The 72,089-nt window shown below is 43.4% G+C and overlaps 2 protein-coding genes across 4 annotated transcripts in view; both read right to left on the bottom strand.

The window, feature by feature from the left end:
* Positions 1-9,098: 9,098 nt before the first annotated feature.
* On the bottom strand, positions 9,099-42,102 carry SHISA4 (shisa family member 4). 3 transcript variants are annotated; one of them, XM_056557518.1, is made up of 5 exons: positions 41,659-42,102; positions 28,311-28,482; positions 21,841-21,974; positions 9,890-10,219; positions 9,099-9,796 (listed from the first exon to the last, which is right to left on the bottom strand). In XM_056557518.1, exons 1-5 carry the CDS (start codon positions 41,714-41,716, stop codon positions 9,765-9,767), a joined length of 726 nt encoding a protein of 241 aa, XP_056413493.1. In that variant the 5' UTR covers positions 41,717-42,102; the 3' UTR covers positions 9,099-9,764. The 3 variants fall into 3 exon arrangements, with proteins under 3 accessions (XP_056413493.1, XP_056413492.1, XP_056413494.1); XM_056557517.1 differs by having other exon boundaries at positions 9,099-9,799; positions 41,659-42,096; XM_056557519.1 differs by lacking the exon at positions 41,659-42,102 and adding an exon at positions 35,464-35,484 and having other exon boundaries at positions 9,099-9,799.
* A 14,308-nt stretch (positions 42,103-56,410) lies between these two features.
* IPO9 (importin 9) overlaps positions 56,411-72,089 on the bottom strand; it is an 89,244-nt gene continuing 73,565 nt past the window's right edge. The window contains exons 21-24 of the mRNA XM_056557521.1: positions 71,916-72,041; positions 64,536-64,625; positions 57,976-58,052; positions 56,411-57,891 (exon numbers count right to left, since the gene is read on the bottom strand). Of these exons, the coding sequence (XP_056413496.1) occupies positions 57,781-57,891; positions 57,976-58,052; positions 64,536-64,625; positions 71,916-72,041 (404 nt within the window). The 3' untranslated portion in view covers positions 56,411-57,780. The remainder of the gene's footprint in view (positions 57,892-57,975; positions 58,053-64,535; positions 64,626-71,915; positions 72,042-72,089) is intronic.

The raw sequence follows: 72,089 nt of genomic DNA on the forward strand, positions 1-72,089 counted from the left end.
GATCTCTGATGCTGGAGGGACGTAAGGAGACCTTTGATATGATAATTTATATATTCAGGGTTAAAACATTATTTCACTAAATGTTATAAATACACCATGGTCTCTATGTATTACCACCAGAGAAGACATAAAGAGCTGATACATCGTCTCTTCAAGTATAGTCTTGTCCATTATGAGTTCCAGATTTGTCTGTTGCATAGCTGTTGTATTGGAGACATTACCCTATAAACTGTGTGTTTCTCCTTCCTGAAAGAGGAGATGCTATACATATATTGTCTGTCCTTAGATGGTTTTGTCTGAACTGCCTATGTAGCTATATGTAATTGGAAACACATTGGCCCTCATTTACTTAGAAAATCGGGTTGTAAGTCTATCTTGCTTTCTTACCTGATTGCTTTTTTCCCCTGGTATTTATTATGTCGCATCCTGTTTGTCGCAGATTGGTTTTGTAGGTTTTGGTTTCCAATTCCTCTGAGTTGTCGGGAAAAAATCCACAACAATTCAACATATTCGGGTTGGAAACCTTAATAAATATGTGGGAAAGCTCAGAAATGTCGGGTTACGCCCCTTTTTCGGGTTTGGGAGAATCCACATCGGGCCCGTCGGGAAAAAATGTTGCATAGTGTCGCAGACTGGCGCACAATGTCTGCGACATGTCGCAGACAAAGGTGCGCCAAAAAAAACCGACAAAACAAGTCGGGTTTAGAATAGTAAATGAGGGCCATTATGTCATTGTACCATTGGTTGATATTCTACTGTGGACATAATTAAAGGCATGAGCGCAGTCAAGTGCTGGGCTGCTACAATCTAGTAGAATGAGCTGTGTGTCTTTTCTTTGCATGAATGTGAAGCACAGACAGACGAAAGGGCCTGATGGGTAAACGACACCTTCGGCAGCCATCTTCACTTAACGCCTGCAATTGCACAGTGGAGGTCTGTTAAGCCCTCTGGAACATCCAGTTTCCCTATAGATGTCAACATCGGCATTGATTACGGCATTAATGGCAGACATCAGCGTGATCCAGATGTCCATCATTATCTGCGAGTCCCTTACCCACTATGAACTGAGCACTGCTTGTGCATTTGGTTCTTAGATGTGCTGTAAATGTAAGTTATTGGCTGCAGCGCCGTACATTTACGGCGAGTGTCCTTAAGCTAAAGGGTGGCTCAACACCTTCATATACTTCCTTATTTTTCACATGGAATTATGTCTAGACAATCAGAAGCTAATATTATTCTAATATAGTCATATGTAACTAGATTATTCATACCTGAAGTATTTTGTGTGGATGGATTATGGAATAGGATTTGTCCATCCAAATCATGCCACCGTACATAAAGAGAGACAATATAAAAGATATGTGATGCACTCAGTAAACCAGAGAAGCTTACTGATCACATGAACTCTGTGCGTCTGTGAATATGTTCTGCCTGGCATGATGTAACAGGGTTTTAAGATTTGCAGGCATGAAGGAGAAGAGAAGAATAAAGGGGAGGGTTAACGATTCGGAGGCACATCAAAGGTGAAGACTTTGGGAGAGCTTGATCAAAACCTGTGCAGAGGAAGAAGGGTGCAGTTGCCCATAACAACCAATCAGATTGCTTCTCTCAATTTTAAAGAGGCCTGGGAAAAATGAAAGAAGCGATTTGATTGGTTGCTATGGGTAACTGCACCACTCTTCCTCTGCACAGATATTGCTAAATCTCCCCCTTTGTCTTTAATCAAGGTGCATTCATGTTTCCATAATGCAGGACGCCAAGGTCCGCAGTCAGGTGAAGTGCTTTTGTGGACAGCCGCTTTTGTGTATTTTTTTGTACAAAAATTCTGCTAAGACTTTTTTGTGCGTCTCGCTCTATTTTTTTTGTGGATTGTGGAATGCATTTTACAGTGGATACTAATTTATCATGTGCTTTTTTTCCCATTCATACGCATTTTTTTCCTGCGCAAATACCTTTTTTTTAACGCACAAATACACCATCAAAAAGGACACGTAGCAAAGTATTCTACCAAGACAGCCAGGGGATGCAGTAGCCGTCCCTCAACACTGCTAAACTACAACTACTCCCATCATCGGACAGGGTCTGTCCCATGATGGGAGTAGTTGTAATACCGAAGCGCTGAGAGACGGCACTTTCACATCCCTCCCAGGGACTTTTTTGGGACAGGTTAGGACTACTACTCCCATCATGAACAGACTCTGCCCATGATGGGAGTTATAGTCCAGGGGCAGAGGGGCAGATCGCACCGGGTCATTCTCCAGAGAACTGCTGCGATCCGCATTTATTAACTGTACAAACCGGTGGCACATCCGGCTACACTGCGCTGTATGCGGCTAATACTGTATACGCTGTCACAATTCATAATCCCCGTGGCCCAGAGCTCTGTTTGATGAATTGTGAGAGCTGTATACAGGAGCCAGCGGGGAGTGCAGTGGAGCCGCATGTGCCGCCGGCCTCTACAGCTAATAAATGCGGATCGCAGCGGGTCTCTGGAGAATGACCTGCTGCGATCTGCCCCTCAGCCCCTGTACTATAACTCCCATCATGGACAGAGTCTGTCCTATGATGGGAGTAGTTGTAGTACCGCAGCCCTGAGAGATGGCACTCGCACATCCCCGGCTGCGGGACTTTTAGGACTACTACTCCTATCGTGGACAGACTCTGTCCTTGATGGGAGTTATAGTCTAGGGGCTGAGGTGCAGATTGCAGCAGGTCATTTTCCAGAGACCCGCTGCAATCCGCATTTATTAAGTTAACAAGCCGGTGGCACATGCGGCTCCACTGCGCTCCCCTCCAGCTCCTGCATACGCTATCATAATTCATAATCCCATAAGCTCTGGTTGGCGAATAGCTATTCATCAATCAGAGCTCCGGTCTCCCGGCGGCAGGGATTATGAATTATGACAGCGTATACAGTATTCCCCACCTGGAGCCGGCGCAGTGTAGCCGCATGTGCCACCGGCTTGTTAACTTAATAAATGCGGATCGCAGAGGGTCTCTGGCGAATGACCTGCTGCGATCTGCACCTCAGCCCCTGGACCATAACTCCCATCATGGGCAGAGTCTGTCCATGATGGGAGTAGTAGTCCTAAAAGTCCGGCAGCCGGGGGAAGTGCAAGTGCCATCCCTCAGTGCTGCAGTACTACAACTACTCCCATCATGGGACAGACTGTCCCATGATGGGGAGTAGTAGTCCAAGGGCAGAGGGACAGATCGAAAGGGGCTCTCACTCCTGAGACTCCCCTGCGACCTTTACTGCTCCGCCCCTAGTGATGACATCATTAGGGGGCGGAGATACACAGTCCAGGCCTGACTCTGTTCTCATTATGCATTTTGCATAATGGGAACAGAGCCTTTCTGGCAGTATGTTCCCAAACAGGGAGACTCCAGCTGTTGCTTACCTACAGCCCCCATGATGGGAGTTGTAGTTTAGCAACAATTGGAGGCTCCCTGTTTAGGAACACACTGCATTATGTGCACTCTCCCCAGGGGAGAGGGCAAAAAATGTACTAACCCATATTTCTTGTTTTTCTTCTCATTTCAGACACGTGAATGCAGAGGAGTACTTTAGATTCGGTGGATTGCGACGATAACCAGCGTTTTTTTCATTTCAATAAAATGGTTAATGAGGGTTGTGGGGGAGTGTTTTTTTAAATAAAAAAAGGTTTTCAGTGTGTCGTGTTTTTTATAATTGAATTTTCAGGGTTAGTAGTGGAAGCTGACTTATAGACGGAATCCATTACTAAGCCAGGGCTTAGCGCTAACATCCAATTATTATCCGGTACCCACCGCCACAGGGGTGCCGGGAAGAGCCGGTACCAACAGGCCTGGAGCATCAAAAATGGCTCTCCTGAGCCTAGGCGGTAACAGGCTGGCGTTATTAAGGCTGGGGAGGGTCAGTAACAATGGTCACTGCTTGGTGATACTGAAAATAGGGAGAACCCTATGCATTTTATTTTTATTTTTTTTTATAAATAAAAAAACGTGTGTGGTTCCCCCATTTTTTCAGTATCAGCCAGATACCAACCAAGCAGCAACAGCCTGACGTTACCAGGGTGGGCGAGGACCATTGTTACTGGCCCTCCCCAGCTTACATAACACCAGCCTGTTACCACCTAGGCCCAGGAGTGCTATTTTTGATGCTCGGGGCCTGTTGGTACCGGCTCTTCCCGGAACACCTGTGGCGGTGGGTACCGGGGTAGTAATTGGGGATCAACGCTAACTGATTTTTGGGCTAACGCTAAGCTAATAATGGATTCTGTCTACAAGACGGCTTCCACTATTAAGCCTAAAAATTCAGTTCTAAAAAAACACAACACATTGAAAAAAAAATTTATAAAAAAAAAAAAAACTCCCCACAGCCCTCGTTAACCCTTTTATTGACAAAAAACAAAACAAAACAAAAAGGTTAGTGCATTTTTGGCGCTCTCCCCTGGGGTGTTCCTAAATAGGGAGCCTCCAATTGTTGACGTTTGCCTATCTTGTATATACAGTCATCTATAGACAGCTGTATATACAGGATAGCGCACAAAGACTTAACCCAGAACTGCTCAGCAGCAGCGTGGGTTAACTCTTTCCTTGCTGGGCTCTTGTATAGTACACATGGGTACACTATGCACCCCTGTATACTATACAGCCGGGGGAGGTAAGTAGTGATGCGCTGCACCCTGTATATGATATACATAACTCCTTACCTCCTTACACTCTGTGGACTGGGTGCGCTGCATCCGACCCATGGAGTGGTACCCTGAAGGCAGTAAAAAAATTGCCACAGGGTATAAAAATGACTGTTTCCACACACCAGCAAAAAAGCAAGAAAAAACGCAAGTAAAACTGACAAAACGCAGAAAAAGCTGTGACAGTTTTTCTGGAGTTTTTGCTGGCGGACAAAAAGTGCTCCCCTTTATTCTTCTCTTCATGCCTGCTTTGATGAACTTTGAATGGGGTATGAGCACAGTAAGGAGTCAATAGGTGTCTGCAACTGTGTCAGTGCTGCACTATTCCGTGTTCTGACCGCTGTCACTAGGCTGGCTTACCATAACAGCGCCGATCTCTGTTCCTACCAAGCATGTTTTAATATTTGGCCACCGCTGAGATGCTTGGCAGTTTGCGCGCTCTCCCCAAATTGATAAAAGGCAACTTGAACAACTAGTGACTATGTTTTGGTCATACACACAATTTTAACTAGACAAAGAAGCAAACCATGCTTTTGAGTCAGTTTAAAATAGCGTATTCGGCCCAAACTAGTCACTAGGTGACTGTTCAAAATGAATGGCATCTGCCATATACACTGCCACCCTGTTTTCCGAGGGATGTTAACAGATACCTGTGATGGAGAGCCAAATGCAATATAAACCTAGCCTTACACTAGGGAGTTTTGAAGCGAAAACCAGGTGTGATTCATAACTAATTCAATATTATGAAAAACAGATGCTACTTCTATTTTTTTTTTATATAATTGTGTATACTCCCTGATGAAGCGAGTAGCGAAACGGCATAGGTGCAATGCATGACCAGTTTCATGTGAGTACAACAGCAGGTCTACAGTCATGGCAATAAATGTTGGCACCCCTTAAATTTTTCAAGAAAATTAAGTATTTCTCACAGAAAAGGATTGCAGTAACACATGTTTTGCTATACACATGTTTATTCCCTTTGTGTGCATTGGAATTAAACCAAAAAGGGAGGAAAAAAGCTAATTGGACATAATGTCACACCAAACTCCAAAAATGGTCTGGACAAAATTATTGGCACCCTTCCAAAATTGTGGAAAAATAAGATTGTTTCAAGCATGTGATGCTCCTTTAAACTCACCTGGGGCAAGTAACAGGTGTAGGCAATATAAAAATCACACCTGAAAGCAGATAAAAAGGACAGAAGTTCACTTAGTCTTTGCATTGTGTGTCTGTGTGTGCCACACTAAGCATGGACAACAGAAAGAGGAGACGAGAACTGTCTGAGGACTTGAGAACCAAAATTGTGGAAAAATATCAACAATCTCAAGGTTACAAGTCCATCTCCAGAGATCTAGATTTGCCTTTGTCCACAGTGCGCAACATTATCAAGAAGTTTGCAACCCATGGCACTGTAGCTTATCTCCCAGGGCATGGACGTAGGATAAAAATTTACGAATGGTGTCAACGCAGGATAGTCCGGATGGTGGATAAGCAGCCCTAAACAAGTTACAAAGATATTCAAGCTCTCCTGCAGGCTGAGGATGCATCAGTGTCAGCGCGAACTATCCATCAACATTTAAATGAAATGAAACGCTATGGCAGGAGACCCAGGAGGACCCCACTGTTGACAGAGACATAAAAAAAGCAAGACTACATTTTGCCAAAGTAAACTTGAGTAAGCCAAAATCCTTCAGGGAAAACGTCTTGTGGACAGATGAGACCAAGATAGAGCATTTTGGTAAAGCACATCATTCTACTGTTTACCGAAAACGGAATGAGGCCTACAAAGGAAAGAACACAGTACCTACAGTGAAATATGGTTCAATGATGTTTTGGAGTTGTTTTGCTGCCTCTGGCACTGTGTGCCTTGAAGGCAAGGCATCGTGAAATATGAGGATTACCAACGGAATTTGGGTCGCACTGTACAGCCCAGTGTCAGAAAGCTGGGCTTGCGTCGAGATCTTGGGTCTTCCAGCAGGACAATGACCCCAAACATATGTCAAAAAGCACCCAAAAATGGATGGCAACAAAGCGCTGGAGAGTTCTGAAGTGGCCAGCAATGAGTCCAGATCTAAATCCCATTGAACACCTGTGGAGAGATCTTAAAATTGCTGTTGGGAAAAGGCGCCCTTCCAATAAGAGAGACCTGGAGCAAAAGAAGGGTGGTCCGGCTGAGAGGTGTAAGAAGCTTATTGATGGTTATAGGAAGCGACTGATTTCAGTAATTTTTTCCAAAGGGTGTGCAACCAAATATTAAGTTAAGGGTGCCAATCATTTTGTCCAGCCCATTTTTGGAGTTTAGTGTGACATTATGTCCAATTAGCTTTTTTCCTCCCTTTTTGGTTTATTTCCAATACACACAAAGGGAATAAACATGTGTATGTTGAGGAAGTAGCTGAGGAAGGGGTCGAGAGTGATTTACCTAAGTACCTTGAAACGCGTTTAGCTCACCACCACTTTTTTATATATATTGCCAGCTTACAGTGTGTGCCAGCTACTGTGAGCCCGAAATAGCATTTTCATTTTAATATCATTATGATTCACCGTTCCTGCATTCCACTCACTAGAACATCCACTTGCTGTGAGACCCTCCATGCTGATCTGTCTCTCTGCTGCTAAATGATCCTGTGATCCATCTTCTGCGATCCACTAACTGCGAGAACCTTCCTGGCTGACGTCAGACGCCGCTGCCACGAGGACAACTATTGTGTGGCATACATTGGGTCCAGCGCATTCCGACCAGCCGCACACGCGCCCGCCAGCGCTCATCGACCAGCGAGAGAGAGTACCGTACGGACATCGCCACCACAGCACGAGACCATATTCAGGAATGGGTAATATCCAAACACTATTGCAACAACTTTTTTGGACATTTAAACACTATCACTCCACCATATAAAAAGACTGTTTAATTATCCGGATGTTCAGTAGCTGAACCTGCAACACACTTTATGTTTTATATGGATTTTTTACATTGATATTTATCACTGTTATAATTGCCAGTAACTTTTCCTCCCACAAGGGCCCTGTGTGAGGAATTTGTGCAATTTATATGACTTTTTATCTAAATAAAAAAATCTGTTTAATTGAAGCATGATCTTGAAAAAATATATTTTTCCAAAAAATGTATCTTCTACTCTCCTTGAGGTTTGGGCTACTTTTTGTACAATGTGTGAGAAATAATGTAGTGATTTTCCCATAACAACCAATCACAGCTCAGCTAACGAGCTCTGGTAAAGTGAAAGCTGTGATTGAATGCTGTGGGAAAATCACAGTTTTTTCTCTCACACAGTTTGATAAATCTGGGCCACTATCTCCAGCCTCTCTCACATACACACAATGCCTCCAGCCTCTCCACACACACACACACACACACACACACACAAAATGCCTCCAGCCTCTCCACACACACAATGGGGTTTATTTACTAAGAGCGGAGTGTAGTTTTCTATGTGGGTTTTGATTCCCGACAGGTATTTTTCCAAGGTATTTATTAATGTTTTCCTACATTTTACACTTTTCCCTACGTTTTCCTTTTTTTTAAAATAACTGTTCTGATCTGTCTTGTTCCCAACTCTAATGCACCACATTGTCTGTGGAAACCTTATTAAATATGTTACGATTTTTCAAAACTGTCTGGGACACCCTCTTTTGTCGGGACCATGCCCCCTTTCGCCCCGAGAAAAAAGAGTCGGTATCAAGTTAGTAAATCCCAATGCCTCCAGCCTCTCCGAACTTATCTCAGCCTCACACACTGCTTTGAACCTTACACACAAACACACAAAATGCCTCCAGCTTCCCAGTCACCCATATTGCCTCCTGCACGATAATTGCACCATGTAAAAGCACCCTTAGGCTATGTTCATATGGCGCAAATTCTGCTCTTCCACTCAAATTCCATTCTGCAAAGTCTGCTGTGGAATTTTAGCAGTTTTGCAGAATTTGAGCTGAATTTTGTCAGAATTTCTATGTGCTCAAAACACAGAATTCTGCTGAAATTCAAAGCCCCATTGAGTTTACCGGGATTCCACCCGGAATTCTGTAAAATTTTAAGAAATGTTCAATGTTTTTGCAGAATCCGGAAATTCTGCCATGTGAATGGGAAAGCGAAATCCCCATTCAATGCAATGTGAGTTTCCAAGCTAAATTCTCCGTCGGAATTCTGCATGGAAATTTTGCGGTGTGAACATAGCCTTAGACTGCATTTCCACTTAGCAGTTTTTTGGGAAAACCGCCACATCCATAAGTGTATTAAAAAAGAATGGGAAATATAGAGAAAGGACTTATACTTCTCCTATCTCATGGGTCAATTACTTGCTTTGGCTCAAAAACTGCAGTGTCAGCTTAAGAAAAAAACAAAACTGCTAAATGAAAGCGCAGCCTTAGAACCAATAGACAACATAATGCTACTAAACACCTAAAACAAACTTTCTTTTTTTATTATGACAGTAGCTGCTAGTACATACAAACAACGCACACATTAAAATATTTGTGAATTTAAGATTTAGGACACATAAATAACTCACCATCCTTTTTTGTTTAAACTTTTGACAGACAAAATGTAAATCACACCAGGGAATTGTAATATGCTGCAATACATTCAAGTGAGATCTTTCCTTCTGGTAACAAAATTCTTGCAGAACATTACTTCTATTCACATAGGACTTGCAAGGTTATGCTGTTGAACTGACAATCTATTGTTAAAAGCTAGTCATTTTTTACTTGCTATGAAACTATTCTGAAACCGGTGACTGAAACATATACACCCCACATTCAACAGATTAATAGGCATTATGTTAGTCCACAAGACTGAATTTATGAACTGAAATCTGTTGTTATATAAACAGGTAAACAATAGTAAAATAACAGCAATGCATATATTCACATGCAACTCAGTGGCATAAATAAAAGAAATGTGCCAAACGGAAGAATATACCTTCCTATTATATGGTAAACCATGGTTATACTGAAGGTTTGTGAAAAAAAACAAACTTAAAATAAATACAAGATATCCATCTGAGATGACCTGAAATCAATCCACAGAATGAGGAAACAAACTAATGTCATCCATTTTCACCTTTTATTTTGTCATAATCCCGGATGCATTGTATTTGGAGGAACTACTAAAGAAAAGAAAAAGAAATTGTTTTAATTACAGAGACTGCACATAGACATAGAAAATAACTGAATAAAAATATGTGCATGTGTCTTACCATTTGGATTGTAGGGAGGAGGTCCTGGAGGGTATACAGGATACTGGCCTGTTGGGCCACTTACTGGATATGTAGGTACAGGGTCATATCCTGGTGGAGATGGAGCAAACTTAGGGTCCCCTGGGTATAGTTGTTGCGGGGGATAGGGAGCCTGCATAGGGTGTGAAGGCTGCATGGGATATGGATGCTGCATAGGATAAGAAGCCTGCATAGGATAAGAAGCCTGCATAGGATATGAAGGCTGTGTAGGATATGAAGGCTGTGTAGGATATGAAGGCTGTGTAGGATATGGTGGTTGCTGAGAAATTCCTGACATTTGGGTTTCTTGCACTAAAAAAACAAACAAACAAAAAAAAAGATGTATGGACAGTTTAAAATGCAATTAAGTACCCAGTGTGCACTGAATAGACACTTGATTAAACTTTGTACTAATTAAGGGTATGTTCACACAGCGGAATTTCCACAATTCCGCAGAAATTCAGTTCAGCAAAGCTATCTAAACACAGAATTACACTAAAAAGTCAAGCCCAATAGATTTCAATGGGATTCCGCAAAATATAAAACTAGTCTTATTTAAACGGAATGTGGAAAGCAGAATTTCCGCGGCGGAGTGCCTGCTATTGAAATTCTGCTATCTGAATGGGACTGCAGGATCCCATTGAAATCAATTTGAAATAAATTATGGAGGAATTCTGCACGGAAATTCAACCGTGTAAACATACCCTAATAGTACAAGTCAAATACGAAACCTTCCAATATATCTTTTTAGAATAACATTTCTCTCCTCTTTACAATCAGGCAGGGAAAATTTAAGTATCTCTTTTGGTATCTCTATACAGTAGAATCTCCCAATAGCGGACACTCACGGGGAATAAAAAAAGTGTTCACTATTGGGAGATGTCCCCTCTTGGGAAAAAAGGCTTAAACATCTTTCTAAATGACCGAATACTGTTCTGTACTCACTCCAGAGTGTAATTACCTATAAAACACGATAAAAAGCCAAGTATAAATAATTTTGCACTGTAATAAGGCTTTAAAAAAATCTCAACAATATAATTAATTAGGAAAAGTAATGCCAAATCATTCCCCATTCCCTCATCCCCGTGTCGTATTCTTCTTATTTCTTACCTGGACAGCAGGCAGTGATGAGTGACGCTCCTCTGCGCTTCACTCAGCAAGGGCTGCCAGCAGTGATGAGTGACGCTCCATACGTCACTCATCATTTTGGGCCCTAAATGAGTGAAGCGCAGAGGAGCGTCACTCGTCACTGCCTGCTGTCCAGGTAAGAAGAACAGGGGGATGAGGGTATGGAGGAATGATTTGGCATGGGGGATAATTTGGCATGGGGATGATTTGGCATGGGATGAGGGAATGATTTGGCATGGGGGAATGATTTGTGGCACGGGGGGGGGGGGGGGGGGGATGATTTGGCATGGGGATAAGGGAATGATTTGGCACCAGGGGTGTGCTGGGGCTGCTACAGGGGGGTCCAGCAGGGGCCAGGGCCCCTCTGGGAACCCGAGCAACTTACTGGGGTATTGGCTGAACCTCCCTGACGGCAGCCCTGTGTACAAGGTAGAGCTGCCTCCTTGATGGCAGTCCTGTGTATAAGTCTGGTTGTCCCCTATTGGGAGTGTTTTGTCCCCTACTGGGTATCCACAACCGCTATTGGGAATATCCCCTATTCGGAGGGTGCAAATACATTAAGTCTTATGGGACTCTGCCGGGGAATTAAAAACTGTCCGCTATTGAGAGGTATCCCCCTAATGGGAGGAGTACACTAAGGGAGATTTCACTGTATCTCCCTATATTTTATGACTGATACTGGCTACATTCTAGCTATCAATCTGCATGTTTCATGACAGACGTAGCATAATGGTCCCCAATTGGTATGTTAATACCAATTTTTTTTCTCGTGATGGCTGTTATGGTCAAGGGATAAACTGAAGAGCCTATCAAGGAAATATCACAGAAGTGTAGATATGGAGGGAGATTTATCAAGTGATTTAGAATTCTTTCTTACAAAACTCGTACAAAAAGTTGCAGGTGCGCCTAAGCAATTTTTTGTGCGACTTTTGTGGGTAAGCATACCAATCAGCCCTACCTAAGCAATTTTCACTTTGCAGTGGTCGCAAACCCCCTTAAAAAGTTGCACGTGTACCAAGAACTCTTACACTGCTATCATGGGCAGTTTCCCTTGTTGGTCCGTAGTAAATGGGAGGGAGATCTGGGACACCTGTCGGATGAAGAGTGGACTTTCAGTTACATACCTCATTTTTATCTCACCCTAAGGCTAACAGACTGTCACAGCTGTTTCTTGTACACAAAGGGGGAGCTTTATCAAAACCTGTCCAGAGGAAAAGTTGCTGAGTTGTATATAGCAACCAATCAGATCGCATCTTTCATTTTTCATAGGCCTTTTCAAAAATGAAAGAAGCAATCTGATTGGTTGCTATGGGCAACTCAGCAACTTTGCCTCTGGATAGGTTTTGAAAAATCTCCATCAGCTTGTATAAAATGCCAGTGCTCCTGCATAGGCTAGATCTCTGTCCTGATTCCAATTGCCTCTGGTTTGGTCAGTCAGAGGTGTATTTGTTTCATATGGTGTGAGACTGTACTATTTTGGCTACTTTCCGGAGGAGAGTGACTAAGCTTATTCCTACAGTGTATGGTATTTGTGTACCATTGGAGTCTAAACCATGCCTGTTGGGTCTCATAGCATTTGGGTGGTATGTAGGGGATTGGGGGGGGGGGGGGGTAGTGCTTCACTTTGTCTACAGTGTAAAAGTGCTGCTGTTCAGTGATGGCGAACCTATGGCACGCATGCCACAGGTGGCACGCAGAGACCCCCATAGTTCGCCATCAGCCCATTCGGCACATCCCTGTGTCCCAAAAAATATTTTCGGGAGACAAGGATGTCCAGGTAACCTTTCTGCGGCACCGCGCTAGCTTTAAGAAGGCAGGGGACGCCGGGAGGTAGCGCACGCAGGGAAGTCACTGATGTCCTGTGCGTGCGCCCATAGCAATAGCAGAGCGGAGCAGAGCTGCGAGGAGGAGGATGCGCGCGCATGGTAAGTCACCTATATGTACATCATCTTCAGTGTTCCGACCACTGCTCCTCCGGTTCCTGGACCTACTGCTATGGCCTGTAGGCCATAGCAGTAGATTGTGACCCCAGACCGGAGGAGCGGTGGTCAGAACACTGAAGTGGGGCAGTACACCAGCACCTAATGTGGGGGAACTATACTGCCAACCTGATGTGGGGGAACTATACTGCACCTAATGTGGGGGGGGGACTACAACCCTAATGTGGGGTATTTATACTGCCAGCCAAATCTGGGTGTCAGACTATATGGGCCAGAATTATTTTAAAAAAATGATACTGTGAGGTGTCCATTTTAATTGTTCAAGCCAAAAACCCCATGTTGATTATCAGTGTTAACCCCTTAAGGACTCAGGGTTTTTCCGTTTTTGCACTTTCGTTTTTTCCTCCTTACCTTTTAAAAATCATAACCCTTTCAATTTTCCACCTAAAAATCCATATTATGGCTTATTTTTTGCGTCGCCAATTCTACTTTGCAGTGACATTAGTCATTTTACCCAAAAATGCACGGCGAAACGGAAAAAAAAATCATTGTGCGACAAAATCGAAAAAAAAATGCCATTTTGTAACTTTTGTGGGCTTTCGTTTCTACGCAGTGCATATTTCGGTAAAAATTACACCTTATTATTCTGTAGGTCCATACGGTTAAAATGATACCCTACTTATATAGGTTTGATTTTGTCGTACTTCTGGAAAAAATCATAACTACATGCAGGAAAATTTATACGTTTAAAAATGTCATCTTCTGACCCCTATAACTTTTTTATTTTTCCACGTACGGGGCGGTATGAGGACTCCTTTTTTGCGCCGTGATCTGAAGTTTTTATCGGTATGATTTTTGTTTTGATCGGACTTTTTGATCACTTTTTATTCATTTTTTAATGGTATAAAAAGTGACCAAAATACGCTTTTTTGGACTTTGGAATTTTTTTGCGCGTACGCCATTGACCATACGGCTTAATTAATGATATATTTTTATAGTTCGGACATTTACGCACGCGGCGATACCACATGTTTATTTTTTATTTTTTTTACACTGTTTTATTTTTTTTATGGGAAAAGGGGGGTGATTCAAACTTTTATTAGGGAAGGGGTTAAATGACCTTTATTAACACTTTTTTTTTACATTTTTTTTGCAGTGTTATAGGTCCCATAGGGACCTATAACACTGCACACACTGATCTCCTATGCTGATCACTGGCGTGCATTAACACGCCTGTGATCAGCATTATCGGCGCTTGACTGCTCCTGCCTGGATCTCAGGCACGGAGCAGTCATTCGTCGATCGGACACCGGGGAGGCAGGTAAGAGCCCTCCCGGTGTCCGATCAGCTGTTCGGGACGCCGCGATTTCACCGCGGCGGTCCCGAACAGCCCGACTGAGCAGCCGGGTCACTTTCACTTTCACTTTAGAAGCGGCGGTCAGCTTTGACCGCCGCTTCTAAAGGGTTAATACCGCACATCGCCGCGATCGGCGATGTGTGGTATTAGCCGCGGGTCCCGGCCGTTGATTAGCGCCGGGACCGACGCGATATGATGCGGGATCGCGGCGCGATCCCGCTTCATATCGTGGGAGCCGGCGCAGGACGTAAATATACGTCCTGCGTCGTTAAGGGGTTAAAGGAGATGTACGGCGCAGACTTTTTCTATTCAGTCCTGCCCGGGCTGCAAAAAAAGACAAAACAAACTTTCACTTACCTCCATATGTTGCTCCGGAGCTCCGCAACAGCTGATCGGTCGGCCGGGCTGTTTACTTCCTACTTCCTTTAGCCCGGTACATCACACGGCGCTTCAGCCTATCACCGGCCGAGGTGGGACATCGCTGCGGCAGGTGATAGGCTGAAGTGCCGTGACGTACCGGGCTAAAGGAAGTAGGAAGCAGACAGCCCGTCTGACCGATCAGCTGTTGCGGAGCTCCGGGGGAACATATGGGGGTAAGTGAAAGTTTGTATTGTCTTTTTTTGCAGCCCGGGCAGGACGGAATAGAAAAAGTCTGCGCCAGACATCTCCTTTAAATTCCAGAATTTCACATGGTGTCTGCAAGTGTGAAACATCCCTTTGTCTGTGTTTATATTAACCATTTTATGGCTCAGATAAGGGCATTGGAATTCAGGTCACTTTCAGCTCAGGGGTGTATATTATATGAAAATACTTTTCCTTATATTATTGATAGTAGTTAGATATGCATTATCTATCATTATTATTAGGATTATTTTTAGTAGCATGTTTATGTTATGTGGTCAGCATACCATTTATAACCTATTTAGTTTTCCTGTATCTATAAGTTAGTATGTATGTAATCTGGTGGTCTGATTTCATCCCATGAATAGAGTCTACAGTTATGTCTTATCTGATAGATTTATAACTGTAAGAATAGACAGAACTGAGAATCTATTCATTAGTTAAACTTGGGAGGGACCATTAGGCCCCGTTCACACTACGGAATTCTCGCCGCTGAATTCCGCGAGCGGAGATTCCGCCTGGTGGCCGCCGGCGAGGATGCTTCGGCGCTAGGGCCGCGGGGCACTGAGCCGTCACCATTGACGGCTATGCAGTGCTCGCGAAATCCGCGCAAAGAATGAACATGTTCTTTCTTTGCGCAGAACAATTTCAGCAGCGGAATTTCCGCAGTGTGAACGGGTCTCGCGGAAACCCATTCACACTAATGTTAAGTTCCCACCGCGGAATTCCGCTCATGGAATTCTGTGAGAATTCCGTAGTGTGAACATGGTCTTAATGTCAGATTCAGATTGAAGACTTGGGAAAATCCTGAGATGTCTGCTGTGTGTATGTTAGATGTTGAAATCTAATCCAGCTAACTATATTTATTGGCCATTAGTTGGAGAGATGCCTTGACATGATCTATCTATATCTTAGGTAATGGCTGCAAATTTTTAAGAATATATTTTAGCAACTCCTGGACAAGAGTGCCCTCTCTGGTCAGTGAAATAGTTACATCTGGGCGAGACAAGGGCCTAGCATGTTTTTGTTCTAGAGACGTGATTGGTTAATTTCTTATCTGATCAAGATTGGTTTTAAACTGTAGTGGTGAGGGGAATCATCATCCTTTGTTCCTTCTTGGGAGAGCATCCCGGATTATCTTTCTGTGACTGCTTAGTGGACAGGCTGATCCCATCTAACTTGATTGACCCACTGGCATTTCTATTTTGTGGTTACTATAATAGAACTTTAATATCTTTTGATTATTGTTGTTATTGTTGGCTATTCTATAACAGGGAGAGTTTGTACTTAAAGAGTAGCTCCCATCATTTATTTATTTATTTTTTGTCCCTGCCTATTACCCATCTATCCCTAACCCCCTCCCTGCCTTTAATTTTTTTTACATATTAAAAATGCTTTTTTGTCTGCCTGGCAGTGTGCTCACTACCAGGCAGACTTCCCCAGCAGGCACTACGTCACTGATGCCTGCTGGGGCCGAAACTTCCGCCCGTAGTTCACCTATACAGGGTGCCTCCAGCTGTTTCCCCACTGTAACTCCCAGCTTGCCCTGACATCTATTGGCTGTCAGGGCATGCTGGGAGTTGTAGTGGGGGAACAACTGGAGGCATACTGTATAGGTGAACACCAGAGCACATATCCCTCCCCGCCGCGCAGCCCGCAACTCTCCCCCCCCCGCCCCGTCGCGCCGCTCAACTCACTCCCCTTCCCCCTAAGTTCACCCAGAGTACCCCCTCCCCGCCGCGCAGCCCGCAACCTCCCCGGCCCCGCCGCTCAACCCACTCCCCCTCAGTTCACCTATTCAGTGTCCCTCCAGGCTTCCCCACTACAACTCCCAGGGCATGCTGGGAGTTGTAGTAGGGAAACTGGAGGCAAACTGTATAGGTGAACAGTATACATAATACTTGAACATATACATAATAGAGTGAACATAATACTTTACCTTGTCCCCGAGCCTGCGCGTGTCCTCTTCCTTCAAAGTGTTCACTTCCGCCTGTCTGACAGGCGGGAGCGAGCACAGCAGTGATTGAATTTCGACTCGTTGCCAGGCTTCAACGAGTCGGAATTCATTAGTGACGTCACTGCTGAATGCATTCGGCCACTAGGAGGGCGACCCCTAGTGGCCAAATTTAAAAGTGATTTTAAACTGTTTTAAAATAACTTTTTTAAATTAAACTATATTAGAGATATGTTGTAGTACTTAAGTACTACAACATATCAATTTTTTTTTTCATGACAGTGCCCATTTAAGGTAATTTATATCTTCCTACCCATAACTTGTGGATGAATTTATAGATTTCTGTCCAGGTATAACTTTAGTGAATCTGCAGACACTGACATCTATCTGAACAGAATAATTTTAATTGTACTTGTGATTCATATTTTCCAATAGAAATAGTCCCAAATTATCGAATTAGTAAGGGACATTCCCCTCTGCACAGCCATCAATAATTTATATGTTATCATTTATCAAGGCAAAGTTTAATTCATAATATCTCTAAGCGGGAAAGTCACTGTTGCATGTATTAACATATATTGTATTTAATATGCTCATTCTTATGTATACCAACTGCATATATGCTATATACTGTTGATATCTATGCTACCATCTTGTGATCAATTTTTAATAACACTGTGAACTAGGGTGGTATACTCCCATCTAGTGGGCAACTTTAGGTATTGCTGTGACTTAGTTTGGTATAATGACATCATATTGATCTGCATATTTTATATTTCTATATTTTAATTAATAAATTGTATATCTATTTTTTTTACATATTTTATTGTTGATGTCTTATTTGTGCAACGATATTCCTATCTTCCAAATATTAACGAATAATAGAGGTATATATTGTGTCGGCCTCTGATTATCTAAAATTTTTTATCCGCGGTCCTCATATTTTTATTTTTGAGAGATAAAGTTTATTACTTTATCTTCCTCGCGTATAAATTATATGATATGGGGGAACTACAACCTAATGTGGGGGGGAACTATACTGCACCTAATGTGGGGGGAACTACAACCTAACGTGGGGAGACTTATACTGCCAGCCTAATGTGGGGGAACTGTGCTGCCAATCCAATCTGGGGGAACTATAAACTATCAATTAAAAAAAAAAAACAAGTTTGGATCATTGAACTCTGTTATTGTGTTCTTCTTTTAAAACAAAAGATGTTAATTAGTTATGGCAACTGTAGGAGTTGTTTTTTCTAAACTTAAACCTCAGTATTGTGATTTAATTGCTGGGATGGCACTTTGAGGGAAAAAAAAGATGGTGTGCATTACGGTTTGGGCACTCGGGCTCAAAAAGGTTCGCCATCACTGGTCTAGTGTAAATGAAAATGTCAAAAATTGTTGCACAATAATGTAATTGCACCTCAATATTTTTACCCCTTAAGGCCCAAGCCCATTTTGACCTTAAATGGAACCAATCATCAGATTTTACCCTATATAATGCTTGGCAAAGCATTATATAGGGTAAAATTGTTGTCCTCACCATCCCCAGGGGACGCTCCTGCCCCCAGGGATGGTGAAGATATGAAGTTATAAACTAGTCACCGCCGCCGCCGTAAGTAGTCACCTGGGTGGAGAGCTCTTCTCACCAACTCCCGTTCTTCGGCCGGGAGCGACACCCCCTCCGCTTGATTGATGGTCCGCGTCATTGTTCCGATCACTGAACAGACGGAGCAGAGCGATGACGCGGCCCGTCAATCAAGCAGAGGGGGCGTCGCTCCCGGCCGAAAAACGGGAGTAGGCGAGAAGAGCTCCCTGCCCAGGTGACTACTTACGGCGGCGGCGGTGACTAGTTTATAACTTCATATCTTCACCATCCCTGGGGGCAGGAGCATCCCCCGGGAATGGTGAAAATAAAGATTTTACCCTATATAACGCTTTGCCAAGCGTTATATAGGGTAAAATCTGATGATTGGTTCCCTTTAAGGACCAGAGCATTTTTTGCACATCTGACCAATGTCACTTTAAGCATTAATGACTCTGGGATAGTTCTACTTATTAATTTGATTCCTAGATTTTTTCGTTACATATTCTACTTTATCATAGTGGCATATTTTCGTCGATACTTGCATAATTTCTTGGTGAAAAATTCCCAAATTTCATGAAAAATTTGAAAATTTTGAATTTTTCAAACTTTAAAGCTCTCTGCTTATGAAAAATATAGACATAACAAATAAATTACATATTGATTCACATATACAATATGTCTACTTTATGTTTGCATCATAAAGTTGACATGTTTTTACTTTTGGAAGACAACAGAGGGCTTCCAAGTTTAGCATCAATTTTCCACAAAATTTTTATTTTTCAGGGACCAGTCCAGTTTTGAGGTGGATTTGAGGGGTCTTCATATTAGAAATACCCCATAAAGGACCCCATTATAAAAACTGCACCCCTCAAAGTATCCAAAATGATATTCAGAATGTTTGTTAACCCTTTAGGTGTTTCACAGGAATAGCAGCAAAGTGAAGGAGAAGATTCAGAATCTCAATTTTTTACACTAACATGTTCTTGTAGACCCAGTTTTTGAATTTTTACAAGGGGTTAAAAGGAGAAAATGTCCCCCCAAATGTGTAACCCAATTTCTCTCAAGTAAGGAAATACCTCATATGTGGATGTAAAGTGCCCTGTGGGTGCACTAGAGGGCTCAGAAGCGAAGGAACGACAATGGGATTTTGGAAAGTGAATTTTGCTGAAATGGTTTTTAGGGGGCATGTCACATTTAGGAAGTCCATATGGTTCCATAATAGCAAAAAAAACAACAAAAAAAAACACATGGCATACTATTTTGTACACTACACCCCTCAAGGCACATAACAAGGGGTACAGTGAGCCTTAACACCCCACAGGTGTTTGACGACTTTTCGTTAAAGTCGGATGTGTAAATTAAATTTATTTTCCCACTAAAATGCATTTTTTCCCCAAATTTACCATTTTTACAAGAGGTTATAGGAAACAGTGCCCCCAAAATTTGTAAGCCCACTTCTACTGAGCTTCTGTGTTCACTCCCACCCCCTCGTGACATCATGCCCCGCCCGCTCAATGAAAGTCTATGGGAAGGGGACGCGAAGGCCGCCATGCCCCCTCCCAAAGACTTGCACTGAAGGGGCGGGACATGAAGGTGGAGTGGACTGTGTAGGGGTATGTGGATATGTAGTGTTTTAACCTTTATTTTGTGTAGTGTAGCGTTTTTAGGGTACATTCACACAGGCAGGGGTTCACAGAGAGTTTACCACTGGGAGTTTGAGCTGCAGCGGAAAATTTGCTGCATCTCAAACTTGCAGTGAGAAACTCACTGTAAACCCCCGCCCGTGTGAATGTACCCTGTACATTCACATGGGGGAAGGGGGGGGGGGGGGGGCAAGGTCATATTTACTGATACAAAGGTATATTAAAAATTTATTCCCAGTAGTATGTAGACAATCTACAGTATTATACGTCTTACAGGTGCTTTATGTATAGGACGTAAATGCCACCAAGACATACATTTAAATCCAATGTCCTTAATGGGTTAAAAAGGTCTTTGAAAAATGAAAGAAGCCACCTGATTGGTGCTATGGGTAACTGCTCCATTCTCCCTCTACACGTTTTAATAATTCTTCCCAAATAAATTGTCTGCATCCTGATGGAATTGGGTTTTTATCCGGCCCTCATCAGTAATTATAGCATCTCTGTGATTGTAAGTAAATTTTGACCCTTTGTGCTCTGACCGAGGGCTGTCACAAGCTTGAAATGTGTAAGCAGTGACCATAGGGGGAGGTTATCATTCACTCTATGCCAGAAACTTGTATACAAAGGGGGATGTTTATCAAAACCTGTACAGAGGAAAATCTAACCAATTTTTGCATAAACTCTACTGCAAGCCTATGTTTTGTGACCACTTATGTCGCTTTCTAATTAACATAAGTATGGCTTAGTGGGAGGGGGATGACCTCCAGTGGCCATGGACTTACTTCAATTTACTCCAAAATCATTGCTAAAATCTTTGTCAGATCATATGTAGCAAATATTTCAATTTGAGGCGCAGTGACAGCCACATTTGCAACAAATTTATTAGGAGACATGTACCTCTATGGTAAACATAGTCCTTAGTGTATTGTGAAGCAGATTTTATGATATCATTCAAGTTTGTTAAACTGACTGATAATCCAGAATATTTGACGATCTAGCACTTTGATGTTGGATTAATGCAATATCACAGTACAGTGGTCCCTCAAGTTTCAATATTCATTGGTTCAAGGATGACCATTGTATGTTGAAATCATTGTTTGTTGAGACCATAACTCTATGGAAACCTGGTAATTGGCTCTGAAGCCACCAAAATGTCATCCAAAAATAGGAAAAAGTGAGAATTAAACAAAAATAAGTAGATAACTAAAATAGATAAAGCAAGTCCTTCCATATAAAAGTAAGAAAGAGCTGTTGGAAGCTGTAAATCACTGTCTTTGTATAGGACAGGAGCTTCTTCAGGGTCCTGTACAGTACACGTAAAGTAACATGGAGCCGCCCTTACTTGGTGTCCAAAGGAGCAGCTAACTGTGGCATAGGTTATGAGTAGTACAGAACATGTAGTACCAACCAGTACTGTAGGGAGGCGCTTCCAGAGGCATTCAGTGCATACCCTTCAGTAATACAGGTGTTTTGCCAGTAAAATGCCCATTCTAATTTGTCAGTTCTTCCATGCCATAGACATGTTTTGCAGATCTGGACTGTCTGTAGCATTGTATATTGAGTCTGGTTTCAAATTACAATGCTCCAGAAAAGTCCGTTGTATGTTGAAACTACTGTATGTTGAGGCCATTATAGGGATCCCTGTACTTCTCTAAAGTAAGCTAAACATATTTTGACTGTAGTGTCCACTTAAAATCAGACTCACCAACATATGGTGTTCCACGCTGGTGGCGCCGCTGGTACAAATAGCAGCAAGAGCACATAAAGCAGCATATAAGTGTAGCAATCACAACAAAGAAGAGGACAACAGCAAAGCTAATTCCAGCGATCGTCTTTGGGCTGCAATGAAAGAAAATCTGGTTAGTTTGGAGCGTAAAGGAACCTGTCATTTAACAAGATAGTCCAGTATCAAAAACGTATCCCCTATCTGCAGGATAGGAGATAAGTGTCAGATCGCAGGGGGTTCGACCACTGGGACCCGCTCCCTCCCCCCCAACTCCCACCCGGTGCGAACCAGTGTTTGCCAACCACGACACAAAACTGTGGCCAATCACGCACCCTCCATGCATCTCTATGGGAGAGCTGGAGATACCTGTATGCTGTATCTCAGACTATCCCATAGAGATGCATAGGGGGGGCATGTCACCACCTCTTAGTACAGAGGTCGATACACCTCCATTCATGAGGAGAGGAGGGCGCCGTAGGGAGATTGCAGGGGGTCCCAGCGGTCGGACCCCAACAACTCCCCACTAACCCCCATTCAGACACTTTTTATACTGTATAACTCCTTTAATGTAGCATGTAGCACGGGTCATCAGGGCGGTTTCTGATGGTTTCTCTCTAACCCACAGGCCTTGATTGATAGATCAAATACACCCAAAAAGGGAGTGATCTATCAATCAAGGTTGGTGGGGGACGAAGAAGCTGCTGAGGACTGCCCCAATGACTCATGGTTTAGACGGCATTAAAGCGATGACAGGTTCCCTTTAACCCCTTAACGATCAGGCCCATTTTGGCCTTAAGGACCAGACCAATTTTATTTTTGCATTTTCGTTTTTTCCTCTTAGCCTTCTAAAAATCATAACTTTCTTATATTTCCATCCACAGACCCATATGGGGCTCGTTTTTTGCGTCTCCAATTGTACTTTGTAATTACATCACTTATTTTACCATAAAATGTACGGCGCAACCAAACAAATATTATTTATGTGGGAAAATTGAAAAGAAAACCGCAATTTAGCAAATTTTGGAAGGCTTTGTTTCACGCTGTACACTTTCCGGTAAAAATGACATGTTTTCTTTATTCTGTGGGTCAATACGATTAAAATGATACCCATGTGATGCTTTTCTATAATTGTACCGCTTAAACAAAAATCTCAAACCATTTTAACAAAATTAGTATGTTTGAAATTGCCCTATTTTGACCACCTATAACTTTCTCATTTTTCCGAATATGGGGCGGTATGAGGGCTCATTTTTTGTGCCATGATCTGTAGTTTTTATCGGTACCACTTTTGCTTAGGTTTAACTTTTTATACATTTTTTATACATTTTTTTGGGAATAAAATGTCACAAGAAAGCAGCAAAAAATTTACGTTTACGCCGTTCACTGTACGGGATAATTAACATTACATTTTAATAGTTCAGACTTTTACGCACGCGGTAAAATGGGAAAAACTGACGTTTTACTTTTTTATTGGGGGAGGGGATTTTTCACATTTTTTTTTACTTTTTTATATTACATTTATTTTATTTTTTTACACTTTTTATATCCCCATAGGGGACTATTCATAGCAATCAGTTGATTGCTAATACTGTTCAGTGCTATGTATAGGACACAGCACTGCTCAGTATTATCGGGCATCTTCTGCTCTGGTCTGCTCGATCTCAGACCAGAGCAGAAGACCTTGGGAGACGGCCGGAGCCAGGTGAGGGGACCTCCGGCCGCCATGCTGGATGATCGGATCGCCGCGGCAGCGCTGCGGGTGATCCGATCAGCCATTCAAAGTACCGCACTGCTGCAGATGCCGTGATATGTATTGATCACAGCATCTGAGGGGTTAACCCCTTAAGGACTCAGGGTTTTTCCGTTTTTGCACTTTCGTTTTTTCCTCCTTACCTTTTAAAAATCATAACCCTTTCAATTTTCCACCTAAAAATCCATATTATGGCTCATTTTTTGCGTCGCCAATTCTACTTTGCAGTGACATTAGTCATTTTACCCAAAAATGCACGACGAAACGGAAAAAAAAATCATTGTGCGACAAAATCGAAAAAAAAACGCCATTTTGTAACTTTTGGGGGCTTTCGTTTCTACGCAGTGCATATTTCGGTAAAAATTACACCTTATCATTATTCTGTAGGTCCATACGGTTAAAATGATACCCTACTTATATAGGTTTGATTTTGTCGCACTTCTGGAAAAAATCATAACTACATGCAGGAAAATTTATACGTTTAAAAATGTCATCTTCTGACCCCTATAACTTTTTTATTTTTCCACGTATGGGGTGGTATGAGGACTCATTTTTTGCGCCGTGATCTGAAGTTTTTATCGGTATGATTTTTGTTTTGATCGGACTTTTTGATCACTTTTTATTCATTTTTTAATGATATAAAAAGTGACCAAAATACGCTTTTTTGGACTTTGGAATTTTTTTGCGCGTACGCCATTGACCGTACGGCTTAATTAATTATATATTTTTATAGTTCGGACATTTACGCACGCGGCGATACCACATATGTTTATTTTTTATTTTTTTTACACTGTTTTATTTTTTTTATGGGAAAAGGGGGGTGATTCAAACTTTTATTAGGGAAGGGGTTAAATGACCTTTATTAACACTTTTTTTTTACATTTTTTTTGCAGTGTTATAGGTCCCATAGGGACCTATAACACTGCACACACTGATCTCCTATGCTGATCACTGGCGTGCATTAACACGCCTGTGATCAGCATTATCGGCGCTTGACTGCTCCTGCCTGGATCTCAGGCACGGAGCAGTCATTCATCGATCGGACACCGAGGAGGCAGGTAAGAGCCCTCCCGGTGTCCGATCAGCTGTTCGGGACGCCGCGATTTCACCGCGGCGGTCCCGAACAGCCCGACTGAGCAGCCGGGTCACTTTCACTTTCACTTTAGAAGCGGCGGTCAGCTTTGACCGCCGCTTCTAAAGGGTTAATACCGCACATCGCCGCGATCGGCGATGTGTGGTATTAGCCGCGGGTCCCGGCCGTTTATTAGCGCCGGGACCGACGCGATATGATGCGGGATCGCGGCGCGATCCCGCTTCATATCGCGGGAGCCGGCGCAGGACGTAAATATACGTCCTGCGTCGTTAAGGGGTTAATGCGCGATCGCGGATGTCCGCCATTACTGGCGGGTCCCTGGCTGCTGATAGCAGCCGGGACCTGCCGGGCATGACGCGATCACCGCTCCGGTGCTCGCAATCATGGCGGCGCGTAAATCTACGTCATGGTGTGCTAAGTACCACATCACCATGACGTACATTTACGTCCATTGCCGTTAAGGGGGTAAAGGAAATCTGTTAGTGTTTTTACTGCTAACAGCTGCAGACACTGTTGGATAGCTGTTAGGGTATAAAAGCAAACTTAAAGGGGTACTCCGCCCCTAGACATCTTATCACCTATCCAAAGGAAAGGGGATAAGATTTCTGATAGCTGGGTTTCCGCTGCTGGGGACCCCCGCGATCTCTGCTGCGGCATCCCGCGGAATTGCGGAACTTCGCTCCTTACCGGATGACTGGCAACACGGGGCGAAGGCTCGTGACATCACAGTCACGCCCCACTTGTGATGTCATGGCCATGCCTCCTCAATGCAAGTCTATGGAATGTCTCTGGGACTGCCATGCCCCCTCCCATAGACATGCACTGAGGGGGTGTGGCCGTGACATCATGAGCAGAGCGCAGCCGTGACGCCACGAGCCTCTGGCGCTGCACCCGATGCTCAAAACGAATGGCGGGTGCAGCACTGAGATTGCGGAGGTCCCTAGCAGCGGGACCCCCGCAATCAGACATTTTATTCCCTATCCTTTGGATAGGGGATAAGATGTCTAGGGGCAGAGTACCCCCTTAAGCTTTTCTGGAGCTGTTAATTAATACAAAAGAAGTAGTGCCATTGGGCCATTTAATAACTCTACCTCTACCATGCCTGGTATTAGGTCATATATTGTGGATCAAGACAAGTTTTTTATGATCATCTTCTATTCCTGTCATTCTGATACATGTTCTTACTTTTTATAGATAATATTATAGGGGTTATCTGGGCAGAGGGGGCATTTAATATGTGACTTGGAAGGTGGGAAGGGAAAGAGCAGAAGATGGAGGGAGGTGGGGTGTTAGGAACTAGGCCCTAGCAGCCATTATCAGGAAGGCACTTTATAATTGTTTTGTGCACATGAAACTGGAAGTCATCAGATGTACTTTTACTGAATGGGCTAAATTGGTTAATTCCTATATTTTATTCTATAAGACAGTATACATCTATTGCAAATACTCTCAAAGCTTTGATAAGATTTGGTCCCGTTTGTTAGAGAACCCTACTACCAAGAGTACTGGTGGCGTTTGAGAGGTCAATGTTTAACAATGGATGAAAGAGGGTTCATGAAACAGTAATACAAAGTCAAGCATGTACATTAAGAAAAGAACCAAAACCTCACATTATAAGGATTACTGACTAAATATTAGTTAGTAGGGACACGTGTGTTAGACATAACTATAAATGGTTCTGTTAGGTTGAGTCTGTGGATAGGCCCACATCAACCATCAGACCCCGTGTGGTAGTAGAGTGATGAAGTGGAAATTCTTTAACCCCTTAACGTTAATATACGTCCTGGTGAGGTGGTACTTAACGCACCAGGATGTACATTTACGTCCTATACATAACCGCGAGCATCGTAGCGATGCTCAGGCTATGTGCGGCAGGTCTCGGCTGCTGATAGCAGCCAGGGTCCCGCCAGTAATGGCCGACATCCACGATCTTGCGGATGTCCACCATTAACCCCTCAGATGCCATGATCAATACAGATCACGGTATCTGCAGAAGTGCTGCACTTAATGTGGACGATCGGATTGCCCGCAGCGGCGATCCGATCATCTGTAATGGCGGACAGAGGTCCCCTCACCTGCCCCCGTCCATCTCCCGGCGTCTTCTGCTCTGGTCTGAGATCGAGCAGACCAGAGCAGAAGATGACCGATAATACTGTTCAGTGATATGTGCTATGCATAGCACAGAACAGTATTAGCAATCAAATGATTGCTATAAATTGTCCCCTATGGGACAATTAACTATTAAAGTGTAAAAATAAAAGTAAAAAATAAAAGTAAAAAAAAATGTGAAAAATCCCCTCCCCCAATAAAAAAGTAAATTGTCCGTTTTCCCCCATTTTACCCCCAAAAAGTGTAATTTTTTTAAATAAACATATTTGGTATCGCCGCGTGCATAAATATCCGAACTATTAAAATATAATGTTAATTATCCAATACGGTGAACGGCATGAATGCAAAAAAAAAATAATAAAGTCCCAAATTGCTGCTTTTTTATAACATTTTATTCCCAAAAAAATTGATAAAAAATGTATTAAAAGTTTTATATATGCAAATGCAGTATCAAAAAATAATTAGATCACAGCGCAAAAAAAGAGCCCTCATACTGCCGCTTATATGGAAAAATGAAAAGTTATAGGTCAGCAAAATAGAGAGATTTTAAACGCACTAATTTGGTTAAAAAGTTTGCGATTTTTTTTAAAGCGGTATAATAGAAAAGTATGTAATCATGGGTATCATTTTAACATGTCTATTTTACCGTAAAGTGTACAGCATGAAAAAGAAACCTTCCAAAATTTGCAAAATTGCAGTTTTCTTATCAATTTCCCCACACAAATAGTATTTTTTTGGCTACACCATACATTTTATGGTAAAATGAGTGATGTCATTACTAAGGACAACTGGTCCTGCAAAAAACAAGCCCTCCTACTAGTCTGTGGATGAAAATATAAATGAGTTTTGATTTTTAGAAGGCAAGGAGGAAAAAACCAAAACGTAAAAATAAAATTGTCTGAGTCCTTAAGGGGTTAAAGGAGTAGTGCCGTGAAAAATTACTTATCCCCCATCCAAAGAAGACATAAGAAGGTTGCATGAGAGGATACATCCTAGGACAGAGATGAATGGGAGTTCGTCATGCCCGAGTTACCCAGGGTCCCCCCTAAAGGCCTCCAGGCAATAACACTCAGTATGTTCAAAACGCTTCATGACATGTACGAACAGCTGGGGTCAGATGTCGTTCTTTGTAAGGACGCCAATCGCGAAAGAACTTGTGAGTATGTTTATCGGCATCTTCTAAAGGTCAGTACACAATCTACATAGAGCGGGTTTGTAGGTCACTCTTTTTGGGTGTTTTGGAGGGAGTGAGGGGCATTAAGTATTGTTTGTGTTTGAATGTAAATGCATTGCAGTGTGCCTTGCACTTCCTACATTTACAGTACAGACTGGCTAAAAGTGCCTATTCTTGTCATTCTAGCTTACAGGATTTTAAATACTTCAAAATTTTAACCTAGATTGGTGACAAATGTTTAGTAATGATTGCTGACACGGTGACAATGGTATTGTTGTTGTACTGTTGTGTAAATTGCAAATAAAAATAAAATAAAAAAATACCTTATAAAAAGGCAGCTCTTTTGCATCCTCTCTGTGATGAATTTACTAGGATCATAACAGCAATATCTGTGCTCACAGCTCCCACAGCAAAAGGTTCCTAATCTACAATCAAACTTAGGCCGCCAAAAACCTCCAGGGTCATGGTATCCAATGCAATCTTCATCCCCCGACACTAAAAGAAGAAGAAAACAGAGACTATGAGTTAGTTTCAATGTTCTATTCTCATGAACACAATAAAGAGGTTTGCAATATGTATGTATATGAAGCATGTAGTGTTGTAAGCTATCTGCTTGCTGTAAGTGAATGTAAACATTTAAAGGCTCAAAACAATTGTTGTCCTAAGGTCACAACCATGTTGCCCAGTAAAGGGCAGTATATTATCAGGGGAAAAAATATATAGTTTGCTGTATTCATAAATTGAGTGCACCCCATATCTTAACACCACTTTCTCCAGTTCTGAGAGAAAATAGCTTCTGTAAAATGTTTAAGGTGTAACTGTCAATAGCACATGCAAGGACAGGACACTTGTTTCCATTTGAGGGTGGGGGATATTCGCCTGCTCATGTCTAGTGGGAGATTGCCCAGGTTTTAGCTTTTTTTTTGCTATTTTGTATAAATTTATGTATTTTTGCTAATAAGGATTACCTTATTTAAAGGGGTACTCCAATGAAAACCTTTTTTCTTTTAAATCAGCTGGCTCCGGAAAGTTAAACAGGTTTGTAAATTAAAACAAAGATTAACCACACCTCAAGAATACTACCCTAGGGTACACAGTGAATAATTGTTTGAGACATAAAGTTTTGAAAAAAAGTGCAGATTTTATTAAAACAATAAAAACCTAAATGGTTAAAAATATCAGAGCAATGTCAATGTTATCTTAAACTGTCATTGGGCCCTAATGACAGATTTAGAAAATATGAATATATGTATAGCAACCACCTAATATAGAATAATCTATAGATGTAAAAAACAAATGCAATTTTTCAACGATATATAATGATCCGGAGTCGACTATTAGTCCGGCACCTATGATGAATAAAAAAGGGCTGATAGTCCGGCACTTGTAATGGAAAAGGCAAAGTCACTTTATGGACTGATGTACAGGTGTATAAAAAGCTGCCCACAGTTGTTAGACAAATGCAAAGTTCAACCTCACCCTGGCTGCTGGTCCCGTACTGCGACGGGCCGATAGTTGAAATTCTTGTGTTGGCTGCAGCAATCCTGGCGTGAGAGCCTGGATGGATATGGGCTCCGGCAGGAGACTCTCTCGGGAACGGTCCGTGGTATCGGCAAATACCTGGATGTGTATCGGACCTTCGCTGGAGAGATCGTGGCTGGGTTCTGGTAGTGCAGGCAGCAGGTTGGTAATGCGCTCAGTAGGAGAGGATGTTTGATGAATGCAGCAAGTGGTGCACAAAGTTCTGGTCCGGCTTCAGTCTAGGTGGTGCGTGCAAATTGTGCTCTGTTCAGATTAGATATCAGCCTAGACGCGTTTCAGGGTGCTAAAAACGACCCCTTCCTCAGTAGGCGAAGTTCTCTCTGCTGACGTCATTATAATAATAATAACTCTTTATTTATTGTTGTCCTTAGTGGGATTTGAACCCAAGTCCCCAGCACTGCAAGGCAGCAGTGCTAACCACTGAGCCAACATGCTGCCCTTAGCATACATCTGCTATGCACGGTTGCTAAAATGGACTGAGATGTCAGCAGAGAGCACTGTGCTCGTGATGTCATCAGTGTTCCAAAAAGAAAGGAATTTCCTGTGTAGCATTCAGCAGCTAATAAGTACTGGAAGGGTTAAGATTTTTTTAATAGAAGTCATTTACAAATCTGTTTAACTTTCCGGAGCCTGTTGATTTAAAAGAAAAAAGGTTTTCACCGGAGTACCCCTTTAACATTTTATGTTGCCATTGTTTTTTTGTTTTTTTTTGGGGGGGGGTGCATTGCACTATAGTGTATGTGCTGTGTTTTTTTTCTTCTAGAAATGGTATTGGATGCATTGCTTTGAACCCTGGTTTACATGGTTTTCAATGCATATTGGTTAAGCCCCCTGTTTTTTTTTGTGTGTTTAGAGGCCGGCTCCAGTGACTTCATCTACAGTCATGGCCGTAAATGTTGGCACCCCAGAAATTTTTCTAGAAAAATAAGTATTTCTCACAAAAAAGGATTGCAGTAACACGTTTTGCTATACACATGTCTATTCCCTTTGAGTGTATTGGAACTAAACCAAAAAAGGGAGGGGCGTATTGGCACCCTTTCAAGCCTACGGGAGGGGGCGTGACAGTTATCACGCCCCCTCCCGTAGGCTTGCATTGAGGGGCGGAGCGTGACGTCACACGGGGACGGAGGAGTGACTGCACACGCCGCCGGCCGTGTGGTCGCCGGTAATCAGACCCGGAGCGAACATGCTCCGGGGACTGATTACAAACGGGGTGCCACGTGCAAGATCCCGGGGGTCCCCAGTGATCAGGCATCTTATCCCCTATCCTTTGGATAGGGGATAAGATGTCTAAGCACCGGAGTACCCCTTTAAAGAACATTTTGGGGTTAGTTTTACTCTCTTTGGCAATAAGTCTTTCTGTCTCTATTTTTGCGGCTTTTATCTGCTTTTTTTTTACATTTTTCTCTATAGCTTTTTAATGCTTCTTCACTGCCGCCCGGTTTTAGTATTTTAAATGCTTTATTTTTGTCATTTATTGTCCCTTTTAATGTTTTTGTTCATCCATATTGGTTTTCTTTTATTTCTGACCCTTTTATTCACATAAGGTATATAATTATTACAGTGATAATTTAAGATATCTTTAAAAGTCTCCCATTTAGTGTCAGTATTCTTGTTTTTGAGGACAATATCCCATTTTATATTGTTAAGGGCTTCTCTGAGCTGATCAAACTTTGCCTTCCTAAAGTTCATTGTTTTTGTGGCCCCTCGTGAGATTCCCTTATTGAAGAACAAGTTATAATGTATTATATTATGATCACTATTGCTCAGGTGTCCTTTTACCTGCACATTAGTTACTCTGTCAGGTCTGTTGGTTAATATTAAGTCTAGTAGGGCGCCCCCTCTGGTCGGGCCCTGCACCATTTGGGACAGATAATTCTCTTTAGCTATAGTCAGAAACCTGTTTCCTTTATGAGATTCACAGGTCTCAGTCTCCCAATTTATATCAGAATAGTTAAAGTCCCCCATTATCATCACCTCATTATGATTTGCTGCCTTGTTTATTTCAGTAATTGATCTTCTGCCTCTTCCATTATGTTTGGTAGCTTATAACAAACCCCTATCAGAATTTTTTTTATTTTTATCTCCATATATTTCTACCCATAGTAACTCCACATTATCGTTTCCCTCCCATATATTCTCCCGCAGTGCGGCCTTCAGACTGGACTTTATATAAAGACCAACTCCTCCCCCTTTCCGTTTTGTCCGCTCCTTCCTGAATAGACTATAAACCTGTATGTTGACCGCCCAGTCATAGCTATCGTCCAACCAAGTCTCTGTTATACCCACTATGTCATAATCCTCCTCAGACATTATCAACTCCAGTTCATCAGTTTTATTGGTCAGACTTCTGGCATTAGTCACCATGCAATTCAATGGTGTATGTTTTTTCTTCCTATGAAGCCTCTCCCTATTAACTATTCTAACCGCCCCCCCCCGCTCCACCCCCACATTAACAAGTACATTAACAAGTCTCCCCTCTCTATCTACACTGTCTTCCCCCTCTATTATAGGTTCCCTCCCCTATGTTTCAAGCATGTGATGCTCCTTTAAACTCACATGGGGCAAGTTTGTCCTGCCCACCCTTCCTGTATTTTGTCTCCGCACAGAGACACACAGGCAATAGCTGCAGGGACAAGACAGCATTTTATCACCCAAAAATATACAAATTTTTTAACTAATGTATATTACAAATGTACATATAATGGTATTATCTACATTAAATAAAAAGTTTTAGTAACTGACAGGTACACTATGATCTGTATTGTAACATTCTGCTTCTCCACTCTGCAGACATTACCCTGGCGGAAAAGGGAGTCCCTTTCTTTTCTATGGGATTCTGCTGCTCTGTTCAGACTGCGGAATCACCACAGTGGAAACCTGCCAGCAGAAAGTCTGTCCACTCAAAGAATTCTGCTGGTTGAATGTCCGTAGTGTGGACGAGGCCTAAGGCTGCGCAATTAAATGTGTTAACAGCACACACCAGTCCTCAAGTTGTTTGTGGTATTACAACTTTGCTCCTTTCACTTTCATGGAACTGAGCTACAATACCATACACAAGGACAGGTGTGGTGTTTTTTTTTGTTTTCTAGAAATCACCGCTGTTTTTCTAATCCTGTAAAATCCATATATTCAAAAGAAATTATCTGATTAATTGGCCAAGTGAAAAACAATTAAGATTACTTAATAAAACTGCTAATTTAATTTTAACCTGCCCCAGGCAGTACCTCCTCTGCTTCCATGTAAGTGGGCCCAGTTCCATTGTCTCCACTAACCTTTCCCTTTGTGTCTTCTGATCCTGTGCTTAGTTTTTCCTCTACATGTCTATATCTGCTGGGACATCAGTGCAGAATATAATCAAACATTGCTCCCGAGCCTTAGGGTTCATGCACACAGGGCCATGGAGGGGTCCAGAACAGGGCCACCTAACACTCCACAGATTTGTTATGGAGTGCTGGAGATACCCGAGCAGAGCACTCGGGTCTTAGCAAGTCAGTAATATCTGCAGCATCTATAGAATTGACAGAGAGCTCCATTGGTGACCTCTAAGGGGGGAAAAAAAATAAAAAAAATTGTCCCTGTCAAAAAAAATAATTATATATATGTGTAATAATCAACATGGGTGGTCCAATGTTAGGACACAAGAAAAAGGGACATCTGAATCAAACTTTTATTGATAGGAACAAAGCAAATCCGCCCCCTTAGTGACGTCACGCAAGGGGTGGGCATGACATCACGAGGGGCAGCCATGAACACGGAAGCCCGCACACAGCGTTCGGAACAATAAACTTCCGGACGCTGCGAGCGGAGCTTCCGACACAGGGCAGCGGAGTACCCCTTTAAGTCCTGATAAGGTTTGCCCATATGGGTAAGTGATGGGTCTGACAGGGTTGCAATTACTGGCCACCTTTGTTCAAGGAGTCTGTCAACAATATACAGTAGTAAGTGTTGTTCCATCTGGTGCTGACATCCTTAACCCCTTAAGGACCAAGCCCATTTTAACCTTAAGGACCAGGCCAATTTTATTTTTGCGTTTTCGTTTTTTCCTCCTTGCCTTTTAAAATCCATAATTCCTTTATATTTCCATCTACAGATGTTTTTTGCGTGACCAATTGTAATTTGTAAAGAACCCTCTCATTTTACCATAAAATGTACGGCGAACCCAAAAAAATTTAAGGGAGGAAATTTAAATGAAAACCACAATTTTGCACATTTTGGAGGGTTTTGTTTTCACACTATACACTTTACGGTAAAAATGACATGTGTTTATTCTGTGGGTCAATACAATTAAAATGATACCCATGGCTAGATACTTTTATATTTTTGTACCGCTTAAAAAAAATCTAAAACTTTTTGTACAAAATCAGTAATATAAAATCGCCCTATTTTGACCACCTATAACTTTTTCATTTTTCCATATATAGGGCAGTATGAGGCCTAATTTTTTGCACCGTCATCTGTACTTTTTATCAATACCACATTTGTGTATATATAAAACTTTTACATCATTTTTTATAAATTTTTTTAAAATAAAATGTGACAAAAATGCTTCATTTTTGGACTTCTTTTTTTTTTACGTTTACGCCATTCACCGTACGGGATAATTAACATTATATTTTGATAGTACGGACATTTACGCACGTGGCAATATCAAATATGTTTATAAAAAAAATATTTTTTCCCCTCTTGGGAGTAAAATGGGAAAAACTGACAATTTTCATTTTTATTGGGGGAGGGGATCTTTCACTTTTTTTTATATTTTTTTTTTTACATTTTTCAACTTTTATTTTACACTTATTATGTCCCCATAGGGGACTATTCATAGCAATCCTTTGCTAATACTGTTCAGTGCTATGTATAGGACAGCACTGATCGGTATTATCGGTCATCTTCTGCTCTGGTCTGCTCGATCTCAGACCAGAGCAGAAGACCGCGGGAGATGGCCAGAACCGCACTGCCGCGATCTGTATTGATCACAGCATCTGAGGGGTTAATGGCGGACATCCGCGAGATCGCGGATGTCGGCCATTATCGGCGGGTCCCCGGCTGCTACTAGCAGCTGGAACCTGCTATGTATGACGCGAGCACCGTTCCGATGCTCGCGGTCATACACAGGACGTAAATGTACGTCCTGGTGCGAGAAGTCCCGCCAAACCAGGACGTACATTTACGTCCGTGGTCGTTAAGGGGTTAAGAAGCTTGTGTTCCGACACATCTTTTTGCTACTGCCTCTCCTTTAACTTGCTGCTGGCTAGTTTACTTTGGTGCTCAACTAGTCCTCTTGCAGCACTGACAGGTCTTTCATTGTCTGGATTCTTCAATTCAGCATTAATAACCAGCTGTTACATGTGGCCCTGTCCATTCTTCTCCAGGAGGTTCAACGGCCAAGATTTATCAAACTGTGTGAGAGAAAAAAGTGGAGAGATTTTTCCACTGCAACCAATCACAGCTCTCCTTTCACTTTACCACAGATCATTAGCTGAGCTGTGATTGGTTGCTGTGGAAAAATCTCTCCACTTTTTCTCTCACACAGTTTGATAAATCTTGGCAATTTAATATGTGAATTCTCCAACCATTCTGCACTGTTTGCAGCTGTGTGCCTTTCCTCCACATGCATGGTTGTAAGAAAGATAGGGCATGAGTGGAGCATGAATTCTATTTAGCTTTGTCTAAGATGATCTAAAAAGAAATGAGATCATGGAGGTGCAGCAGCAAACCACTTCCCCTACAGTTATATATCAATATCATGGATACTTGACGAAGAGGACACAGAGAGACAACATGTGGAGGAGGATATACACAACTAAGGAATAAGTCCAGTCATTTTTTGCTGAAAAGCCTCTTTACAAGGATGGCAAATTCTTTACAAGGATGGGTTGGTGTAAAAGTAACAAGGAAAAATATTCTACTTTGGCAAAAGTAGAAAGATCTTACTTGAGTATACCAGGAACCTTCACACCATCAGAACGCATCTACTCTGTAGCAGGCACCATAGCTAGTAAGAACAAAGTGTTTGTGATGAGGAGACTTGTCTACTTGTTTTGTAAAGGTTAGTGCAGTCACCAGAGACCCGATGGCCAAGAAAAATTGTGGTTCACCAGTCAGAATTCATCAGTAAATTATGGCGATCACCGATATGGGGATCTCAGGACCCCCCTCCAGGCGTTGTCCCAGGATGCATGCTGAATGATTTTCAGCAGGCATCCCGTTACGTTCACCACTGCGTTACTGGCAGTGAACGGAAATGTTGAGGGTGTACAAGTATGCCCTCGGTCCTTAAGTACCTGGACGCAGAATACATTTCTTGTCAAGAAAATGTAAAAATGTCCTTTTTTTTTTGTTATTTTACATATTTATCCGATTAGTCGATTAAACCATCGAGGGCAAAGGGCGTACAGGTACGCCCCTGCATCCAGGTACTTAAGGACCGAGGGCATACTTGTACACCCTCAGCATTTCCGTTCACTGCCTGTAACCCGACAGTGAACGGAACGGGATGCCTGCTGAAAATGGTTCAGCATGCATCCCATGATAACGCCTGGGAGGGGGGGTCCTGAGATCCCCCATATCGGTGATCACCATAATTTACTGATGAATTCTGACTGGTGAATCACAATTTTTCCAGGCCATCGGGTCTCTGGTGACCCGATGGCCTGGAAAATAAGGGTGATCAGTGCTGTCTGAGACAGCAATGGTCAACCTGAAAAGATAAGAATGAGGTGACAGGAGTGCCACCCCTCCTATGCTTGCGATTGGCCGGTCAGAAGTGGCAATCCTCAGGTGGCAGGCGGCGCGATCCTCATGCGGCGGCAGTGGTCTCTAAACTGTGGCTTCTCCAGATCTTACAAAACTACAACTCCCGGCATTCCCAGATAGCCGTTTGCTGTCTGGGATTAGTAGTTTTACAAGATCTGGAGGGCCACAGTTTGGAGATCACTGTGCAATGGTCTATAAACTGTGGCCCTCCAGTTCTTGCATAACTACAACTCCCAGCATGCACGAACAGCAAACGGATTTCTGGGCATGCTGGGAGTTGTAGTTGTACTCGGGAGAAATTGCATTACAAATTTAGGAGGGCTTTTTCTCCTTTTACCCTTTATGAAAAGGAAAACACACCAGCATGTTAGAGTAAATTTTTTTTTATTTTTTACACTAACATGCTGGTGTTGCCCCATACTTCATTTTCTCAAGAGGTAATAGGAAAAAAAGACCTCCAAAATTTGTAACAATTTCTCCCGAGTGAGGAAATACCCCATATGTGCACATAAAGTGCTGTGCGGGTGCACAACAGGGCTCAGGAGTGAGAGTGCACTATGTACATTTGAGGCCTATATTGGTGATTTGCACAGGGGTGGCTGATTGCAATGGTTCTGACATAAACACAAAAAAAAACACACCAACATGTGACCCCATTTTGAAAACTACACCCCTCAAGGAACGTAATAAGGGGTGCAGTAAGCCTTAACACTCCACAGGTGTTTGCCGAACTTTCGTTAAATTTAGACATGAAAATGAAAAATTAAAATCGGTCAGCCAGTAATTCCGGGTCACTGGAGACCCGATTGACCCGGAATCCGCCGCAGATCGCTAGGCTGAATTGTTCAGCGATCTTCGGCCATCGCCGACATGGGGGGGTCATCATGACCCCCCTGGGTGATATGCCGTGATGCCTGCTGATCGCTATCAGCAGGTATCGGGCATCGGCTCCGCTCCGGCTGGCTGTGGGGGGCCGGGAATGGTCAGGACGTACTCCAACGTCCTCGGTCCTTAAGGGGTTAAAATCCTAATTTATTTTTTTTAGAAATATTTAGAAAATTAGATAAATTGGGAAAATGTCAGTTTGTAACCAATTGACTGATATTTGGGCCTCTGTATCTTAATATTTTCACAGTAAAATCCTGCTATATTGTAATATATCATAGAGGGGTGTGTGTCACACATCTGCGCTGTAGTCATAGTGGTCCAATCTGAGAATTTGTTTTTAATCGCTTAAAGAATTGGGTGAAATGTCATTTTGTAATCTATAGTCTAATACACTGCTCAAAAAATTAAAGGGAACACTTAAAGGGTGCGTTCACACGCTCTTTTTTTTGGTGGGTTTTCCGCAGTGTATTCGAAAGGGGCAGGCTCTTCTCTGCAGTCCCTACTGACTTCAATGGGGCTTGCGGTGGATTTTCCGCAGCGTAAATTCCGCCGCGGACAATCTGCTATGGACAGCCGAGAAGAGCTCGCCCCTTTCAAATACGCTGCAGAAGACCCGCAAAAACCAAGAGCGTGTGTATGCACCCAAACAATACAATGTAACTTCAAGTCAATCACACTTGTGTGAAATCACACTGTCCACTAAGGAAGCAACACTGATTGACAATCAATTTCACATGCTGTTGTGAAAATGGAACAGACAACAGGTGGAAATTATAGGCAATTAGCAAGACACCCCCAATAATGGAGTGGTTCTGCAGGTGGTGACCACAGACCACTTCTCAGTTCCTTTGCTTCCTGGCTGATGTTTTGGTCATTTTTGAATGCATGCGGTGCTTTCACTCTAGTGGTAGCATGAGTCTACAACCCACACAAGTGGATCAGATAGTGCAGCTCATCCAGGATGGTACATCAATGTGATCTGTGGCAAGAAGGTTTGCTGTGTCTGTCAGCGTAGTGTCCAGAGCATGGAGGCGGTACCAGGAGAAAGGCCAGTACATCAGGAGATGTGGAGAAGGGCAACAACCCAGCAGCAGCAGGACCGCTACCTCCGCCTTTGGGCAAGAAGGAGCAGGAGGAGCACTGCCAGAGCCCTGCAAAATGACCTCCAGCTGGCCACAAATGTGCATGTGTCCACTCAAACGGTCAGAAAGGTGGTATGAGGGCCCGACTTCCACAGGTGGGGGTTGTGCTTACAGCCCAACACCGTGCAGAATGTTTGGCATTTGCCAGAGAACACCAAGATTGGCAAATTCGCCACTGGTGCCCTGTGCTCTTCACATATGAAAGCAGGTTCACACTGAGCACGTGACAGAGTCTGGAAATGCTGTGGAGAACGTTCTGCTGCATGCAACATCCTCCAGCATGACCAGTTTGGTGGTGGGTCAGTAATGGTGTTGGGTGGGATTTCTTTGAGGGGCCGCACTGCCCTCCATACACTTGCCAGAGGTAGCCTGACTGCCATTAGGTACCGAGATGAGATCCTCAGACCCCTTGTGAGACCATATGCTGGTGCGGTTGGCCCTGGGTTCCTCTTAATGCAAGACAATGCTAGACCTCACGTGGCTGGAGTTTGTCAGCAGTTCCTGCAAGAGGAAGGCATTGATGCTATGGACTGGTCCGTCCGTTCCCCAGACCTGAATCTGATTGAGCACATATGGGACATCATGTCTCGCTCCATCCACCAATGCCACGTTGCACCACAGACTGTCCAGGAGTTGGTGGATGCTTTAGTCCAGGACTGTGGCTTCTCCAGATCTTACAAAACTACAACTCCCGGCATTCCCAGATAGCCGTTTGCTGTCTGGGATTAGTAGTTTTACAAGATCTGGAGGGCCACAGTTTGGAGATCACTGTGCAATGGTCTATAAACTGTGGCCCTCCAGTTCTTGCATAACTACAACTCCCAGCATGCACGAACAGCAAACGGCTTTCTGGGCATGCAGGGAGTTATAGTTGTACTTGGGAGAAATTGCATTACAAATTTAGGAGGGCTTTTTCTCCTTTTACCCTTTATGAAAAGGAAAACACACCAGCATGTTAGAGTACATTTTTCTTATTTTTTACACTAACATGCTGGTGTTGCCCCATACTTCATTTTCTCAAGAGGTAATAGGAAAAAAAGACCTCCAAAATTTGTAACAATTTCTCCCGAGTAAGGAAATACCCCATATGTGCACATAAAGTGCTCTTCCACAGGTGGGGGTTGTGCTTACAGCCCAACACCGTGCAGAATGTTTGGCATTTGCCAGAGAACACCAAGATTGGCAAATTCGCCACTGGTGCCCTGTGCTCTTCACAGATGAAAGCAGGGTCACACTGAGCACGTGACAGAGTCTGGAAATGCTGTGGAGAATGTTCTGCTGCATGCAACATCCTCCAGCATGACCAGTTTGGGGGTGGGTCAGTAATGGTGTTGGGTGGGATTTCTTTGGGGGGCCGCACTGCCCTCCATATCCTTGCCAGAGGTAGCCTGACTGCCATTAGGTACCGAGATGAGATCCTCAGACCCCTTGTGAGACCATATGCTGGTGCGGTTGGCCCTGGGTTCCTCTTAATGCAAGACAATGCTAGACCTCATGTTGCTGGAGTGTGTCAGCAGTTCCTGCAAGAGGAAGGCATTGATGCTATGGACTGGCCCGTCCGTTCCCCAGACCTGAATCCGATTGAGCACATATGGGACATCATGTCTCGCTCCATCCACCATTGCCACGTTGCACCACAGACTGTCCAGGAGTTGGTGGATGCTTTAGTCCAGGTCTGGGAGGACATCCCTCAGGGGATCATCTGCCACCTCATCAGGAACATGCCCAGGAGGCCACACACACTACTGAGCCTCATTTTGACTTGTTTTAAGGACATTACATCAAAGTTAGATCAGCCTGTAGTGTGGTTTTCCATTTTGATTTTGAGTGTGACTACATATCCAGACCTCCATGGGTTGATAAATTTGATTTCCATTGGTAATTTTTGTGTGATTTTGTTGTCAGCACATTCACGTAAAGACAAAAGTATTTCATACGATCAGTAAAATCCTGCCAAATTGTAGGATATTTTTTTGGGGGGGACGTATGACACTTCTGCATTGTAAACATGTTGGTCCAATGTAAAATGTTCCTTTTATCCCATTTACAAATATTTAAATAAATGTCAGTTTGTAACCAATAGGCTGATATTTGGGGAACTATTGGTGAGATTTATCAAAGAGTAAAAATGGACCAGTTGCCCATAGCAACCAATCAGATCGCTTCTTAAATTTTAAAAAGGTCCTCTGAAAAACGAGAGAAGCAATCTGATGGGTTGCTATGAGCAACTGCACTACTTTTCCTCTGAACAGGTTTAATTAAACCTTCCCCTATATATGTAAAGGGGAACTCGGGTACAAAAGTACTTATCCCCCATCTACAGAATCACTTAGATAGGGGTTAAGTGTCTGATCATGGGGGGGGGGGGGGGGGTCTAATCAATGGGATCCCCCCACAATTTCCTGCCCGAAACAAAACACGGCAAGCGGTGGCTGACGTGCTCCTCTATGTATTTCTATGGCAGAGCCAGAGATACCCGAACGCTCTGGTTCTCCCATAGAGATGCATGGAGGGGGCCTGTCGGCCACCGCTTTGTGCCGAGGTTGACAGTAATTCAAGCACGGAGCGGAGGCCACTATGTGCATGGGGAGAGCCAGGATGCTAGACAGGAAATAGTGGGAGGTCCGACTGTTGAGACACATCCCCCCCCCCCGTACTTTAGCACTGGAGTTCCGCTTTAAATTTTCAATATAAAAATCCTACCATATTGTGACGTGTTATAGAGGGAAGTGTATGTGACACATCTGCAGTGTAATCATATTGATCCAATTTGAGATTTTTTACAGCTATATTTGTCATTGTGAATTGCTGGCAGTTGGCTGACATTTGAAGCGCTATTCCCTTACATTTTGATAGTAAAATCATGTAATATTGAAGATTTTAGAGAGGGGGATGTATGTGTAAATACTATGCCAAGCCTAATCATTACGTGATGTATTATTCTGTTTATATTTTCTTTATAAAACCTGTCTGATAGATAGCATGACCACTGATGGGGGAACTGGCAGTCTTGGCACTATTCCTATAGAATTTTTTATTTTATTGCAATGCCAAATAATACAAACATTCTATTTAACACTAGCTTCTAAGGACAGTATTACAATACAGCAGTAGTGACCCTGGAGTGGGCTGTGTCTCCTCACAGGAGCTGAGGGCATCATCATGACGTCACTGATTTACTGGGTCAGCGTGGAGTTATTTCGTCACTAGTACGTACACCACGTAAAGGCTGCCATATTTTGTTTACTTGTATTATAAAAATTACCGCTTATACTACAGCCTTGTATAGGAAATAACCTCCCCCTCCTATTAACAGGCGGCTATATACAAGCTAGAGGCTCACCGAGGGGTGACAAGGCACACAGAACGACCCAGGCGGCTCCGAGCAGCAGCGTTACCATCTTCAGGGCTCCTCACGACTGATGAAGAATTCGGGACTAGATTGGGGACGGATGGAGTATGTTTGATGACGTAGAAGGTTGCCGCCAGTCACGTGACTCCTCCTTGCAGCGCCTCCTTATTTCTGAGTGGAGAAACTGCGTTGTCTCTTACCTCACTGCATGTAAAATGTCTGACCAAGTGCTGCAGTGTAGTGAGAGTTGTGCTTCGGGGTTAACATGGGGGTGATATCTGGTGCTGCAGGGTTTGAGGGCCTGCCCCATGTTACATACCCCCGGCTCCTTGCTGAACCCCTCAGCGCGCAGCCCCTTGGTGTTCTCTGTTACATACAAGTCTTGCAGGGATGATGTTAGGACTTTGTAGTCCTCCTCCAGTCATTCAATGAGGATGTATACAGAGGTTTACACGGGCTGGTACAGGACAGGGAGAAGCATAGTCTTATGTAGTGAGAGAAAATGCAAGGGAAGACAGAACACAGCTTCTGACCTGGACACCCAGGGGGAGAGTTATGAAAAGCTGCCCATAGCAACTAATCAGATTGCTGCCTTCATTTTTGAAAAGCCTCTGAAAAATAAAGAAGCGATCTACAGTGGTCCCTCAACATACGATGGTAATCCGTTTCAAATGGACCATCGTTTGTTGAAACCATTGTAAGTTGAGGGATCCGTGCAATGTAAAGTATAGGACAGTGGTCTAGAACCTGCGGACCTCCAGATGTTGCAAAACGACAACACCCAGCATGCCTGGACAGCCAACGGCAGGTTGAAGACCACTGGTAGGGGAAGTTGTACTCGCCTGTCCCCGCCGCTCTGGACCGTCACCGCTGCCCTGGATGTTGCCCTCAATCGCTGTTGCCGTGTCCCCGACACTCCGGCAAGGCCTCTGCTTCCCCTGCATCTTCTCTCTCCGTCACCGCCATCACGTCGTTACGCACGCCGCTCCTATTGGATGACGGGCTGATGTGCGCAGCGAAGTGATGGCGACGATGGAGAGCGCTGACGATGCAGAGGATCCTGAAGAGGATGCGCCGAAGCCCCGAGGACAGGTAAGTGATCGTCAGTGGACCACACGGGGCACCATAAACGGCTATCCGGTGCCAGCTGAAGCAGTCAGCGCTGCCGGATAGCCGTTTATGCGATGACCCCGACATACAAAAGCATCGTATGTTGATGCTGCCTTCAACATGCGATGGCCTCTGAGAGGCCATAGTATGATGAAATGATCGTATGTCGGGGCCATCGTAGGTCGAGGGGGGTCACTGTAATTGGTTTCTATGGGCAACTGGTAAACATTTTCTTTACAAGTCATCTACTTAGGGTGGGGTCACTCGTGCCGTAATTTGCTGCGTGTTCTCGTGAAATAGATAAAAGTCCTCTGGGACTCCAATGTCTGTGTCACCAGATCACCAGCATCAGATGAGGAGGTATTCTGCAAAAGTATGACTGACCACTTCTCTGCACCTCTTTTGGTTGGTTGCACATCCTGCATAACAGAAAAACTGTGCAAAACCAGGAGAATACCTTTGCTTCTGGCTGAAAATCATCTTTCCTGGCAGGGGAGGAAAATGTATCACACAAATGTTGTGTACAGTCATCAGCCATGGGTTGTTGACAGGTGATGCAAATCCTATGCCTAGACTTTCATGTCCTTTTGCCCCCAGTAGAGGACCTATGTGACATTTGAGGATAGAAAACAGAAAAAAGAGGCTAAGCGCGCGCCACCATGATCAGTGCCGCGCGCTATTAGCCATGGGTCCTGGCCGTTTTTAACCCCTTAACGACGCAGGACGTATATTTACGTCCTGCGCCGGCTCCCGCGATATGAAGCGGGATCGCGCCGCGATCCCGCATCATATCGCGTGGGTCCCGGCGCTAATCAACGGCCGGGACCCGCGGCTAATACCACACATCGCCGATCGCGGCGATGTGCGGTATTAACCCTTTAGAAGCGGCGGTCAAAGCTGACCGCCGCTTCTAAAGTGAAACTGAAAGTATCCCGGCTGCTCAGTCGGGCTGTTCGGGACCGCCGCGGTGAAATCGCGGCGTCCCGAACAGCTGATCGGACACCGGGAGGGCTCTTACCTGCCTCCTCGGTGTCCGATCGACGAATGACTGCTCCGTGCCTGAGATCCAGGCAGGAGCAGTCAAGCGCCGATAATGCTGATCACAGGCGTGTTAATGCACGCCAGTGATCAGCATAGGAGATCAGTGTGTGCAGTGTTATAGGTCCCTATGGGACCTATAACACTGCAAAAAAAAAAGTAAAAAAAAAGTGTTAATAAAGGTCATTTAACCCCTTCCCTAATAAAAGTTTGAATCACCCCCCTTTTCCCATAAATAAAATAAAACAGTGTAAAAAAAAATAAAAATAAACATATGTGGTATCGCCGCGTGCGTAAATGTCCGAACTATAAAAATATATCATTAATTAAGCCGTACGGTTAATGGCGTACGCGCAAAAAAATTCCAAAGTCCAAAAAAGCGTATTTTGGTAACTTTTTATAACATTAAAAAATGAATAAAAAGTGATCAAAAAGTCCGATCAAAACAAATATCATACCGATAAAAACTTCAGATCACGGCGCAAAAAATGAGTCCTCATACCGCCCCGTACGTGGAAAAATAAAAAAGTTATAGGGGTCAGAATATGACATTTTTAAACGTAAAAATTTTCCTGCATGTAGTTATGATTTTTTCCAGAAGTGCGACAAAATCAAACCTATATAAGTAGGGTATCATTTTAACCGTATGGACCTACAGAATAATGATAAGGTGTAATTTTTACCGAAATATGCACTGCGTAGAAGCGGAAGCCCCCAAAAGTTACAAAATGGCGTTTTTTTTTCGATTTTGTCGCACAATGATTTTTTTTTCCGTTTCGCCGTGCATTTTTGGGTAAAATGACTAATGTCACTGCAAAGTAGAATTGGCGACGCAAAAAATAAGCCATAATATGGATTTTTAGGTGGAAAATTGAAAGGGTTATGATTTTTAAAAGGTAAGGAGGAAAAAACGAAAGTGCAAAAACGGAAAAACCCTGAGTCCTTAAGGGGTTAAAGGCTGGGCCCAAACCTCTATGATGCCTGATTGGCAATCAATTTCACATGCTGTTGTGCAAATGGAACAGACAATAGGTGGAAATTATAGGCAATTTGCAAGACACTCCCAATTAAGGAGTGATTCTGCAGATGGTGACCACAGACCACTTCTCAATTTCTATGCTTCCTGGCTGATATTTTGGTCACTTTTGAATGCTGGCGGTGCTTTCACTCTAGGAGGTAGCATGAGACGGAGTCTACAACCCACACAAGTGGCACATCAATGCAAGCTGTGGCAAGAAGGTTTGCTGTGTCTGTCAGGGTAGTGTTCAGAGCATGGAGGCGCTAAATCAGGAGACGTGGAGGAGGCCGTAGGAGGGCAACAACCCAGCAGCAGGACCGCTACCCTCTGCCTTTGTGCAAGGAGGAGCACTGCCAGAGCCCTGCAAAATGAGGCCTGCACCTGCAAATGTGCATGTGTCCACTCAAACGGTCAGAAACAGACTTCATGAGGGTGGTATGAGGGCCAGACGTCCACAGGTGAGGGTTGTGCTTATAGCCCAAAACCGTGCAGGATGTTTGGCATTTGCCAGAGTGACAGATGTGACAAAGTCTGGAGATGCTATGGAGAACGTTTCGCTGCCTGCAACATCCTCCAGCATTACCGGTTTGGGGGTGGGTCAGTAATGGTGTGGGTGGCATTTCTTTGGGGGGGGCCACACAGCCCTCCATGTGCTTGCCAGAGGTAGCCTGACTGCCATTAGGTACCGAGATGAGATCCTCAGACCCCTTGTGAGACCATATGCTGGTGCGGTTGGCCCTGGGTTCCTCCTAGTGCAAGAAAATGCTAGACCTCATATGGCTGGAGTGTGTCAGCAGTTCCTGCAAGAGGAAGGCATTGATGCTGAAGGGTTGTATCAGGGCATGCTGTGAGTTGTAGTTAGTGAAAGGCTGCGGTAGAGTTCTCCTTTATTATTGTTTTATTTTTCTTTCTTTCTTATCTCTTTCTTCTTGTTCTCAGCCTTCTCAAGGTCGTGTTCCTAATAAGTTACATTTCCTGTAACTAAAGTTGCTTGCTAAAGAATTTCACTATGTTAATTGGCTAACTATGTACCCTGGGAAGACGTATGTAAAATCAAAACAATGATATCACCTTTTAGATGTGTCCACATTTTTATTGGTCAATGTAAATACGCTTTTTGCTCGTGGCCACATTTTTATTGGTCAATGTAAATACACCCTTTTGCCCTTTTTATACTGATGCTTGATGCAATAAAGTCAGTGTGTTCGCCATACCTACTTGTCTGTTATCTTTTCCTATGAGGGATACACTCTCCTGGCGCCAGTTAAGGTGACACAAACCAAGGTAGAACTAAGGCACTATATGCCAGGGGTATATAGTGAGGAGTTGCAGATCCTTTCAGATGCTATGGATAGGCCTGCCCGTTCCCCAGACCTGAATCCGATTGAGCACATCTGGCATATAATGTCTCGCTCCATCCGTGCAATCACGCTGATGTCAGCCATTAACCCCTCAGATGTTGTGATCAATGCAGATCACGGCATCTGTGGCAATGCATGTTTAAATGGATGATTAGATCCCGGCATCGATCCAATCATCCAACATTGCGGCCAGAGGTCCTCTTACCTGCTCTGGACATCATCCTGGGGTCTTCTGCTCTGGGATCGAGCAGACCAGAAGATAGCCGATAATACTGATCAGTGCTGTGCCCATACATAGCACTGTTCAGTATATGCAATCTAATGATTGCTATAAATAGTCTATAGCTTTTTTCTCACATTTTATTAAAAATGAAAAAGTGATCAAAAAGTTAAATATAAGCAAAAAATTAGCCCTCATACAGCCCTGTATACGGAAAAATTAGAAAGTTATAGGTGGTCAAAATAGGGCAACTTTAAAACACACAAATTTTCTTTAAAAGGTTTGAGTTTTTTTTTAAAGTGATACAATAATAGAAAAGTATGAAAACATGGGTATAAATTTTAATCGTATTGACCCACAGAATAAAGAAAACATGTCATTTTACCATAAAGTGTACAGTGTGAAAACAGAACCTTCTAAAATTTGCTAAATTAAAGGGGTACTCCCGTGGAAAACTTTTTTTTTTTTTTTTTTTTTTTTTTTTTTAATCAACTGGTGCCAGAAAGTTAAACAGATTTGTAAATTACTTCTATTAAAAAATCTTAATCCTTCCAGTACTTTTTGGGGGCTATATACTACAAAGGAAATGCTTATCTTTTTAGATTTCTCTGATGTCATGACCACAGTGCTCTCTGCTGACATCTCTGTCCATTTTAGGAACTGTCCAGAGCAGCAGAAAATCCCCATAGCAAACATATGCTGCTTGGAATAGTTCATAAAATGGACAGAGATGTCAGCAGAGAGCACTGTGGTCATGACATCAGAGAAATCTAAAAAGAACAGCATTTCCTTCGTAGTATATAGCCCCTAAAAAGTACTGGAAGGATTAAGATTTTTTAATAGAAGTAATTTACAAATCTATAAGAATAAAAAGGGGGGTACCAAATGCCTCTAGACTAATACCATAAAATGGTACATGATGATGAAATTACAGAAAAAATAAAGTCTGACTGTGCTTCACTTTAAATTATGTACAAATTTAATATAAAATGTTACAAATAAGACATAAGATAAATAATGCAAATCTAATATATAAATGCCTCCTACCACAGGGCCCTTGTGGGGAGGTATGATATTGAAATACAAAAAATATTATATTAAAAAAGGTATTTAAAAAATGCCATGTACATTGTATTCTACCGCTATTCCAATATTGTGCAAACCGACATAATATACTTTTATAAGGTACACTCCGTTCTCATATAGTTTAGTTACACTCCGTTATAATATACTTAATTTACCGAGTTGGTAATTATACCATTTTGCGAACTGTTCTAAACTATATGAGAACGGAGTGTACCTTATAAAAGTATATTATGTCGGTTTGCACAATATTGGAATAGCGGTAGAATACAATGTACATGGCATTTTTTAAATACCTTTTTTAATATAATATTTTTTGTATTTCAATATCATACCTCCCCACAAGGGCCCTGTGGTAGGAGGCATTTATATATTAGATTTGCATTATTTATCTTATGTCTTATTTGTAACATTTTATATTAAATTTGTACATCATTTAAAGTGAAGCACAGTCCGACTTTATTTTTTCTGTAATTTCATCATCATGTACCATTTTATGGTATTAGTCTAGAGGCATTTGGTACCCCCCTTTTTATCCTTATAGATTATTTTATACTGGTATTTTTTTGGTGTAAATACTTTCCATTTAGCCTCGACTAATTTATATTGTGAGCTGCACATACCCCAATTTCTTTTTGATCTAGATTACAAATCTGCTAAACTTTCTGGTACCAGTTGATTTAAAAAAAATAAAAAAAAAGTTTTCCACGGGAGTACCCCTTTTTAAGGTTTTCTTTTCAATTTCCCAACATAAATATTTTTTTTTGGTTGTGCTGTATATTTTATGGCAAAATGAGTGACATTACAACGTACAATTACTCATGTGGGTCTGTGCATGGAAATAAAAAGTGTAGCCGTTCAGGATACTGGCTGCTATTGCGTGTGCAATGCTTTCTCCCGCTGTCTACAGACGATAAGTCCGTGCCCTTCACACTCTGAGGAAGAGGGGATGAATACTTATGAAAGTGCAGAGTTATCATCAGAAGGGTTATCAGCTGGAGTGGGCGGGAGACAGCGTTGCACATACAGCAACAAGCCACCTCCATTGCACATAAGAAATAACCATATTAGCAACAAGATATCCGGAACAGCTGCAGCGATTTTCACCCTGTAAGAAGCATTAGAAACAGGGTCACCCACACTAGCTACCTGTATATATTCAGGTTAGTGATGGTGACCCTATGGTCAGTTTCCCTTTAACCCCTTAAGGACAGAGCCCATTTTCACCTCTAGGACGAAGCCCTTTTTTGCACATCTGACCACTGTCACTTTAAACATTAATAACTCTGGAATGCTTTTACTTATCATTCTGATTCTGAGATTGTTTTTTCGTGACATATTCTACTTTAACTTAGTCGTAAATTTTTTGGTAACTTGCATCCTTTCATGGTGAAAAATCCCAAAATTTGATGAAAAAATTAAAAATTTTGCATTTTTCTAACTTTGAAGCTCTCTGCTTGTTAGGAAAATGGATATTCCAAATAATTTTTTTTTTGAATTCACATATGCAATATGTCTACTTTATGTTTGCATCATAAAGTTGACGAGTTTTTACTTTTGGAAGACACCAGAGGGCTTCAAAGTTCAGCAGCAATTTTTCCACAAAATTTTCAAACTCACAATTTTTCAGGGACCAGTTCAGGTTTGAAGTGGATTTGAAGGGTCTTCATATTAGAAATACCCCATAAATGACCCCATTATAAAAACTGCACCCCCAAAGTATTCAAAATGACATTCAGTAAGTGTTTTAACCCTTTAGGTGTTTCACAGGAAAAGTAGCAAAGTGAAGGAGAAAATTCAAAATCTTCATTTTTTACACTCCCATGTTCTTGTAGACCCAATTTTTGAATTTTTACAAGGGGTAAAAGGAGAAAATGTATACTTATATTTGTAGCCCAATTTCTCTCGAGTAAGCACATACCTCATATGTCTATGTAAATTGTTCGGCGGGCGCAGTAGAGGGCTCAGAAGCGAAGGAGCGACAAGGGGATTTTGGAGAGTACATATTTCTGAAATGGTTTTTGGGGGGCATGTTGCATTTAGGAAGCCCCTACGGTGCTAGAACAGCAAAAAACAAAAACAAAAAAACAAACAAAAAAAAAAACACATGGCATCCCATTTTGGAAACTAGACCCCTTGAGGAATGTAACAAGGAATAAAGTGAGCCTTAATACCCCACAGATGTTTCACGACTTTTGCATATGTAAAAAAAAATAAATAAAATTTCACTAAAATGTTGGTTTTCCCCCAAATTTCAAATTTTTAAAGGGTTAATAGCAGAAAAGACCCCCCAAAATTTGTAACCCCATCTCTTCTGAGTATGGAGGTACCCCATAAGTTTACCTGAAGTGCACTATGGGCAAACTACAATGCTCACAAGAGAAGGCGTCATATTTGGCTTTTTGAGAGCAAATTTTGCTCGGGGGGCATGTCGCATTTAGGAAGCCCCTATGGTGCCAGGACAGCAAAAAAAAAAAAAAACAACAACATACCATTTTGGAAACTAGATCCCTCACAGAATGTAATGAGGGGTACAGTGAGCATTTACCCCCCCCCCCCCCACTGGTGTCTGACAGATCTTTGGAACAGTGGGCTGTGCAAAATTTTTCATTTTCACGGACCACTGTTCCAAAGATCCGTCAGACACCTGTGGGGTGTAAATTCTCACTGCACCCCTCATTACATTCCGTGAGGGGTGTAGTTTCCAAAATGGGGTCACATGTGGGTGTGTTTTTTTTCTTTGCGTTTGTCAGAACCGCTGTAACAATCAGTCACCCTGTGCAAATCACCTCAAATGTACATGGCGCACTCTCCCTTCTGGGCCTTGTTGTGCGCCCCCAGAGCACTTTGCGCCCACATATGGGGTATCTCCCTACTCGGAAGAAATTGCGTTACAAATTTTTGGGGGCGTTTTTCCCTTTTATCTCTTGTGAAAATTAAAAGTATAGGGCAACACCAGCATGTTAGTGTAAAAATGTTTATTTTTTTACACTAACATGCTGGTGTAGACCCCAACTGTTCCTTTTCATAAGGGGTAAAAGGAGAAAAAGCCCCCAAAAATTTGTTAGGCAATTTCTCCCGAGTACGGCTATACCCCATATGTGACCCTAAACTGTTGCCTTGAAATGCTGGGAGTTTTTGTTTTGCAACAGCTGGAGGCTCCATCTTAGAAACACTGCCGTACAATAAGTTTTTCATTTTTATTGGGGAAGGGGGGTGGTAGGGGGGGCAGTGTACGTGTGTGTGTGTATATGTAGTGTTTTACTCTTTATTTTATGTTAGTGTAGTGTTTTTAGGTTATATTCACACTGGAGGCAGATTACACTGAGTCTCCCACTAGGAGTTTGAGCTGCGGCGGAAAATTTGCCGCAGCTCAAACTTGAAGCGGGGAACTCACTGTAATCTGCCGCCAGTGTGAATGTAGCCTGTACATTCACATGGTGGGGGGGGGGGGGGGGGGTCAAAACTACAACTCCTAGCATGCACTGACAGACCATGCATGCTGGGAGTTGTAGTTTTGCAACAGCTGGAGGCACACTGATTGGAAAACCTTGAATTAGGTACTATGACCTAACTCAGTATTTTCCAACCAGTGTGCCTCCAGCTGTTGCAAAACTACAACTCCCAGCATGTACTGATTGCGGAAGGGCATGCTGGGAGATGCAGTTATGCAACGGCTGGAGGCACGCAAGTACAACTCCCAGCATGCCAAGACAGTCTTATGCTGTTCCTGAATGCTGGGAGTTGTAGTTTTGCAAGATTTAGAGGGGTTCAGGATGTAAATCACTGTCCAGTGGTCTCAAAACTGTGGCCCTCCAGATGTTGCAAAACTACAAGTCCCAGCATGCCCACACAGCAAACAGCTATCTGGGCATGCTGGGAGTTGTAGTTTTGCAACATCTGGAGGGCCACGGTTTAGAGACCACTGTAAACTGTGGCCCTCCGGATGTTGCTAGGCAACAACTCACCTAGCAGGACCCGGATGTATTGCTGCCGCCGCACGTGGGGTATCCCCGCATGGAGGATCACGCTCCAAGATCCAGGTAAGGGACCTTCGGCGCCGACCTTCCCTGGACAGTTCCCCCGTTTTGCCCGGACACCGATAGGTGGGCAAAGCGGGGAAACAGAACTTTAACCCCCCCCACTCCCCCGGTCTGTCGCTCGGCCGACCAATAGCAGGGATAGGAGGGGTGACACCCCTGCCACCAAACTCCTATCCCTTCAGGGGGATCGAGGGTGTCTCAGACAGCCCCGATCCCTCTTATTTTCCCGGGTCACCAGTGACCCGTATGACCCGGAATCGCGCAGATCACAGGTCTGAATTGACCTGCGATTTGCGCACATCGCGGTCATGGGGGGGGTCTCAGGACCCCCCTCGGCGATGTGCCGGGATGCCTGCTGTTAGATAACAGCAGTCATTCCGGCCCGATCACCGCTACCGGTGACGCGGCGCTCCCGGAACCCCGCGACGTAGATGTACGTCGCCGCGCGCCAAGTGACACTTTGCGGCGCTGTACATGTACGTCGCTCGTCGTGAAGGGGTTAAAGGGAATGGATTGTAAGAAAATGACCTGTTGCATAAACAATTTTTATGTTAGATATATTTTAAGATTGTTTTTTTTCTCCCATTCCATTATTTTTTTTTTTTTTACAGTGGCAGATCTATGCATGGAGAGTGTGTGTGTGTGTGTGTTTGGGGGGGGGGGGGGGGGGGGTACCAGCAGTCAGTCCCCCCACGATCAGACAATTATCCCCCATCCTGTGAATAGGGGGATGTTTTTAGGTACCAGAGTACCCCTTTAAGGACAATCAATGTAAATGCAGATGACACGTTAGTGTACTTGGCGGATGCAGAAGGTTCTCTACTGGCTTTAATTGACCTACTAGACCGATTTAGTTCGATGTCAGGCTTGCAGGTAAACTGGGCCAAGTCCTCTTTAATGGCGCTTTCACCTGGGGTTCTTCTCCCCTCTTTTCCGGCTGGTGTGCAACTGGTCTCCCATTTTCGATATCTGGGGGTGGAGGTTACTGCTTCCCTGACTGATTATCTCTCAAACTTGGAACCGCTTTTATGCTCCACTGTGGAGCGGTTAACTGCCTGTTCCTCTCTCCCTCTGTCCCTAGCTGGCAGGATCAATATCTTCAAAATGATTTACCTTCCTTAATCCATGTACCTTTTTCATTTAGCCTCTCTAATTCCCCCAATGAAATATTTTTGGGTTCTATTGGCAGGGAAAACCTCCCAGACTTGGTTGGGCTCTTCTCCAGGCTCCCAAACGACATGGTGGCTTAGCCGCCCCTGATGTATATTACTATTTTCTTGCCTCCCAACTGGTCTATGCAGCATGGTGGATCGATCTGGATGTCAAACTCTGCAACTGCCTTAGCTGGAGCGCTTATGGGTTCCTATGAAGCTCTCACTAACTCACTCTACAGGTATCACTCTCACTCCTCTTTTTTTCTTCCCCTCTTAATTATGTCTAAGGCTAAAGTGTGGTCCGTAGTGTCGAGCAAATTTCCACAGCCTCTGGTATCTCCAAGAGCACCCTTGTGGGGAAATGTACATTTACCTCACCTGCATGGGTTACAGGAAGCTGGCTTTTGGGGTTGTCATGGCTTCATATTTGTGATCCACTTGTTCGGGGAGGATCAGGTTTTCCCATCCTTTTTGGACATGAAGGAATGTTCTAGCATCCCTGGAAGTGCCTTTTTTAGGTATCTTCAGCTGAGGCATGCGGTTCAGTTTGGCTCCCTGACATTTACTCCTGCCTTTTCTGAAGTGGACCATCTCCTGGGCACCACAGATCTTTCTAAACCCCTTACTCATTCCTATGCATTCCTCTCGTCACTGGGGCCTAGCCCTTTCATAAATGGGTGGCTGATGTCCCTGATTTGACTGATTGTCAGTGGAAGGAGGTTTAATGTTCCTATTATTTCACTGTAGTTAGTAATAGATATGTTGATCCAATCTAGATATATCTTGAGGTTGTATTATATGCCTGCTAAGCTGAAGTGTATAGGTGCTCCCCAATCTGATCTGTGTTTATCTTCGAAAGTCGGTACCTTTTTACATGCTGTTTGGGAGTGTCCTGTCAGCACCCCCCAATCCCCACCCCCCTCGCCCCGCCCCGCCCCAGCTAGATTGTCCCAGTAGGTCTGCTACAGTGTGCTACTGTTCTTTTAAGGAGGGGGCTAGAGTTACAGCCTTCATTAGTGAGCACACTACCAGGTAGACAAAAAGGCATTTCTCAGATAGCAATAAAAATAATAATTTAACCCCGTAAGGACCCAGCCATTTTACACCTTAGGACCCGGTCATTTTTTTGCACATCTGACCACTGTCACTTTAAACATGGGTTGGGAAACACTGAGTGAGGAAACAGACAATGTTTCCCAACCAGTGTGCCTCCAGTTGTTGCAAAACCACAACTCCCAAACATTCTCAGGCATGCTGGAAGTAGTAGTTCGGCAACATCTTTAGAGCCAGATGTTGCCGAACTACAACTCCCAGCATCCTTGGAGTTGTAGTTTTGCAACATCTGGAGGACTACAGTTTGCAGACCACTAATACAGTGGTTCCCAATCTGTGCCCTTCCAGATGTTGCAAAACTACAACTCCCAGTATGCCAAAACTGTCCAGGCATGCTGGGAGTTGCCTTTAGATGTTACAGAACTACAACTCCCAGCATGCCTGGACAGTAAGGGCATGCTGAGGATGTGTAGTTTTGCAACATCTGAAAGGGCACAGTGGTCTCCAAACTGTGGACCTCCAGATGTTGCAAAACCAACTCCCAGCATGCCCAGATGCCAAGGGCTGTCTGGGCATGCTGGGAGTTGTAATGTAAGGGGACAAGATGGAGCAGTCCAGATCGCTTTATGGCGGTCTGGACTGCTGCAAAGGTCCCGCAACGCTGCCGAAGACCCACTCACCTGTCGTCTCCGCAGCCGGGATCCGGGTCTTCAGGGATGATGTAAGTACCGGGGCCAGGCCCCAGCACTCCCCCGTCCCCCGCTACGTCCTCCGGTCTTCCTCCCGTTCTCTCCGGACTTCCAGGTGCTGGGCAGGGCGGGAGGAAGTAACCCACCCCCCCCCCCCCCCCCCTGCGATTGGTCTGTTAGCTAACCGAGGAATCGCAGGGGATAGGAGGTGGTGGCAGGCTTGCCACCTCGCTCCTATACTTCAGCATGGTCCTGGCTGTCTGACAACCAGGATCATGCAAAATTACCGGGCGGTCAAGTCCCAGATCAGGTCGAGACCCGATCAGCCCGGTATTAACGCAGATCGCAGGGGGGGGGGGGGGGGGGGGGGGGAGGGATGTTTAGGGATAGATTGGCAATAGGCAGGGACAGAAAAAAGAAAAAAAAAAAAAAAAAAAAAAAAAGGATGGTGGTAGCTACTCTTTAAGGATGCCCCTGTACTCCCAGAATTAAGGATGTCCGTGCCCCCACATGAACATTGCCACTGTGACTCTTTAGCTGTTGCAAACTACAACTCCCATCATGCAGACATAAGGTCATGATGGGAGTTGTAGTTCTAACACAACTGGAGAGTCACAGGTGGGGGGGGACAAGTTTTTACCTGAGCTTTGGCTCTCCATCCCAGGTCCCACGCTGCTCTGGCCTCTTATTGTCAGGCGTGGCCCGAGCAGAGGATGCAGGCAGGGAACACCGTGCTCCCTCGCTCCGGGCCGCGGCTATTCATTTGTATCAGTGTCTTAGACACCTATACAAATGAATGAAGGGAAAACTGGCGGGTGGTCCGGATGACTACCCCTATTCTAGGGGACGCAAACTTGAGTTTGTAAAACGCAAGCAGTTTGGGGTACACAACTTATTAAATCTAAGGAAGAAAAGTGACGAAAACATATCTATTGTTCGGAGTTTTAAACTAACATTTTACTGGGCATTAAAAATTGATTTTATTATTATTTTTTTTTTAAGAACCTTATCTTCTATTTGGAAGGCAGATACAGAATTGATAGTTTGGGTCATTATGATGCATTCAATACAATATTTTTACATTTTTATTCTTTCATTCAAAAAAAAAACATCACTTCCAGCATCCAATCTGTCAGCTCCTGCAACAGATTGTTTCATACATATAATGCAAACACAACATGATTGATTTCTTTAAACATTTTAAGCTTTCATGAATAAGTTGCTAATTTAGTATAGAAAGGTTTACAAGGTATGTTTTTTTTGGGATCAGCCTATTTCCAGGGTTTTACATACATAAGCTACTACATAATTTTTAGATGAATAATTTAAAAGAATGAAATGCTTAAGAGCTGATGAACAGGCACACGGCATTATATTCTTCAAAAAATACATGAGAGCTCTTACAGCAATACTTTACAAATTATGTATTCTATTGTTGTATATGGCAGATAGAAAGCAATCAGTATTTTAACATGTGCATCACTCATAGGATCTTGTTTGGGATTGTTTTTCTCAAACAAAATTTCAAAGAAACCTGTCACAAGGCGTAATCTGAATTTAAACTATAAACTATACAGTGTTATACAGTAAGAATAGGTTAACATGGAAACATACTTCTTAGGCCACTGACTAAAGTCAGAAGGGAGTTACACAAAGTGCCACAAAAAAGCCCCTAATGTGTTTTCAGCTTTCTGGATACCTCAAAACAGGCCAGACCAGGCCAGAGGGTCCTCGATCTAAACTAGGGATTACTTCAGGTCCCAGAGGTTGGACCGTATCCATTAGACATTTATGGCATATATGGTGGATATGCTGTAATGAACCATATGGAAACACCCCTTTAAGACTTTTCATTTATAGTTTAGCCTTCTGTAAGATCATCATGTACAAAGAGCAATCCTGGTGACAAGTAGCTTTTAAAGAATAAGGTAAACCAAATATCTTATTTAAACATACATTGGAATACAAATAATGCAATGATCAATAAAGTAGTTTATAATATGTACAGAATGTAACACTGTTCCCATTATAAGTTTTGCTCAGCAAACAATACATAGACATGAATTCATTAACAGTAAAATATATTTGAGACCCTAAATGATAAGTTATTCATATATTTTATTTTCCTTAAATGGAAAACACATGAAATGTCTTCAGTTTCAATGTTTTGTTCGTAAACTGATATGCATATACAGGTACACAAATAGAGAATAGCTCCTTCATCAGGTTCTCTATTATTCAGCAAGCCCTGAAATTGGGCCTCATAAGCAAAACTAGTGTCATTCCCCGGACTTGTTTTAAAACCTTCAGAATATGGATCCCTTTCACTAAACAACATTTAAAAAAAAAAAAAACTGACAACAGGGTCACCCATATTAATCTGCTGGTACTCGCTTATAGTGCGGATGACACGGATCCATTATTTTTGAACTTTTAGGAGATCTGCACAAAAATTGTAATATGCAAATGAGTGATTGGTGCACAAGGGATGTTTCCCTAGCCCCTAAATACACTGCTGCCCCTGCCTGGCAGGTACAGTAAGATCACCCTCATAAATAAATATGTAAAAGCTTCCTCAATAGCACATAGCTGCATATTATTTTTGTGCATCTCCTAAATGTTATGACGCAGGCAAAAACAAACAAAAACCATTGTTATCATTGTCCTCTGCACTATTAGCCAGTACTAGAAAACTATTGAGCCTGCTATATCCCCAGTTGGACTTCAATAAGAGGCATATTTATGCCATGACCAGATTTTATTAATGTGCTCTTTCAGACAGTACATTATTTTAGCAGCAATAAAACTGCTAAATAAAATTGGCTACTACTGTTTACGCCTTCCCATTAACACTCTTTTTGGCCTGAGAGCAGTTGACAGGCACAAAGAAGTGCAGAGGTTGACGTACTACTCAACAGTGTTGCGCCCTTTGAATTATATTACAAGGCACCATGTACTTTTCAAATATAATTATGGTAGAAAAAACATTAACCACAGGAGCCAAGAGAACAGACATACTAGAACCAAAGTGCTAAATGTTGTGAACAGTGTTGCTGGTTACTGGTGACTGTAGAGATCTTGAGAAAGTTGAGAAATACAGCCACTCTCTGCTATCCCTCCTTACCTGTCACAATCTGCCACCATAATTCTATTGTCTATTTCAAGTTAATGGCAATTAAGTGGATGTCTGTCCAAATAGGGTCAAAAGAAAACCGACCACATCTACAAAGATTCCACAGTGGCTCCTCAAAACAGAGGGGTCAGTTTCTCATCTTATACAACTAGCAAGTAAATCCTGCCAGTAAGTGCTTGAGTTGATTGCTCATCCGATGAAAACAGAGCATTTATATACCAATGGACTGGAGAATTCGACGTTCATTGTCATTCAAATGATTGGAGAATGCAGAGAAACATGGTTGCTGGGCAAACTGCTGCAGAAATTCTGTCAGGTATGTCTAGAGTGTAAAAGACAAGGATGTAAAATATTCACGCACATACATCTACCCACCAATTACAATAGTTAACTGCCCAATACTTACTTGAAGATCAATCTGGTATAAAGGGTCCTTCAGTACATCAGGATCATCCTCCTCATCATCCTCATAGTAATCTTCATCTGTGACACAGTTAAAAATAAAACAAACAATCAGCACATAAAGACTCTTGAGATGTATATTAAATAGTTAAAGGGAATATGTCCAAATTAGCTAACAAGGTTATTATGACACATAATGCCTGTGTCATAATAACCTATTTAGCCAAATTGATGACATAATCCCTTTACCTTACAAACCGACTTTAGGATGTATGCTGTAACAGTTACTCTAAATAAGGAGATTTTTTGTACTCACTGTAAAAACTCTTGTAGCCTTCATTGGGGGACACCTATACTGATGGGTATATGCTCTTGCCTTTAGGAGGCGCTCACACTAGGAAAAAAAAGTGAGCTTCTCCCTGGCAGGATATACCCACCCACTGGAAGTGAGGTAATCAGTTTTGTCACAAAGCAGTAGGAGAAGCCAACAAAGAAATATGTCCAAAAGGACCCTAGAAAAGAATCCTGGATAAAAAAAAAAAAAAAAAAAAAAAATAATCAGAAAATAATATCTGGACAAGAAGAGGGCGACTAGGAAGCCAGATGGGCCGGAACCATCCCGGAAGGAAAATCAACTCGAAGATTTTCCTTCCGGGGGCTAGCCTGGCTGGAAAACAAAAATGGAAAAGGGGCACAACAAGAGAACCCCTTCCAGAGTAAAATGATTCAAGAGAACATAGCGAAAGAACGCCAGGGAGAGCAGTGTACGCCTGAGCAGAAGGCAAGCACAGAAGGTGGAGACTAGAAAACCACTGGAAAAAGAGACAGGCATCAGGCCTCTCTAGAGCCGGTGTCGAAGATAAATTATCTGAATATCTGCAGACCCAAAATCCCTGTCCAAGGGGCCCATGAGCACCTGGGAGGCGAAATGAGCTTGAATGATGTAATCCAGCTGACCGGACCGCCCTCCATCTCAAGAGGACATGGACCCCGAAGGAGAATGAATGTAATAACTGCCAAGAAAAAAAGCGTAACGCCCTGAAAAGGGGGCATCCCGGAACATTGGAGTGATAGACATGGCAACTAGAGGTTCCCGAGTCACCTGGAAGACGTACACTGAAGAATAAACGGCTAAGAAAGAAGAGACGGAAAAGGAACATCCCGGAACAGCCAATATGGGAATTGGAGACTCCTGAAAGACTTACACCTGAAGGCTAAGTAAACCCAACGTCCGCGAAACGCTCTGGGTGACAAACTGTGTCGAGACCAGAAAACGTGTGGTCCAGAAAGACCACCCCACAAAAGATCGCAAAGAAATCTGAGCGGACCAGAGCATTCCGAAGTAACATCAGTCAGGACAGGAACGAAGGGGAAAACAAAAGGGAACCTAGCTGGGACTCCCTGGTTCTGAGCAAAGGAAGGTTACGCTAGAAGACTGTGGTGTCAGTGCAGCGCAGCTGACAATGTCAAAGGGAAGGATGAACAGTGGGGATTGCGCCGAGGGAGGAGAGCAATGGCAGGACCCAAACAACAGATAGTGGCTAGACCGGCTGCCGCCGAGCCATACATGAATGCATAAATTCCTCCAACAGAGGAGAGTGCCAAGGCTGCATGAGCAGCAGCAGATAACTAAGAAACAGGAAGAGAGCCAGGCTGAGATAGTGGGCAGTAAGCACACAAGCATAGACAGCGAAAGGCTCTTCTGAATGCTCCAGCAAAAAAAATTAAGGGCCCAACCAGATACCCCACCTATCTCGTGGGAAGAGAGAGATGGCTCCATATTGGCAGTAGAAAGCACCCAGCAAAATAGTCCCCCTAGCGGAGGGGAAAAAACAAGGGGCGGTGGAGAGGAAACTCAAGCACTGACCATATCAAGCTCCCTGATCCCTGTACCCCCTGAGGAAAGGGGATTGTCAAAGTGCGCCAGGCACTGTAGGAGCAGGGAAATACCTCCCTACGGCACCAGGACAAAGTATTGGGTGGACGTAGCCCCCAGGAACTCTGCAACAACATATCGAGGTACAGAGGAGCCAATGTGTGTCCCCCAGAGAGATCAGAATCCTGGACACTGGTGCTGGGCAATGATACAAAGTCATGACTACGAATGCAAGTAAGAAGCAAACAAAGAGCAACCAACTGCATAGAGGGGGAACACCCTAATGGGGTGAAACCTTGGACCAGATGGGTGCCAACAGAGCCATCACGGTCGTGTCTAAGGCAACAGAGCAGGCGCCTGAGCCACCCTGCAGAGGATCCCAGGAAGATACCTGGAGGCATAGAGGGGGAAGGTGGTGTGCTGAACTGACTGTTGCTGCATATCAGGCCCCATGTCAGAACAGAGGTGCTCAACTGCTGCAGACCTGTGGTAACAAAGATCATAGGAAGGCCCGAGGCACACTTACCGACAGAAGGAAAAGCTGGCTCTACACGTATAGAGGGACCTTAGCATAAGTAGGGACACAGACATGGTGACCTCACGACAGTAGTGGGGTACCAAGACTGTCTACACAAAAGAGACTGCAGACATCGAAAAATCCGGCAGTATGACAGGCTCAGCACCCAATGGTGTGTCAAAACCATGCCACTAGCAGACCAACATGGCAATCTTAGAAGGGGGAACAGAGTTCTGCGGTTGCTGTAAAAGGCCATGGAAACTGCAGGAAATGCCCCCACACCCCATCTCCTAATGGTGTTACACACCAGGACTGCTGTCGCAGATGCAAGAGATGAATGGATTTATGTGGGAAAGGAGACATAAAGACAGTCTGACTTGCAGGTATAAAGGTCCAGTGAAGCCACATAGACACTGTGTGGAACTTCACATGGAAAGCAAGTGACCGGGCTGCAGTCTCAGGAGCGGCAAGAATGGGGGAGATCACCTTGTGAAACCATGCAGAGACAGCTGTCTGGCTATATGGTATAGGGACCATGGCCACACCGGGTCCCGCATCCAGAACCACACACTGAAAGTCAGCCGTCAGCCCTTGAAAGCGGCGGGCATGTAGAAAGGGACCTGGTAAAGTAGAGCATCCTGTGAACCAGTATTTGGTGCATTGTACAGGGCAAGCAAGTAAAAAGGGGTGACCTACTCGAAACTACACCTTGGCAGTAGGTTACCTGAACTTCCATCCACGGTGTGGGAAGTGTATGGTCGTTGACCCGACGTTGTAGTAAACCATGCAGACAATCGTATGGCTGACTGGTATAGGATTCCATGAAAGCACAAGATCACACCTTCAAAACCTCCCATAGAAAGTGAGGTACTGAAGTGCGGCAGATCTAACGGGCAACCCTGCGGTGTAGGAGACCCAGCAGACGAAAGGCTGGCTGACTGGCATCAGTACCTTGTTACTGCAGGGACCCTCATCCAGATTCCTCACACCAGCAATGAGGTATGGGAACCTGACCATGCCCGCAGCAGCCCTGAGATGGGAGACCAACTGCAGCACAAACCGTGCAGACAACAGTCTGGCTGAACAAGTACACTTCAAGGAACTTGTGAAAAGGGGACGACAGCCAGATAGGCGATTCCTGTGCCCCTCTGTCGCATGTGTGAGGGAGGGGAGGCCTAGAAGCCATGGATAGTTTCCCCACCACCCTGGGAGAGCAGGTGAGGCTGAGAAGCTGTGGATTGTATCCCCATCCCCCCCGTATAGGGTATATAGGACACACTGGTTCACTCCACACTTCGCACAGCAGTGGGGAACCGGAACTCCAGCTGCAGATGCATCAGCCTTGTGATGAGTGACAGGCGGTAGAGTAAATCATGCAGACCACTGTCTGGCTTACTGGTATGGATCCATGGTATACAACAAGTCATTCCATCGGACAGCTTGCACTAGCAGTTGGGTACCAGAATCCAGCTGCAGATGCGGCATCTGTGAGATGAGTGACAGGCGAGACTACTCTCTGGCATAATGATACCAGGTACAATCCCTGCCCGCACAGGGACACTTCCACGGAGACCTCGAACTGGACGTGAGGACCAGAGCACTAGCCGGCAGCCTATGGAGGAGGGATAGATATACAATCTAGCACACTTCCCTGATGGGTAACCAGTGGACATGAGGAGGAACCACAAAAGCGCCCTTAGCGTCCGCCAGGAAAGCCAATGCCCTTGCAAGAGCATTTGGCCAGTGCCATCCACGATTGGGGGACCGGAATTCGGCCGAGGGCAGACATGGTATGGCAACCAGCGGTAGAGAAGAACACTCACTGATGTATCCCCAGAATCTTCCAAGGGATCGTGAATTCCCTGGCAAAGACCTGCCACGGCGATTCGCAGATGCTCCCTGACAACCCAGCAGAAAATAGGTATGTCAGAGGCATACCTCAAGCAACTCAATGGAATTTGCCATATCAGGTCCCGCACAAGGTGACAGAAGCAAATAAAGGGTACCCCATATACAGTCCTTGGAAAGAAGCCTGGCAGAAATTATTCTGATAAGAACATCTTAAAAGCACGTAATAGCTATTGGATGCTAAAAGCAAGAGACATTAAAGGCAATTTATAGGGCGGTATGAGGGCTCATTTTTTGCGCCGTGATCTGAAGTTTTTATCGGTATGATTTTTGTTTTGATCGGACTTTTTGATCACTTTTTAATGGTATAAAAAGTGACCAAAATACACTTTTTGGGACTTTGGAATTTCTTTTTATGTGTACGCCATTGACCGTGCGGTTTAATTAACGATATAATTTTATAGTTCGGACATTTACGCACGCGGCGATACCACATATGTTTATTTAAATTTACACTAATTTTTTTTAAGGGAAAAGGGGGGTGTTTCAAACTTTTATTAAGGAAGGGGTTAAATGACCTTTATTAATACTTTTTTTTTGCAATGTTATAGCTCCCATAGGGACCTATAACACTGCACACACTGATCTCTTACACAGATCACTGGCGTGTACTAACACGCCTGTGATCAGTGCTATCGGTCCTTGACTGCTCCTGCTTGATCTCAGGCATGGAGCAGTCATTCGTCGATCGGACACCGAGGAGGAGGCAGGTAAGGCCCCTCCCAGTGCCTGTAAGCTGTTCGGGACGCCGCAATTTCACCGTGGGGCGGTCCCGAACAGCCCGACTGACTAGCCGGGATAGTTTCACTTTAGAAGCAGCGGTCAGCTTTGATCGCCGCTTCTAAAGGGTTAATACCGCACATTGCCGCGATCGGCGATGTGTGGTATTAGCCGCGGGTCCTGGCCGTTGATGAGCGCCGGGACAGACGCAATGTGATGCAGTGTCGCAGCGCGATCCCGCTTCATATCGCGGGAGCCGGCGCAGGACGTAAATATACGTCCTGCGTCGTTAAGGGGTTAAAGGTAGTGAGGGGGAGGGCTAATGGGATTTAGTTAGCAAAATTTAGCTATTTGCTATAGTGTAGTATTACTGTACGGCTATGTTGTAACGGTGTATAAGGTCATTGTAATATGAAATTATGGAATGTATGGCCAGTGGAAATTTTTGAAATACTTTTTTATGTATGCATGTCACGCTTAACGGATCCGCAACACATCTTATGCTGTAGACCCGCCAATGACAGACTCCAGAGTGAGTTCCCTGCCTGTGCAAGTGTGTCCGCTCGTGGCAGCAATCCGCTGCTACAAGCACACACACAAGGATCAGCGCGACTGCACGTATTGGAGGTTGCTCTGAGCATGAAGAAAGCCAGGGTGCCCAGCAGTTGTACCCCCGCGATCAGACACTTATTTCCTATTCTGTGGATAGGGGATAAGATTTTCTGTACAGAAGTTCCACTTCTCTGCGACCAGTGACTGTACACTTCCCTCTGTAGACTGAGTAAATTGAGCATGTCCGCACAGTTTACTGCAGTCGAGCAGATCCCTGTGTGTGCTTGTAGCAGTGGATTGCTGCTACGAGGCGGACACAGCAGCACAGGCAGGAGGCTTACTCTAGGGCCAGTCATAGGCAGATCAGTTACGTGTGACCCTACCCTGAAGGGGAACTCCGGTACAAAACATCTTATCCCCTAAGTGCGTTCATGTATCTCCGGCTCTCCCATAGAGATACCTGGAGGGTGCAGTGTTCAACAGTAATCCGTGCACGGAGTGGAGGTCGCTACGAGCATGAAAAAAGCACGGGTGCCCAGCAGTTGGACACCCCAATCAGACACTTATCTCCTGTCGATAGGGGATAAGATATTCTGTACCCAAGTTCCACTTCTCTGTGACCAGTGACTTAGCTCTTCCCTCTTAGCTGCAGAGCGTAGTCTCTGCAGCCAGGGGAACTGACAGTGCTGGAGCCGATCGCTGGCCGACGCAGGACACTGCTACAGGAAGTGCATGGTGCTGTGCGGTCACGTCTAAAGTTCTGACCGATACGAAAGCAGACTGTCAGCCAGGCGGAGAAGGGGCACCATGATAGAGCCTACGAGGGAGCAGTGAAAGGGGAGCTAAAAAATGTGTGCTATTTTATTAGGCAGCATGTGAAAAATAGAAAAATTATCAATTGTAGTGGATAACCCCCTTTAAGTACTTGTTCCTCAAAAAGTATGAGTCAAATTATGAATAAATAATAAAGAAATATAAAGAGAGATTTTACCATATTTATTGCAAGAAATTATGTCTGATAAGAGTTGGCCAGCCAAACCTTCATCCTCATCTTCATCTTCCCACATATCATTAGCATCTTCTGAAATGAAAAAAGTACAAATCGTGAGAAAGTAGAATTATTGGAAAAGCAAATTTGGTGCATAATGTCCGTAATGAGTAACTATGCTGATAATCAGGAACAACCAAAAGGATACAAGATATTTTAAGCAAGTTTGTGCCAAAAAGATTCGGACCCACAAGTAACTAAGGACCTGCATGAATAACAGAGCCTTGACAAAGCTATGTTCGAAATGCTCATTGGATGTCTTGATGAGATGTATGCAGTAAATCTTGTTTGCACTTCACTCTTGCAGTTTGCAGATCTCTATTTTCTGGGATTTATTATACTATTTAGGTTTTAGCACATTGAAGATAGTTTAACTTAACTTGTCATGCAGTAACATGCTATGATGTTACGATTGCACCTGAGTGTGTTTGTAAAGCAGTGTTTCTAAAGCGCAGTACCTCCTCCCTCCAACAAGTCATGTTTTTGGATCTCCTTTGTTTATCACAGGTGATAGTATTATGGTCAGTGCATTAGGCATCACCACAATCATACCACCAGTGAAAGATAAGGAAATCCTGAAAATAGGACCTATTGGGGTATTTGAGGACTGTGCAAGGAAAACACTGCTATAGGGGGGATAAATCATGATCTTAAATACTTGCCTCAACTAGAATATATGGGCTAGACTAAGGCTCACAATAAATCTTAGATTTCAAATAATGCCATAAAAACTCCAGGTGCAACACAGAGCACAGCACTAGTAGGCTGAGCAGGAAACGTTACTTCCTGACTGTAGGTAGAGGAGCCTGTTCATAGCCTCTTACAATCTACAAGTGACCCAATAAAGGCAACTTTGGTACATGTCTTCCCTTTAACAAGCAAGCTTATGTATTTCATTTTACCATAAAATACCCCGTAATACAAAACAAAAATTAAACAATTGTTTGGCGTTAAGGACGCAGCCAATTTTCTTTTTTTCCCCATGCACAGAGCCATAGGAGATCTTGTTTTTTTTACATGATCAATTGTACTACGCAGTAACACCTTTCACCCCTTAAAGACACAGCCCATTATGACCTTATGGACCAGAGCATTTTTTGTACATCTGACCACTGTCACTTTAACCACTTGCCGATGAAGAACGAGCCGCCTCGTACTAATCAGCGAGTGCTTAACGCGTTTGGACGAGCCAGCTCCTCCTGAAGTTAAACTGTCACAGCGTGTAAACACGCTGTGACAGAAGTGACTTCGGCATCTGGCACGGGACCCCCCCGATTGCCCCGCCCCCCCGATTGCTGTGATTGGCTGTGAATCCACATTGACCAACCACAGCAAAGGCAGTTGAAAAAAACTGCCTTTCACAGCTCCGATCTCAGTGCAGGGAGATCAGTAAGGAGATCGGAGCTGTGCGAGCTGTGTTTGAAATAAAACATCCCACAAGCTCACACAGACCCCTATAACCCCCCCCCCCCCCCCCAATACCCATCCTAGTGCTCCTGCATAGGTGACATCAGCTTGTGACATCTTGGACAGCTGATTGTCACCATGCAGTGATTTCTGCAAACTTTGAGCCACCTTATGTTGCTAAACTACAAATCCCAGCATGCCCAGACAGCTGTTTGATGTTCGTGCATGCTGGGAGTTGTAGTTTTGCAACATCTGGAGGGCCACAGTTTGGAGATCACTGTGCAGTGGTCTTCAAACTGTGGCCCTCCAGATGTTGTAAAACTACAACTCCCAGCATGCACGAACATCAAACAGCTGTCTCGGCATGCTGGGAGTTGTAGTTGCGTGCCTCAAGCTGTTGCATAACTACAACTCCCAGCATGCCCTTTGGCTATCAGTGCATGCTGGGAGTTCTAGTTTTGCCACAGCTGGAGGCACACTGGCGAGGAAGCACCATATTAGGTAACAGAACCTAACTCCGTGCTTCCCCACCAGTGTGCCTCCAGCTGTTGCAAAACTACAACTCCCAGCATGCACTGACAGACCGTGCATACTGGGAGTGGTAGTTTTATAACAGCTGGAAGCACACTGGTGGGGAAGCACTGAGTTTGTCTGTTATCTAACACAGTGTTTCCTCGCCAGTGTGCCTCCAGCTGTGGCAAAACTACAACTCGCAGCATGCACGGTCTGTCAGTCCATGCTGAGAGCTGAAATTTTGCAACAGCTGGAGGCTTGCGCCCCCCCCATGTGAATATACAGCTGGGGTTTACAGTAAGTTTCCCACTACAAATTTGAGCTGCAGCAAATTTTCCACCAAAGCTCCAACTCGCTGTGAACCCCCACCCAGGTGAATGTACCTTAAAACACTACCACAAAATAAAAAGTAAAACACTACATATACACTACACCCTTACACAGTTTCTCTTCTCCCCTCCTCCCCTCCCCCCCAAATTGAAATTCAAGACGTCTGCCATGGCACTGTATCCAAAAAGGAGCCTCCAGCTGTTGCAAAACAACAACTACCAGTACGGAAATACCCCATATGTGGGGCGTAAAATGCTCTGCGGGCGCACAACAAGGCTCAGGAGTGAGAGCGCACTATGTACATTTGAGGCCTAAATTGGTGATTTGCACAGGGGTGGCTAATTTTACAGCAGTTCTGACAGACGCAAAAAAATAAATACAATGCTCAGAAGAGAAGGAGCGGCATTGGGCTTTTGAAGAGAAAATGCGTCCGGAATTGAAGGCCATGTGTGTTTACAAAGCCCCCATAGTGCCAGAACAATGGATCCCCCCCACGTGACCCAATTTTGGAAACTACACCCCTCACATAATGTAATAAGGGGTACAGTGAGCATTTACCCCCCACAGGTGTCTGAGATTTTTTGGAACAGTGGTCTGTGAAAGTGAAAAATGTAATTTTTTATTTGCACAGCCCACTGTTTCAAAGATCTGTCAAATGCCAATGGGGTGTTAATACTCACTGCACCCCTTAAATTCTGTGGGGGGGGTGTAGTTTCCAAAATGGGGTCACATGTGGGGGGTCCACTGTTCTGGAACCACGGGGTGGCTTTGTAAATGCACAAGGTCCCCGACTTCCATTGCAAACAAATTCTCTCTCCATAATCTCAATGGCGCTCCTTCTGTTCTGAGCATTGTAGTGCGCCAGCAGAGCACTTGACGCCCACACATGGGGTAATTCCATACTCAGAAGAAATGGGGTTACAAATTATGGGGGGGGGGGGGCATTTTCTCCTATTACCCCTTGTAGAAATGTAAAATTTGGGGAAAAACCAGCATTTTAGTGGAAAAAAATTATTATTCATTTACACATCCAACTTTAACTAAAAGTTGTCGAACACAAAATAGTATGCCAAGTGTTTTTGTTTTTTTTTGCTGTTCTGGCCCCATAGGGGCTTCCTAAATGGGACATGTCCCCAAAAACCATTTCAGCAAAATTTGCTTTCCAAAAGCCAAATGTGACTGCTCTTCTGAGCATTGTAGTGCGCTCGCAGTGCACTTAACGTCCACACATGGGGTATTTCCCATACTCAGAAGGGATGGGGTTACAAATTTTGGGGACATTTTCTCCGATTAATCCTTGTAAAAATGTAAAATTTTGGGGGGGAAAATGCATTTTAGTGAAAAATATATAATTCATTTACACGTCCAACTTTATTGAAAAGTCGTCAAACATCTGTGGGGTGTTAAGGCGAACTGTACCCCTTGTTACATTCCCTGAGGGGTGTAGTTTCCAAAATAGTATGCCATGTGGGGGTTTTCTTGCACCATAGGGGCTTCCTAAATGTGACATGCCCCCCAAAAACCATTTCAGAAAAACTCACACTCCAAAATCCCATTGTCGCTCCTTCCCTTCTGAGCCCCTCTACTGCACCCACAGAGCACTTCACATACACATGAGGTATTTTCTTACTTGAGAGAAATTGGGTTACAAATTTTAGGAAATTTTTTTCCCCTTTTACCCCTTGCAAAAATTCAAAAACTGGGTCTACAAGAAAATGCGAATGTAAAAAATGAAGATTTTGAATTTTCTCCTTCACTTTGCTGCTATTCTTGTGAAACACCTTAAGGGTTAACACACTTTCTGAATTTCTGAATAACACACTCATTTTGAATAGTTTGAGGGGTGCAGTTTTTATAATGGGGTCATTTGTGGGGTATTTCTAATATGAAGGCCCCTCAAATCCACTTCAAACCTGAACTGGTCCCTGAAAAATTCAGATTTTGAAAATTTTGTGAAAAATTGGAAAATTGCTGCTGAACTTTGAAGCCCTCTGATGTCTTCCAAAAGTAAAAACATATCAACTGTATGATACAAACAAAAGTAGACATATTGTATATGTGAATCAATATCTAATTTATTTGGGATGTCTATTTTCCTTTTAAGCAGAGGGTTTCAAAGTAAAAAAAAAAAAAAAAAAAAATGCTAAAGTTTTCAAATTTCCATTCCAAGAAATGATGCAAGTATCGATGAAATTTTACCACTACCATAAAGTAGAATATGTCACGAAAAAACTATCTTGAAATCAGAAAGAAAAGTAAAAGCCTCCCAGAGTTATTAATGCTTAAAGTGACAGTGGTCAGATTTTCAAAAAAAGGCTTGCGTCCTTAAGGTGAAAATGAGCTGTGTCCTTAAGGGGTTAAGTATTAACTCTGGGATGCTTTTACTTATGAATTTGATTCAGAGATACTTTTTTCGTGACATTCTACTTTGACATAGTGGTACATTTTCCTTGATACTTGCATCCTTTCTTTCCAAAATTCCATGAAAAATTTGAACATTTTGCATTTTTCTAACTTTGAAACTCTCTGCTTGTAAGGAAAATAGACATAAATTATACATTGATTCACATATATATAATAGGTCTACTTTATGTTGGCATCATAAAGTTGACAAGTTTTTACTTTTTGAAGACAGAGGGCTTCAAAGAATAAGAGCAATTTTCTAATTTTTCACAAAATTTTTAAAATCAGAATTTTTCAGTGACTAGTTCAGTTTTTAAGTGGATTTGAAGGGCCTTCGTATTAGAAATACCCCATAAATTACCCCATTATAGAAACTGCACCCCTAAAAGTATTCAAAATGACATTCAGAAAGTTTATTAACCCTTTAGCTGTTTCACAGGAATAGCAGCAAAGTGAAGGAGAAAATTCAAACTCCATTTTTTACACTAACATGTTCTTGTAGACCCATATTTTGAATTTTTCAATATTTTGAAGGGGTAAAAGGAGAAAAAGCCCCCCAAAAATGGTAACCCAATTTCTCTTGTGTAAGGAAATTCCTCATACGTGGATGTAAAGTGCTCTGTGGGTGCACTAGAGGGCTCAGAAGGGAAGGAGCGACAATGGGATTTTGGAGAGTGAATTTTGTTGAAATTGTTTTTGGGGGGCATGTTGCATTTAGGAAGCTCCTATGGTGCCAGAACACATGTCCACATGTCATACTATTTTGGAAACTACACCCCCCCTCAAGGAACATAAGGGGTACAGTGAGCCTTTACACCCCACAGTTGTTTAACAAATTTTTGTTAAAGCTGGACGTGAAAATGGAAAATTAGATTTTTTTCACTAAAATGCTGGTGTTACCCTAAACTTTTCATCTTCACAAGGAGTAATGGGAGAAAATGCCCCTCAAAATTTGTAACCCCATTTCTTCTGAGTAAAGAAATTCCCCATATGTGGATGTAAAAAGCTCTACAGGCGCACTACAGGGCTCAGAAGAGAAGGAATGCCATTGAGCTTTTGGAGAGAATTTGGTTGGAATTGAAGTCAGGGGCCATGTGCGTTTACAAAGCACCCATGCAGCCAGAATAGTGGACCCTCCCCCACATGTGACCCTATTTTGGAAGTTACACCCCTCATGGAATGTAATAAGTGGTGCAGTGAACATTTACACCCCACTGGCGTTTGACAGATCTTTGGAACAGTAGGCTGTGCAAATGAAAAATTACATTTTTCATTTTCATAGGCCAATGTTCAAAAAATCTGCCAGACACCTGTGGGGTTTAAATGCTCACTGCACCACTTATTACATTCCATGAGGGGTGTAGTTTCCAAAATGGGACCACATGTTCTGGCACCATGGGGGCTTTGTAAACACACATGGCCTTCAATTCCAGCCAAATTCGCTCTCCAAAAACCCAAAGGTGCTCCTTCTCTTCTGAGCCCTGTAGTGCGCCTGCAGAGCACTTTACATCCACATGAGGTATTTCCATACTCAGGAGAAATGGGGTTACAAATTTTGAGGGGCTTTTTCTCCTAACACCCATTTTGAAAATAAAAAAATTGGGGTACCATTTTAGTGAAAAAAAAATTTCATTTTCACGTCCAGCTTTAACAAAAATGTGTCAAACACCTGTGGGGTGTTAAGGCTCACTATACCCCTTGTTACGTTCCGTGAAGGATGTAGTTTAAAAAATGGTTTTTTTTTGCGTATCGATCAGCCACCCCTGTGCTAATCCCCTCAAATGTACATCGCGCACTCTCACTCCTGAGCCTTGTTGAGCGCACGCAGAATATTTTACGTCCACATATGGGGTATTTCCGTACTCTGAGAAATTGCTTTACAAATTTTGGGGGTCTTTCTCCTTTTACCTCTTGTGAAAATGAAAAGTATGGGGCAACACCAGCAAGTTAGTGTAAAAAATTTAATTTTTTACAATAACACGCTGTAGTAGACCCTAACTTTACCTTTTCATAAGGGGTAAAAGGAGAAAAAGCCCCCCCAAAATTTGTTAGGCAATTTTTCCCAAGTACGGAAATACTCCATATACTGTTGCCTTGAAATACAACAGAGCTCCAAAGTGAGGGAGCTCCATGCGCATTTGAGGGTCCATGGATTTGCACGGGGTGCCTGCTGAATGATTACAGCAGGTATCCCGGTCCAGTCCCCACCACTCGCCCGTTCGCCCTGTGTCCTTAAGGGGTTAAGCAATGCTTACATTGCTAATATTAAATAATGCTACACTATTGCGTAGCATTACTCACTGTAATTGGCAGTCTACTGAGAGTCTGCCAGACAATTAGTAGATTGTCCAGAACCTGCACTGAGTAGATGAGGAGACCTCAGTCAGGCATGTAGACCAATTATACCTTGTATATATGTTGCGGGGATGCTGGTCAGGCAGGGGGACTTTCATTGAAGTTCTGAAGCGCAGTGATCACTAATGACCAAGGCATTTAAGGGAGTTATCTGCTGCTGCCACTCACATTCTATGAGGAGAGCGTAGCTTTATAGATTAAACATTAAACACTCCAGGGTGCTATTTGGACCTCTCACTTAGTATACAATCTTGGCTTTGTTATTTATCTTTTATCCAATGTTTGGATATGAGAAGCAAAATGCTTTTCACTTACCATTATTTTGTGCCCATTCCTCTTCTGCATTTCTAGTCGCATTTGCCTCAATTACACTTGACAATTCATTAATTATCAGTTTGTAAATCTTTATCAACAAAGGGATGCTTGTAAAACGTTGAGGATCTTAAAAGTAAAAAAAACAACATTAAAAATATAAAAAATATATATATA

The sequence above is a fragment of the Hyla sarda genome, chromosome 2 (assembly GCF_029499605.1).
Source record: "Hyla sarda isolate aHylSar1 chromosome 2, aHylSar1.hap1, whole genome shotgun sequence".
NCBI lineage: Eukaryota > Metazoa > Chordata > Amphibia > Anura > Hylidae > Hyla > Hyla sarda.

Bases quoted from the DNA above. Each gene is read 5' to 3' on its own strand.
- SHISA4 (XM_056557517.1), bottom strand. From the start codon at position 41,716: ATGGTAACGCTGCTGCTCGGAGCCGCCTGGGTCGTTCTGTGTGCCTTG. The intron at 10,220-21,840 runs GTGAGTCTGATT...TTGTTTTTTTAG, and splicing joins GCGTGGAACACCATATGTTG to TGCAAGAAACCCAAATGTCA. The intron at 9,800-9,889 runs GTAAGACACATG...TCTTTTCTTTAG, and splicing joins TCCTCCCTACAATCCAAATG to TAGTTCCTCCAAATACAATG.